Consider the following 72,089-nt stretch of genomic DNA (forward strand, 5'->3'; position numbering starts at 1 on the left):
AGACCATCACACTCTTCTCCACGCCATAATTCAAAGAGGGATGATAAAAAGCAAGAGAAGAAAAAGGCGAGAAAGAGGACACCCTCTTCTCCATCTTCTTCATCCTCTTCCTCTTATGAAAGCTATGGTGAAGACGACAAAGATCAAGACAAGAAAAAGGCGAGAAAGAGGTCACCCTCTTCTCCACCTTCTTCAAATTCTTCATCTTCTGAAGAAAGTGATGGTGCAACTTTTGAACCATCAAAAAGAAGAGGCCATAGGAAATCCTATGCCGCATGGAAGAGGTCGTCCAAGCTGAAGAAATTCAAAGAGGGAGGGAAGAGCATCTCTTTCCTTACCTATGATGGCACCTTCGGTGCTACAGACAAAGTTTTGGCCTTTATCCAGCAATTCGATGCGGCGTTTGGAGATGAGGGCTTCACGGAGTCCTCTAAGCTACGCCATGTAGCTATGCACTTTCAAAAGTCCGCCAGACAATGGTGGTCTAGCCTACGAGCCAACGGTGAAGCTCCACGAACATGGAAGGCTTTAAGAGCTTCCATTATGAAGCAGTTTTTGGCCACCGATGCCAAAGACAAAGTACTCACCGAATGGCGAAGCTTAAAGCTCTCTCCCAATGAATCCATCCACAAATATGTAGACAAGTTTTGGGACCTACAACTCAAAGCCACTGTCTTCAAAAAGTTGGATTTTGGAGAGCAAAAGCAACAATTTTGTGCGGGCTTAACCGAAGAAATGGCGGAGTATGTCAACTCCCAAAGGCCACGTACCATATCGGCGGTAATACACCATACTATGGTGGCCTCGCGAATCAATTTCCAAACGGGGGGTAAAAGAAATAATAAGCCCCCGGAAAACAAGGGTTCCAATGAGCCTAAGGGGAAGGACAATGTCCAAAAGTCTCCTAAGGGCAATTCCAACAAAGCTAAAGAGAAGGGAGTTTACAAAGGAAAGAATAAACTCTCTCCTGAAGAGCTTGAGCGTTATCGTAAAGATAACCGGTGTTTCAAGTGCGGCGAACAAGGGCATGCGTACCGCGCTTGTCCCCAAAAGAACAACCGCCAAGATCCTCCTAGAGCTTCTTTGGTTGAAATCCAAGAGGAGGAGATTCACCAAACTCACCACAAAGGATCTCCTCTATGCCATGCTTGGGGAAAGGTAAGAGAACATGATGCTTTTATTCTCTTTGACCCTGGTTCTACTCACAATTTCATATCTATGGAGTTAGCCACCAAGCTAGGCATACAATCCTACGAGATGGGAGATATCCTACCCGCAGACAGTGCCTTCAAGGGGCAAGAAGCTTCAGTCACTCCCTTAATCGGGAAATTGAGGCTTCATGTCCAAGGCTATGTGGACAAAGAGGACTTCTTTATCTCTCCTCTCAAGCATGAGGATGTAATCCTAGGGGCACCATGGTTTGACCGCCTGGCTGCCCATGTTAAATTTCCTGAAAGGAGAATCTCCTTTAAGTTCAGGGAAAAGGACATGTATATAGATGCTAAGGAGATGGGTAACACCATCCCCATTGTACATACACCAGCTTTCAACAAGTCAATAAAGAGCTCTATTTCCGTGTACATGATTTTTGTTAAAGATTCTCAAAATGAACCTAATGCTTTAGCAAAAGAAAATAAAAGCAACCAAAAGGAATTAGAGTTATCCAATTTTCTCAAGGGGTTTCAAGATGTCTTTATTGACGACATCCCTTGTGAGCTACCTCCTAAACGAGGTAATGACGACCATGCAATTGAACTTCTTCCAGGAAGTTCACCGCCTAACAAACCTCCTTATAGAGTTTCTCAAGCTCAACAAGAGGAGATTATGCGGCAAGTGCATGAGTTAGTTGAGAAGGGCATGGTTAGGCCTAGCTCATCTCCATTTTGCTCACCTGTGCTATTAGTGCAAAAGAAAGACGGCACATATCGTATGTGTGTCGACTATAGAGCACTAAATAGGATCACTATCAAGAATAGGTTTCCCGTTCCACGGGTAGAAGACCTATTTGATAAGCTACAAGGATCGACCTACTTCAGTAGGATTGACCTAAAAAGTGGCTATCATCAAATAAGGATAGTTGATCAAGACATTGTAAAGACCGCATTTCGTACTACATTTGGTCTTTACGAATACATTGTCATGCCTTTTGGCTTGACTAATGCACCAGCCACATTCAACCGCTTGATGGAGAAGCTGTTCAGGCCTCATCGAACCTTCACTGGAGTGTTCTTTGATGATATTATCATCTACTCTAATTCATTGGAGGAACACAAGCAACACCTCCAGGTAATATTTCAAGTTTTAAGAGAGAATAAACTTTATGTTAATCGAAAGAAAAGTGAATTTTTCTTGCAAGAGATTCAATATTTAGGTCACATTATCTCTCAAGATGGAATCAAATGGATCCATCCAAGTTAGAGGTAATAAAAGGATGGCCTAAACCAAGGAATCTTCATGAACTAAGAAGCTTTATAGGTATGTGTGCATACTATAGACGCTTCATAGAAAAGTTCTCACAAATTGCGGGACCATTACATGACCTAACAAAGAAAAATGTTAGGTATACGTGGTCTGCTAAGGAGAACAATGCTTTCGAAAAGCTTAAAGAAAAGCTTATCTCTCAACCTGTGCTTACACTACCGAATCTCTCAAAACCATTTGAGGTCCAATGTGATGCTTGTGGTGATTGCCTTGGGGCTGTTTTGCTCCAAGAAGGGCACGCCATAGGCTATGAGAGTCGAAGGCTCGACCCTGTTGAGCAAGCTCTAGGCATATACGAAAAAGAACTCCTTGCAGTTCTACATGCCTTAGACTCATGGAAGCACTATTTATTGGGGACTCCTTTCATTCTGCGAACGGATCACCAAAGTCTTAAGTACTTCATGACGCAGACCAAGCTCTCCGACAAACAAATGAGGTGGGCAAATTTCCTTTCACAATTTCATTTTCATATTGCTCACATTGCTGGCAAGCATAATCAAGTAGCCGATGCACTCTCAAGACGACCGAGAGTGAATGCGGTTTCCATAGCAACTCACAATGATCTATCTTCAATGATAGATGAGTATGCTATTGATCCCGATTTTAGAGATGTGATTTCAGCCCTTGCATTAGGGAAGAAAGAAGAACCATTTACTTTACAAGATGGTTATCTTCTCTATGGCAATAGACTATGCGTTACTAACTCACTACGTGAGAAAGTAATGTATGAATCTCATGCTCCCCCATATGCGGGCATAGAGGGATTCAGTCTACCCTAAAGGGAATTGAAACATATTTCTATTGGCCTACCATGAAAGTGAACATACACGAGTATGTTTCCAAATGTGTGGTATGTCAAAAGACAAAATTTGATAGAGGGAAGCAACTTGGATTGCTTCAACCCTTGCCAATCCCTAATTCACCTTGGGAGAGCATATCCATGGATTTTATCTTTGGATTGCCTAAGTCTATCCATGGGAATACGGGAATATGGACGATAGTAGACAGGTTCAGTAAACAAGCTCATTTTATACCTGTCAAAAAGACTATCAAAGCCCATCAAATGGCAACCCTCTTCATTTCACAAATTTTCAAGTACCATGGCTTGCCAATGTCCATAGTGTCGGATAGAGATCCTAGAATGACCAGTAATTTCTGGAAGGGTCTCTTTGAGAATTTAGGAACAAGGCTAAACTTCTCTTCGGCCTATCATCCACAAACTGATGGCCAAAGTGAAATAGCTAACCTAACCATTCTTCGATCTACTAAAAGCCTATGTAACGGAAGTAGATCAAAGATCCCAATGGGAGAAGTACTTACCTTTAGTAGAGTATGCTTACAATAACACTGTACATACTTCCACAGGAAAAGCACCTTTCGAGGTAATTGAGGGAAGATCAAAAAGTCCCTTGCTACTTAAGGTACATGGGAAGATCTTCGCTGCAGATGAGTATAGCCGAGACCTACAAGAATCTTTCCAAAAGATTAAGGATGCTATCTCTATCTCACAGCAAAGGCAAAAGGCTGCTGCTGACAAGCACAGAAGAGCCCAAGCCTTTAAAGAAAACGATTGGGTCTTGTTAAAGTTTCCCAAGGCTCGATTAAGGCACACGACGGGCAAGAATCCTACGGGCCACCAAAAGTACTATGCTAAACTAGCAAAAAGGTACTATGGTCCCTTCCAGATTCTTAGGCCAATCAATGAGATGGCCTATCAACTTAAGTTGCCCAATCATTAGCTCATACACAATGCTTTTCATGTGAGCCTCTTAAAGCCTTACAAAGGAGAGCCACCTCAAGAACCAACTATTGAAGACCCACCGGAGATCGAGGACCACGAGGAGGTGCTGCAGCCCGAGTCCATTCTCCGACATGAAGACAAGGTATTAAGAGGCGGTAAGACTATCCGACGATATCTTATTAAGTTTAAGAATTATCCTTTTGAAGATGCTAGATGGATGCAAGGCATACAATTAAAGGATAACCTAAACCTTGTCAATGCTTACAATGCTTCCCAAGAGTAAGCAAATGTACAAAATGTTAAAAAATGAACAAAATTTTTTTTGTCTTATAAGACTCTCTTTTTCTTTATTTGTGCACAAAAATGAAGTAGTATGCATACTTAGATCAAGTTTGCAGAGACGACGTCTCCCAAACACCAAGTAGAGCTTGTCACTCTACTATGGAAGACTGATAGGACTAATGTGCAGACATGCTTGCGGCAGCCTCAGGCTCTCAAGCGCCAAATGGACTAGTCATCCATTATGGAATGATGTCGTAGGGTAACATAGGGATCCTCTACCCGCTAAGAAAAGGACTCATGCATATGCTTTATCTTCTCTACACCATAGTCGAGGACGACTATGATTTCAAGAGAGAGGTAATGTCATAATAATCAATATCTAATTCTCCTAAATGATTTTCTCATATTAAACTGATCATTTAATGTGGGGAAGTGCCAAGGAGAAAAAGCTAGAATATTGGTTAAGCTAGCAGACCAGGCCACAGTAGGGATCCAAAGGAGGGAAAATAGGGATCCAAAGGGGGGGCCATCTGCAAAAGAGCCATGTGAAACAATGGGCCAAAAAGACCCTAAGGTTCAGCCCATTAAGACTTCCAAAATGCTAAGGTTCCAAAATTCAAAGGTTGTGTCCAAAGGTCAACCCTAGGGAAAATTGGATGCTTAGTGTGTGCCTTAAAAGTCTTTTCACATCCCTACATGGGAGGGGGCGAGCCCCAAAGCTAGGGGATGAGAGAGAAAGCCACACACACACACACAGGCTCCCTTTACACAAAGGGAATGAGGGACACATGTCAGCTCCCTAGGCCAGATGCCCACAAGGTGTGCCCAATTCCTATTGGAAGACCCTTGAAGTGGACCAATGAGAATTAAGCTAGAGTAAATCTAGTTTAATTAATTTAAAAACATTTAATAAAAGAAACCAATGAGAATTAAGTCTCCTAGAAGACTATTGGGCAGTCTCCCAAGGGGTCCAATGAGCATTCAGGAGCCCCATGGCTTGCCTGATTCCTATTGGCCAGGAGGCAAAGGGGTCCAATGAGAGTTTAGTTTAATTATTTAATTACCTAAAGCTGTCACAAAAGGGAAAAGGGGGACACATGTCAAAAGGCTATCACTTATGCTGCTTAATTCCTATTGGCTTGACCTGGGGAGGTCCAATGAGGCAAAAGCCAGACCTATTTAGCAGCTAGGGCTCGCCCAAGAGAGGGGGGGGGGCTGATTTTTGCTTGGCATTGACACACACACACTCACACTTGACCATGTGTGAAGGAAGAATACTCTATCTCCTCCCAAGCTTTAATGGAGAGCTCATCACCTACTCCAAGCTTGTGAGATAGAAGCCTACATCAACACTCTCTTGGCATGTGGATGCAAATCCAACCAAGAGCCAAGCTTCAATGCATGCTCATCTTCTCTACCAAGCTAATTACTAAGCTAAGCTATGCTAATATGAGTGATTATGTGAGGAGATGTACATCTTTCTCGTAAGATACTTCTTTTTCCTCTCAATCTACTCTCATACCCTGCTAGCTCTCACCATCTTCGAAGGTGTGTGAGGTCTTGGGTATGAGAACGGGGATAATTCAAGTTGTGTTTGATTAAGTGTTTTGCTTGGTGTATGAAGCTTCCATCTTCATTGCACTAGCTAGTCTTGAAGGAACACAAAGAATTGTATTGTACAATGTCTCTCTTGATGGGAGAAACCATAATACAAAGCCTTTTGGAGGGGGGACCGGCTCCATGCAAATCCGGTCCTCAACTGTTGTCAATAGCTTAATATCTCTCTCTTTTGAAAGTATTGTCGATGCTATCTAACTAGGTGTTATGCTTTTTGTTGCTCTCTCCACCCAAGCACTCTTGTAATTCTCATTAGGAATCTATTCTAATGAAATGCCCACTATGTTCATGCTAATTTCCGCTACACATAAGATTTTAAGCCATTAAATGTTAAAGAAATTAATTAATGGACCCAATATGTCTTACACATTTTGGAAAAGAAACAGGAGAAGAATCTTGCGAGATCTTTCTGGAGAAGGGTGTATGGAAAGGGTCCTCATGATAATTATGGAAGAACAAGTGGTTGGAGGAGGCCGGCATGCAAACTATCTGAATATCGAAGAGAGAGAGAGAGAGAGAGAGAGAGAGAGAGAGAGAGAGGGTGGAGGTTGAGGGTGGCAAGGGAGAAGGCACACAAGAGTTGAGGAGAGCCGATGAGGAAGGGGTGGCCTCAACTCGGACACACACACACACACGCATGGCTTGAACTGCAGAGTACACACAACATGCAGCTTCAACTTGGCATGCCGAATGTAGATCATGCTCTCTCTCTCTCTCTCTCTCTCTCCGCCTACGTTTTTGAGCTTTCGATTTGATAGGCAGCATGTTGGGTCAGTCTAATTTCGGGATGTCTCGCTTTTCCAGCCAGGTTTTGAACCCTCGTCATCAGCTTGGGAGACACATGCCTTGACCAACATACCCGTGTGTGCCTCGTTGAAATAGATGTGATTTCACATCTATATGAAGGTAAACTCGAGATCTCGACATTAAAACTAAACTCGAAATCCCGAGTTTAGTTTTTATGGACCCCACCATAAAAACTAAACTCGAAATCTCGAGTTTAATTTTTATCCGTCGACGACCGAGATTTGCGCACGTCTTTGATTTTGCACAAGAGCCATTGGACCCATGCTTTGGGACCCCTGGCACTTAAAAAGGTGAGGCCAGTATGCCTTTCTGCCTTTTCCGGAGTGCCAATAAAAATATGTAACATGAGAGAGAGAGACGAAGAAGAAGAAGAAGAATAAATATGTAACATGAGAGAGAGAGAGAGAGAGAGAGAGAGAGCGCGAGAACACTAACACAACAGAGGGCGGAATGAGTGAGGAAGAGCAGAGTAGAAGGAAGGTCGTGGAGGCGGAAGTTCAACGCATGAAGCAGCTTCCACCTTCCAGCGCCTATGCTACGCATCGCCTTCGTGTGCTCACCAAGATTCTCCACCTTCTTTCACTCACCGCCCAGGTACTCCTACCATCGTCTCCTTCAATTAGAAGGCACTAAAGTGTGTATCTTTTATCGTGGAGTATACCGTAAGGAGAAGCGCAGAGAGAGAGAGAGAGAGAGAGAGAGAGAGAGAGAGGAGGAGGAGGAGGAGAACCTCAAAGATCCCACGAACACTCACGAAGGTTGATAAACGAACAAAACACGACATACATAATGTATCTCTTATCTAGGAGAAATGATAACAAATCTCAAGCTGGCGTTTTCATTTCTCCTAGATAAGAGATGCATTTCATTGTATGTAACCAACAGAGAGATCATATTTTGGACAACCCTGTAGTCCAAAATACGATCTCTCTGTTGGTAAGGCTATTTAATTGTGATATCTTGACATCTTCCTCCAATAATAGCTTTGATCTGTATGTTTGAGTCTCCTACCAGGTGTCTTGTCCAGCTAAAGCGTCACTACCTCTAGAAGATGAAACCCTTGAATTTTGTATCCTTGCTGATGTCGGGGAAGCGCCTGTGGCATCAACAATTTTACTCATGCTCAGATCTCCACTCTTTCAGCTTGGTTGTCTGTGTCTTTGGAGTTCCACGAGGAAGAACCCAAGCATATATGGTCCTCAAATTGCATTACCTGTCGGAACGACCCAGATTCCTCCCAAATCTAATTGGTGGTATTTTCCATGAATATCGTAGTGCATTGTATAGCTGAACGTGTATTAATTTTTTGTCTTTGGCTCCCCCTCATAGAGCTGGCAAATGGGATCCTTTGTCTTTCTACCCTACTAGTTATATCCTCAATTGATGTGATGTGGTCCATGTAAAGGTGGTGAAAGATCAAAACTGATGGTGATGTGTAGGCCGTGAATAATATGTGTTGTTTTCACCGGATTGAGAGAAGTGTTACAATACTTGGATTGTTCCACTCTCAAGAGTCAAAACTTGTTGAAACCGACCATGTTACAACTAAAGGTTTTACTAGTGTCTCATGCCCCTTTATATGTGGGGCATCAAGTGATCCAATGGACTATCATGAGTCTTGGTTGTGCAATTCATGCGAGCGGTATTTAAGACCCTAAGAGTAGTATCCCATTGTAATAGTCTATCTAATTCATTGTTGGTTGGTTGGTTCTCTCTCTCTCTCTTGTGCATTTTCTCTCTATCTCTATGGCGAATTTCACATGGTATCAAAGCTTCACGCTCCGTGATCGCGAAGGAGACAAACATAGAGGGCTTGTGGTCCGCTCTCGTTGATTGGCTAAAGACTGCGTTGCGTTTTCTCCCTCTACAGCTGCGTGGAGCACTCTCTTTTATAACTCCATGTAGCATTTTTAATAAATGCTGTAAGGTTTAATAAAAGGGGTTGCTACGTTTCTAGCTTAGCATTTTGAAAAACTCTTATGTAGAGTTTTTGTAGCGATTCTTAGTTCCCTGGTGGGAAACCTCGTCGGAGACGCAGACTAGGACTCGAGCCCACGATAGCCCCCCTTGTTCGGACGCAAGCGACAAACCCATAGAAGACAACTATGCTCATTGGAAATTGATCACGTGGGGGACATTGTGAACGGGCCATGTTGTGGAGACAAGACCCGCGAGGTCTGGCAGCAACGGGTGGACTCGACTTCAAAAACTACGAGTTTATTCAATCATGCATCGATTGGGATGCAAGTAATGCGAAGACCATTTTTCAGGCACTCACTAAGGAAATCGCTCCCGCGGTACATACTTTATATACTACCAGTGAAATGTGGTCAAAACTTGGAGATATGTTTGATCAAGACTCTATGATGTGGGTCACCCTTCTTGAATAATTATTTTCCATCAAGGTTGAAGTCTCGACTTCCATGCTCTCTTTTTTGATGAAGGCAAAGGTCATCCATGGTCAACTCCCGTCTATGGAAAGTGCATTGACTAGTACTCAGTTAGTTGCATTGGCAATTGCAAAGCTGCATAAGGAGTACAAGATAGTGGCAAGGGCATTACTCTTACAAATCACGAAAGAAAAGCGGGATTTTGATGTTCTTAGCTCTTTTCTTATTGAGAAGGAAGCAATGAGAGGAAGTTGTCTTAGTCTCCGAAGGCAAGGTTCGAGTTTTGATAAGCGATGAATCAATACATGCTGCATCGGAAGTCGTGAAGCTGTTGTTATAACTGTGGAAAGCGTGGTCATTTGTCTCGGGATTGTACATTTAAAGGCAAAGGCAAGAGCTGGCAAAAGGACAAAGGTAAAGGTAAGCTTGATGAGGACAACTGTTACAAAATGATGGCGTGGCATGACCTCAGGGACAAAATGATTGCATAAGTTGTTCCCAACTTATGGGGTCGCGCCCGATGGGGCCCTTGGGGACATTAGGATTATAAAATAAATAAAAGAACTCAAATCACGTGGAGTGTTGACGTGGACAGCTGTACAAATGCCCGTAAAACGCGTTGGCCTGTTGGTATGGCAGGCCGTACGGAAATCCGTGATTTGCGTTGACTATTGAGAGCTCTGGCTTTTGGAACCTCAGACATTTAAGCTTCTCATGTATTGCTTTTGGACCCTCGGACTTTGTACTTTGCTCAAGCATTAATATAAAAATAAATACCGAAAGGGGTGCTAGACTTTGGGGCCAATACCTTTGGGCACGGAACTACACAGGGCCGTGTCGTTTCTATTGAATTGTGATAAAATTTGTGAAGCGTCCTTAAGTGATTCTCTCGTGTGTCGTGCCAGATTCTCGACTTCGGGTGTCCAAGTGTGTTACAGTGGTATCAGAGCTTCAATCAATTTTCCTTCTGCGGAGAATCCGATCCTTCTTATCGTGACATACATGGATTTAGTCGACGAATCCCGCAAGGACTAGAACAACCTACCTGGCAACTCAGGGTCGGGTGTGTCACAAACGGGAGCGCATAGCAATATAAAATATACTCAGATAAATAAAATTTATCACTTAATTACTGAAGCAAGAGGATATAGAGAGAAATAGATAGAGAGAGAGATAGAGTGAGAAGATCGACACAGTACTGGGGACCGGAAGATGGGCTGGCCCTCTCCCCGTAATAGTATCTTTATTACTGAGGAGAAGTCTATACAAGCACTTGAACGAATGTATTACCACGTTCGTTCTAGAATAAGACTTGATGGTTCCTGGAAGCCTCGGCTTCCTATTCCTAGGGTAAAACCCTATTCCAAGGAACTTCCGTTCCTTATTCCAAATCCTCGAGAACCAAGGTTCTCGCCTCTGGATCTCACCTTCCAGACTTAGGACATGGCATCCGTGCAACTTTTTTCCAACTCTGTTTCCAGAGTCCTCTTCTTGTAGAATAACTCCGCTTTACTTGGGAATCCCAACTTTTGGATCACAACTTGAGAGACTACCTCTCTTCGATCCGTGGATGTACTTCCTAAACTCGGGTTCGAAACCCTTGGGTTGATCTGGCTCTAATTCCTTAGAGCGCTTTTCTCTTGTAGAGGCTCATGCCTTCCTCTGCTCCTACTCCCTCACTAAGAGGAAGTACACATGCAAACAAATACTTAGAATTTATAACATGAAAATCGTTACCTTCAAAATCTCGACGCTTGAAACGCAACTCGGTTCTCGAAAAGCAATTCCCTGGAAGAGATCTCTACATAGAAAATCCTCTCTTCCAATCCTACACACAAAAGAGGTGTGTTCTTGGGTTCCTTCTCGTAAATAAGCCGTGTCTACGACGTTAATGGGCTGAAAACAAAGAAATACAGCAGCTTGTCGTGATGGAAACACGCTCCGTAGGCCCTTCTTCGCGACGGAGCTCGCGCACTGGGTCCCGGCGACATCTGGTACACATTGGGCAGCCATGGGCATCACTGGCAACGTCTGCTTTGCGGCTGAAATCTACAGCAGCATCTTCTCCTTGCAAAAACTGGTCTTTTCTTTGGGAGAGGTCGTGATGCTTTTATCGCTCCTTGGCCACGGCAAAGATAGTAGAGCACTACTGCCCGCGTAGAGATCGCGGTCATTTTTTTTTTGGTTGCTTTTTTTGCGTTGTTCTGCTAGAGAGAGAGAGAGAGAGAGAGAGAGAGAGAGAGAGAGAGAGAGAGAGAGAGAGAGAGAGAGAGAGAGAGAGAGAGAGAGAGAGAGAGAGAGAGAGAGAGAGAGAGAGAGAGAGAGAGAACGTTGCCTTATTTATCAGATGGCTGCCCACTTATTAAGTGGGTGGTCGGCGTATTTTGAAAATAATCTGAATCTGCCCAAAAACTCAGTAAAACCTTATAAGTTGAAAATAATGTGTTTCACAGCACTTCCTGGGTGTCCCTAGAAGCAATCACACGCACAGTTGCAATGCAGACATAAACTTCCTCGTGGAAAAGCATCTGCTTTCCCGAAAAGCAATCCCGCTTTCTCAGAAAGCATCTGTTTTTCCTCTGAACCCATCTTCATTCAAGTGCTTTCTTTTCGGTGTGCACAATTCTAACACAGTTTGTAATTTCCTCTTGACTATGGATATCCCCTTTCCCATGCACCCGACACCCACCTTGTGACGCCTCAGGAATACCCGTCACCTAGTCTTTTCCTACCGAACTTATGGTACAATCTCCTTCACGATGCTCTATCACCCATCCTATGATGCATTAGAGATGTCCGTTCCCGGATGGTGGAATACTTCTTCTCGATGCTCCCTGTCACCCATCCGATGTGACGCATCAAAAGTCCCCGTTTCTGGTGGCCTTACAGTGATTCCCTTTCACAGTGCTCCCGTCATTACTTTGAATGACGCACTAGAAATACTCTGTACTCGGAAGTCTCTAGTGAGAAAAACGCTCACTTAAAATTCACTAATTCATTTAGAATTGTTTTTCTTGGTGTTCCAAGCGAAAAAACCCTCACTTATAAATTCAATAATTCATTTGGAATTATTTTCTTGTTAGATAAAGCCAATTTAGCAACATCCCTCTCACTTATAAACATTAGTCCTCAAATGTAGAGGTCCAACTGAAGTGCCGGGGAGAAACCGGAAAATTCAAATCTTGCTCAATGATGAGTTGAGCTAGTCGTTTCTTAGAAGAGATTTAAAAAATTAAATTAAACAAAAATTCAATAATTCAGTACTTACCTTAGCGGTTTATGTCCTTCCTCTAGTACCTCGAGGATATCCTTCACCAATTATCAAACTCACAAGCCATGTAAGAACTCGTCATTCGCGTCTTTCCAACAGATAGGAAGTCTCCCCAAAGATTGCTTGTGCACGGTGGCACTTCCTTCCAATCTTTTCCTCGTGCGAGTTATTACCACCACCAGTGTTTTCATGACGCCCATTAGCATCTCTTCCTTACGGAGGCCATCAAAAAAACGTTTCACCTTACAAGCATCTAGAATTGCTCGCAAAATCTTAGGCAAATAAAATTCTAGCCAGACCATTCTGTGAACATAAGTTCAAACTCGGCCCACTTAAGGGCGAACCTGTTGTAGATCTCAATGATGTTCTCCCATATGGGGTTAATGTAATTCTTACCATTTTAAAACGGTTGGCGAGTTATACTCTTACGAACATAATAGTTCGAATTTATCCCAGCAGCGTGTAAATTCTACTTGACCTGCTCATGGAGAAACATATACCGCAACCAAAAGTTGCTACTATAATGGTAAAAGCACATAGCGTACTTAATGATCAACGACTATCAGAAAACCTCTTCTCCATTGAGAAACTCAAATTCCTTCTACCGAACACATCTCAAATAAAGATTCTCGTGTCAGAATATCCTTGCGCGCAAAACGGCGCTCAAGAGAGTATAACAAACTCCCGTCCAATTCTTGAAAAGGAAGTTGGTTTATCTCATTCCGTTCAGTAGAAAAAAAATTCGATTGGTAGATGACCCATGTAACAAACTGTTGACGTGTCAAAGCCCTAAAGAATGGAGCCAACTTGTAGATGTCGGCCGAGGGGCCTAAACCCTAAGAAGAGCAAGTAACAGAAGAAGTCCTACCAACTTATGGGGACCCCGTCCGATGGGGCCTCAAGTGACATAAAGGATTAAAATAACGCAGGACCTGCATTGGGTCTTTGTGACATCTGGTACACATGGGGCAGCCATGGGCATCACCGGCAACGTCTTCTTTGCGGCTGAAATCTGCAGCAGTATCTCCTCCTCGCGAAAACTGGTCCTCTCCCTAAGGAGAGGGCGTGATGCTTTTATAGCTCCCTGGCCACGGCAAAGATAGCAGAGCACATGCTGCTCGCGTAGAGATCGTGGCCGTTTTTCGTTTTTTTTTTCCTCGCTCTTCTACTCAAAAAAGAGAGAGAGAAATCGCTAGCTGGTTTTTATTTCTTTATTTAACCATAAGCTGCCCACTTATTAAAGTGGACGGCCGGTCACCTTTTTAAAAATGGCCTGAATCTGTCCAAAAACTCAACAAAACCTTATAGGTTAAAAACAATGCTTTCACAGCACTTCCCAGGCGTCCCTGGATGCAATCACATGCACAGTTGCAATGCAGACATAAACTTCCTCGCGGGAAAGCATTTGCTTTCCAGAAAAGCAATCCCGCTTTCTCAAAAAGCATCTGTTTTTCCTCAATTTCCTATGGACTCATCTTCATTCAAGTGCTTGCTTTTCCTTGTGCACAATTCTAACATAGTTCGGAATTTCCTCTCGACTATGCATATCCCCTTTCCGATGCACCCATCACCCACCTTGTGACGCCTCAAGTATACCCATCACCTAGTCCTTTCCTACCGAACTTACGATACAATCTCCTTTGCGATACTCTATGTCACCCATCCTATGACGCATCAAAGATGTCCGTTCCCGGATGGTCGAATACTTCTTCCCGATGCTCCTTGTCACCCATCCGATGTGACGCATTGAAAGTACCAGTTCCTGGTGGCCTTACAAATATTCTGCTAGGAATACTTTGTACTCGGATGTCTCCCGTGAGAAAAACCCTCTCACTTAAAATTCTAATAATTCATTGATAATTATTTTTCCTAGTGTTCCAAGCGAGAAAACCCTCTCATATATAAATACAATAATTCATTTAAAATAATTTTTTCTGTCAGATAAAGCCAATTTAGCAACACAAGTCTTCTCACAATACCTCTCATACTTCTCAGAACCCACAGAACAGTAAGAATGGTAAGAACGGTAACTCTTCTATCTAATATTCTTTTAATCCTTCGGAAAAGAACTCTCAAAATGAATCTAAGGGTAAAGCTAAAATACTTGCTAAACCTAAGCTAACCCCGGATAAAAAAGCCGGACAAGGAATTGTAGGAGGATACAGAACTCCAAAAGAAGAAGAAGAACAAGCCATTTATGCTAAGGAAGGTCGATGTTATCAATGTCACATCAAGGGTCATATTAAGAAGGCTTGTCCTAAGACATCACCACCTAAAGAACCCAAAGCACCGGCAGCTGCCACAAGCACTTTACTGAACCAATCTGAGTCTCCACATGTTTCTGACACACATTGATGAGACTCTCTTTAAATATTATGGTCATGTGAAGAGTCAACGTTTTGTCATATTGTTTGATTCCGCCAATATGCATGATGTGATTGGTGGCTCTCTTGTAGAGAGAGCCCGTGTAGAGATTAGCCAGACAAATCCTCTCGAGGTGTCAGCAGGAATGCCTTGATGTGTTATTCACTGTTCAACAAGCTTCCTTGCGTAGAAAATTTGTTGTGTCTCCTCTCTCAGGATGTGATATGATTTTGGTCTTTAGATGGTCTGCATTCTTTACCTCTCATTTCTCATGTGCATGCGAAGCGTTAATTACGAAGAGGAGCACAAGCGGCATTCATCTATGGCTCTCTATACCCAGAGCATTAAGGCTCCATACAGGTATTCAGCTTTTTACCAAGTATAAGCACCTCTTTTTGCAGGATGATCTTCCACCCTGTCTTCCTCCCAAGCGGCAGGAAGACCATTGCATCGAACTCACAGAGGGGGCACTGCCAGTCAATAAGGCTCTATACCGTTTGAACAAGACTCTGGAAGAAGAGTTAGCGGCAACTCACGAAGTTAGAGGCCAAAGGATTCATACGTCCTAGTGTAAGTCCTTTTGCTGCTCCTATCTTATTTGTCCGTAAGAAGGATGGTGCGTCTCGTTTGTGTGTTGATTACAAAGCATTGAACAAGATGACCGTCAAGAACAAGTTTTTGATGCTTCGCATTGAGTATATCCTCAATAGGTTCAATGGGACAAAGGTTTTCAATAAGGTCGATCTCAAAAGTAGATACCATCAGGAAAGGGTATTCAAAGGCGACATCTACAAAACCGCTTTTCGCACAAAGCAAGGGCAATGGGAGTATGTGGTTATGCCTTTTGGATTGACAGGTGCCGTGGGTACATCTAACCGTCTCATGGTAGGCTGTTTTGGCGATATGGTTGGCGTGTGTGTTCATCTTTCTTGATGATATTCTCATTTTTTTTGCATCGTAGGAACAACATTGAAAGGATGTAAAAAGGGTTCAACCCGTTTGGATGAGTGTCAGTTGTACATTGCAGCTATGAAATTTGAGTTTCACTGAAGTTACTTATCTCGGTTATATCATTTCTGCAAAAGGCGTCAAGCTAGATCCTGCGAAGGTAGAACAGGTCATAGTTACCCGGAACGCGGAACGGGAACGGCGATGGGATCCCTGCGGAACGGGGGAACGGCTAGGGGACCGGAACGGGAACGGCGCGGAACGGGAGGTATAAAAAACACCCAAATAGTGCATTTTTAGTTCCTTGTGTTTAAATACAAGGATTATTAGAGTGCTTTGACTCTAATACTCACAAAAAACTCGTTTTGAAGACCATTCAACCTTGCTATGACTACATGATGATGTGAGAGAGAGAGAGAGAGAGAGAGAGAGTGAGAGAGAGAGAGAGAGGGAGAGACTCGAGAGAGAGAGAGGGAGAGGGAGAGATTTGAGAGAGTGGGAGGGAGAGGAAGAGAGCTTGAAGGCTTGAGCCTTGAGAGAGTGAGTCTTGAGAGGGAGAGATCTTGAGAGTGAGAGGGAGAGAGCTTGAGCCTTGAGGATTAGCTTGTGGAGAGAAAGGGGGAGGGGGGTGCATTTTATGAGTCCTTGAGGCCTTGCACACTTCAAAACAAAGCCCAAACATTTACTTCAATTTTTTCAATTTTTGCCAAATTTGTTTGTAGCCGTCAACGCCTTTCCAGGGGCATTCCTGAACGTTCCGGAACGGCCGTTCCGGTTTGCACTGGCCACCCGGAACGTCAAACGTTCCAGGACGTCTCGGAACGTTCGGGAAGGGAACTGCCCCTCGGAACGTCGGGACGGGGGCTAGGGGGCGTTCCTCGGTAACTCTGGAACAGGTACGTAATTGGGATGTACCCAAAACTGCATGTAAACTGCGTTCTTTTCTTGGTTTATATCAAGCATATAGTTCGTAGATAGAGAATTTTGCACGCATTGCCGCATCCATGACAGATGTTTTGAAAGGTGTAAAGACTCACCGACAACTTGGGATTTTCCGGAAGCAGCCATTGAGGCTTCGCAGCTCTCAAGGTTGCGATGACAGAAGCACTGTGTCTCATCCTTGCCTCTTGGGATGACCCCTTCGAGGTATGGATGAACGCAAGCAATGTCGCCATAGGCGCTGTGCTTCAGCAGCACGGCCGCCCAGTTGCATTCTGAAACCGGCCTGTTCTATCCAAAAAGGGCGGTAGACTTTACTTCAAACCTTGATTTAGCTGTGGTTCCCTACAAGCTGCCCCGCACAAGCTCGGCTGAATTTCAACTGTTCCAGCCCGATTTCGGCAGCATAACTGTACTAGAACCCTTCACAGTCAGTATTCCCACGCATTAAATGACTTTCCCGACGCATACGGGCACTTTGCAAAACCTGGCGAGAATCTGCAGCACGCTGAATTCTCTGTTTTCAGCCCTGAAAATGCGCCAGATCGCCTGTACAGCGGTCCCCTTGCGTCGCCGAACCTCCTGGGGGTATTAGGGTCCGTTTAGGGCCAAAACCCTAAACCTGCAAAAATACACAGCAGGCTGTAATTTATTGTTTCGGGCTCCGTTTCGCGTGCCGGTCGCATCCGTAGCAAGTCCTTGAGCTCCCGCACCTGTAGGGCTACTTGCCCTTTGAATCGGACGAGATTTCGAGCGTGAAATCTCTCCGAATCACCTGTACCTGCGGGGGATTAGCCGCTAGCTAATTCAGTACCTGTGCAAGAGGCTCTTGCCTCGGCAATCGCGCATGAACCCACACAACTGTACATTGGTCAAATGAAAAGCCCACTAGTGGGGCATAACATACTGCCATAGGGGAGAGAGAGGGCAGTGCGTAGCGTGCAGGGCATCACTCCTGGCACCGCACTGTGCATAAGAGGGAAAGCAAGCACTCCATAGCTTTTGACCTGTGACAAAAACTGAAAATGAGCCTCTCCCAGCTTAAAAATCAGCGCCACTTCTTGTTGCATGAGGAAAGTGCACCAGAAGGTGCCACTTGGCACATTTACAAGCATTTTCCCGTTTCGAGGTTGCCGCCTAAAAATCTCCCAACCGGTTGCCCAGTTGACTTCACGGTAGAGTAAGAAAATGTTCCCTTTGTCATTCCGGAGGTAATGACGCCAACACATTTTCAGGTCCCAAAATAGCAGTTCCCTAAATTTTAGGAGATGTTGCCATTGTATCTTTCTAGGTCATCTGACCCTCTTTGTACACTGCGGCCACATCCAGAACTGAAATGTAGCCTCTGTAGCAAAGGATTCGCTTTGGCTAGTCAATGACCCCACTTAGCTAACCATAGTCCTTGTCCAACCTTAGTGCTCTCTTGCCCTCAGGCCTGGACTCCCTCTGGACAGTTCCACACTAGCTATGCAATGCAGGGCAGTTAGATTTCCCGAGGGGTGTTTCAAAAAAGTGAAAGTAAATAGATAATAAGAAAGAAATCAACAAAAAGGATAGATAGTAGTCACACGCTGGTGACATATCCCCTCTTGAAATCTCAAACGTCCTCGTTTGCATCTATGTCGTACATGCTCACAGTCAACACTGATGTATTCAACACTTGTCGACACATGTACGACACATACATGCTCATTGTCAACCCTGGTGTATTCAACACCTCGTCGACTCATGTATTGCATGCGTGTGAACCCTGTCCCAATGACATAGTGGTAGCTTCGCACTCTGCCATTGCTTTGAGTCACTAACTTTCCAATGACAAAATGGTAGCTGCACATTTTGCCACTGTCTTACAGTACACGTTGGATCCCGTAACACTTTCGAGCATACCCAAACCGACAGTTTAAGAATGCAGTTACACATGTACTCTTTAATAGAAGCAATTATTGTATCCTTGACAAACTGACAAGAAATACTCACTTCTATAGCACTAAGCACACTTTTGGACATTCCATAAGAGCAATTGCCAAACTGACAATGTGTACAGCTCTAACATTCATGTAACAGGTATTTCATTTGAGCTCACTTTAAATACCATGTACATCATTTGTTTCAAAAGCCATTGTCACACTGACAATCCATGCAGCTCTGAAACTCAAGGGGTCAAGGTAGGTTGCAAATCGAAGGCTTCAAGGTAAAGTGATAACACAGTTGGTGACTCTGCAAGTTCACCTTCTTCCATCCACTTAGCATCTATTGGTGGATAGTTTCTGAACTTTACTAAGTAACGCCTAGCAACCTTGCCTTTCACTTTCCTTTCTTTGTGTGCCAAAATCTGTTCAGGGACCAAGATCTCGTCAAGTTCCTCGACTTCCGGCTGATCTTCAGCTGACATATCTTCTGGCACATCACCCACATAGGGTCTGAGAAGACTCACATGAAACGCATTGTGAATCTTCCAACTGTCAGGCAATTTCAGCCTATATGCAACATCACTGATTATGTCGCACACTTGAAAAGGCCCATAGTAACGCATGCTGAGCTTTGGAAACAATCTTTCCTTGCCCTTCATCTTCTTTAACCTTGCCTTTTCAAAGCGCAAAAGCACCCAATCACCAAGTGAATATACCACTTCATGACGGTGACGATTAGCTGCTTTCTTTTGCTTTGCCTGAGTCTTTTCTAAGGCCACTTTGACCTTCTTGTACATTTCATCCATGTCTTGAACATACTTATCTGCTTCAAATATCTTGTCCTTTGTATGCAGTATGGGAGGAACTTTCTTGCCACCTTCAACTATCTCAAAAGGTGCCTTGCGAGTTGATGAATGCACTGTATTATTGTATGCATACTCCACCAATGGCAGATACTGCTCCCACTTTCCTTTATGCTCTGACACATAGCACTTCAACAGATCTAGGACAGTAGAATTTGCCTCTTCTGACTGCCCATCTGTTTGAGGATGAAATGACGAAGAGAATTTGAGCGTGGTGCCCATATTCTCAAACAAGCCTCTCCAGAACAAACTTGTCATGCGTGGATCACGGTCGCTAACAATCGACTGTGGCATGCCATGATACTTGAAAATATTGCTCATAAACAAGCGTGCCATCTGATCTGGCTTTATCTTCTTCCTGACATGAATAAAATGAGCCTGTTTGCTGAATCTGCAAATGATGGTCCAAATACCATCGTTTCCTGTCTGCGTTCTCGGAAGATCAAAGATAAAATCCATAGCAATACTTTCCCATGGTTTGTCTGGAATAGGTAGTGGTTGCAATAACCTAGGTGCCTTTTGCCTGTCAAACTTGACCTTCTGGCAAATTAGGCATTCTCGCACAAAGGCATCCACATCTCTTCTCAATGTAGGCCAATAGAAGAATGTCTCAACCGCTTTAACTGTAGCATCAATACCACGATGCCCTGCATACGGTGGGACATGACTCTCTTCCATAACTTTGCGTCGCAATGGCTTTGTGACACACAATCTGCCATGCATCATCATGAACCCGTCTTTAAGAAGATAGTGTTCATGACGTTGTCCATCCATTAGTTGCTCGAAGACCCTTGCAAAATCTTCATCATTTGCATACTGTTCTCTCATATCATCAAGTTCATGATGATAAGGAATTGACACAGCTGAAATTTGTGGCTTCCTTGACAAGGCATCAGCCACAACGTTCTTCTTGCCTTCCACATGCACAATCTGAAAATGGAACATGGACAAAATATTTGCCCATTGCATATGCTTCTCAGATAACTTTGTCTGTGTCAAGAAGTATCGCAAGGTCTGATGGTCCGTTTGGACAACGAAATCTGCACCTAGCAGGTAGTGTTTCCAACTTAAGAGTGCATGAATCACAGCCAGTAACTCTTTCTCATAGACCTGCATGGTCATCTCTGGCCCTTGCAAAATTCTGCTCTCATAGGCTACTACCCTGCCATCTTGCATTAGCACTGCACCAATGCTACTACCACAAGCATCACATTGGACCACAAATGACTTCCTAAGATCTGGCAACACAATGACTGGATCTGAAGTCATCTTTTCTTTTAAGAGATTAAAAGCTGAAATCTCTTTCTGTGTCCATCTAAAGGTGACTGCCTTCTTTTGAAGAGCATGTAAAGGTGAAGCAATCTCAGAGAAATTTCGGATAAACCTTCTGTAATAGGAGCATAGTCCCAAGAAGCTTCGGACATCATGCACCGTCTTCAAATCTGGCCATGACTTGATCGCTTCAACTTTTGCAGGATCCATTCTGACCCCATCCTTTGAGACAATGTGTCCTAGAAAGTGGATCTCTTCCAGAAAAAATTCACTTTTCTTTGCATTGATGAGCAACCTATGACTGCGTAGCTCTTTGAACACAATGGCCAAGTGATGCCTATGCTCCTCTTCATTCTTTGAGTAGACTATCATGTCATCAAAGAATGTACCAACAAACTGCTGGTGTGGACGGAAAATTCTGTCCATCATCCTATTGAACGTAGCAGGAGCATTTGTGAGACCAAAGGGCATCACTAAAAATTCGTAAAGGCCAAAGGTCGTTCTAAAAGCAGTCTTGTGCACATCCTCTGATCTAATGCGGATCTGATGGTACCCACTCTTTAGATCTATCCTGCTAAACATAGCTGCTCCTCCTAATTTGTCCATAATATCATCAATTCTAGGTATAGGGAACCTATTCTTGATGGTATTCTTGTTCAGTGCACGGTAGTCGATGCACATACGCCATGAGCCATCCTTTTTCTGCACCAACAACACTGGAGAACAGAATGGAGATGAACTGGGCTGAATCAGCCCCTTTTCTAACAGCTCCTGTACTTGGCCCAATATCTCTTTCTGCTAAGCCGCACTAACCCTGTACGGAGGCTTATTTGGTGGGCTACTGCCTGGCACCAAATCTATCGCATGGTCCTCGGGTCTCTCTGGCAGTAATTGAGACGGTAATGAATCGGAGAAACAGTCACTATACTGTTGTAAAAACATTGATCTTTCTTTATCTAGCAAAGATAAATTTGATTCATCACAATCTGACACTTCACGTGCAAAAACCAAGTACGCAGAAAGATGCTTTTTCATTACAGAAGTAGTAGCAGAAGCTGATACAGTGGGAATAGACTCCTCTTTAAGCTTTACATCCAGAATGTGAGTCTTTCCCCTGCTCTGTACAGTGATCTTTTTGTTGTAGGCATCCATGATTCTCTGTACACGAAACAACCAAGGAATACCTAACAACACATCACATCCGGCCAGTGGCATGATGTAAAATTCTTCAGCATCTACATAGGACTGGATATGTAGACGCAACTTTCCAATGATGGGTGTCACAGCCTCTGTATGGCCAGGACATGCCAAACCTGCCTCTGCTGTGTACCCCATCTCTTCAGGTCTGATTCCCAACTTTGAAGCCAATTCTGGGGAAATGAAGTTGGCTTTGGCACCTTGATCAAAGAAGATAAGCACTGTTTGATCCCTGACCTTTCCCCATGCTCTGCAAAGCTCACTTGCATCTGAATTTGGCTTGTCGCCCACCATATCTGGCACTAGACGAGCCATGGGCTTCTTTCCTTTCCTGTCCTCCTTGTCTTCAGAATCAGCTGGCCTTTTCTTTGTAGGACAGTTGTAAGCAATGTGGCCAGGCTGCTCACAGATGAAGCATTTGTTCTCTGACCTCAGGGCCTTCTTTTGCTCTTCCGACTTGCGAGGAAAACGTCTTTTCCATTTCTTCGCTGGTCCCTTTTCTGATTTAGATGAAGCTTTGCCTTTCCCTGCGTTGGCTGGCTCTTGAGTCACTTTCGGAGCCTCCTTGGGAACATACTTCTCCGCTGAATTTTTCTTGGCTTATCCTTCCTTGACGCCAGTATTGAATTCACAATCTTCTCCCTTGAGCAAACCATTGCCAGTGTTTGCTACCTCGATGAGCTGCGTCAAAGTAGTGACTTTGGTCTTCGTACAGTACTTTCTCAATCCTTTGGGTAGGCCACAACAGTATTTTTCAATCTGTTCTGTCAATGGCACAAACCTATAGGAAGTTACTGGAAGTAGAGCTTTCCAAAACTTCCGATTGTAATCATCCAGATTCTTGCAAGTGGCAGCATTAAGCTGGTGCCATTCTGTCATGACATCCGCTTCAAAGTCATCAGATAACCATGCTGCTGCAAAAATCTGCTTGAAGTAAATCCATGTGGATGGAGCTTGCCCTTGAAGCAATAAAGTTGTCCACCATTGTCCCGCATTCCCTGTCAAGAAAGTGGCTGCCTTGCGGACCTTTGAAGCCTCTGTAAAGTTTCCCCCTGCATAGGCCTTGTCAAACTGCTGGAGGAATGAGAGAGCCTTCTTCCTGTCATCAAACCCTGTAAAGGTCGTGAATGACACACCTTTGCCACCTTCTTTGTATGGAGTTGGCCTCTCCAGCGGCGTTAAATTGTCATATGGAAGTGACTGAAACATGGGAACACTATTAGGGTTCATTTGTGTTCCCTGACCGCAATTAAGTTGACTTGGAAACGCCATATTTGGCTGCTGATTTGTAATTCCAGCCATACCAAAATTTGCCTGTGGCATCCCAAATTGGCCCTGAGTGCTCTGAAACCCTGGTAGCATGCCCGTGACACCATACATGGGGTTAGGCATCATCGTTTGAGCACCCCCGAACACTTTTCCTGGCGTGTAAAACTGATTTCCAGGTGCATGACCAGCCATGCTCTGGAATACCGATCCACCTCCAAAATAGCCAGGGTGTACTGAAGGTGGTGGGAAGACTTGTTGCATAGCCTGTAGGTTGCTTCCCTACCCATTAGAACCAGCTATAGGCTGCTGAAAGGTGGTGGGCTGAACTGGTACAGCTTGAAAGACTGGCATCTCAGCCACCTGTTCTTGCACCTTAGGCACAGGTTGTGGAGGCTGCATGTTCTCCGTCAAGTGTACAGGTGTTTCCATTGACTGTGCAATATGAATCACCTGTGCTCGAGCCTTAACAGGCTTTTGAATATGATCTAGTGACCCAACTTGTTGAGACGGAACAGGAGGTTGCAGAAAGGCTAAAAACCTCGGGTTCTGCATTACTTGTGTGAACATAGCCACAGCAGTAGCCAACTGGGTCCTGAATATATCATCATCCGTCTGTGGTGGTCTTGAGGACTCACCCACTTCATGTGTTTGTTGACCCTGTGAAGAGGAAACCTCTTCAGTCACATCGTTTGGTCTGTCAGCCATAATTGCAATTCCCTGTGTTTGGTCTATGATCCCCTGTGTCTTCAAGCCCAATCTGACCAAGGCTCACTTCTATGGGAAAAAGTGATTTAATCCCGTCGATGGAACCATGAAACCGGCCTGTTCTATCCAAAAAGGGCAGTAGACTTTACTTCAAACCTTGATTTAGCTTTCACCCATTATTAGTCGTCTATTCTACCTGTACTTTCAAGACACAACAAAGGGGAGAGGGATACAGGCTGCTAGATTGCACCTGTATGAGTAGACCGTCACCAGATTGGCCCCTAACTTAGGCGCCCCTTTCGGTATTTCTTTATTGTTCAAAAGAGGGAATAAACGCTGTGGTTCCCTACAAGCTGCCCCGCACAAGCTCGGCTGAATTTCAACTGTTCCAGCCCGATTTCGGCAGCATAACTGTACTAGAACCCTTCACAGTCAGTATTCCCACGCATTAAATGACTTTCCCGACGCATACGGGCACTTTGCAAAACCTGGCGAGAATCTGCAGCACGCTGAATTCTCTGTTTTCAGCCCTGAAAATGCGCCAGATCGCCTGTACAGCGGTCCCCTTGCGTCGCCGAACCTCCTGGGGGTATTAGGGTCCATTTAGGGCCAAAACCCTAAACCTGCAAAAATACACAGCAGGCTGTAATTTATTGTTTCGGGCTCCGTTTCGCGTGCCGGTCGCATCCGTAGCAAGTCCTCGAGCTCCCGCACCTGTAGGGCTACTTGCCCTTTGAATCGGACGAGATTTCGAGCGTGAAATCTCTCCGAATCACCTGTACCTGCGGGGGATTAGCTGCTAGCTAATTCAGTACCTGTGCAAGAGGCTCTTGCCTCGGCAATCACGCATGAACCCACACAACTGTACATTGGTCAAATGAAAAGCCCACTAGTGGGGCATAACATACTGCCATAGGGGAGAGAGAGGGCAGTGCGTAGCGTGCAGGGCATCACTCCTGGCACCGCACTGTGCATAAGAGGGAAAGCAAGCACTCCATAGCTCTTAACCTGTGACAAAAACTGAAAATGAGCCTCTCCCAGCTTAAAAATCAGCGCCACTTCTTGTTGCATGAGGAAAGTGCACCAGAAGGTGCCACTTGACACATTTACAAGCATTTTCCCGTTTCGAGGTTGCCGCCTAAAAATCTCCCAACCGGTTGCCCAGTTGACTTCACGGCAGAGTAAGAAAATGTTCCCTTTGTCATTCCGGAGGTAATGACGCCAACACATTTTCAGGTCTCAGAATAGCAGTTCCCTAAATTTTAGGAGATGCTGCCATTGTATCTTTCTAGGTCATCTGACCCTCTTTGTACACTGCGGCCACATCCAGAATTGAAATATAACCTCTGTAGCAAAGGATTCGCTTTGGTTAGTCAATGACCCCACTTAGCTAACCATAGTCCTTGTCCAACCTTAGTGCTCTCTTGTCCTCAGGCCTGGACTCTCTCTGGACAGTTCCACACTAGCTATGCAATGCAGGGCAGTTAGATTTCTCGAGGGGTGTTTCCAAAAAGTGAAAGTAAATAGATTATAAGAAAGAAATCAACAAAAAGGATAGATAGTAGTCACACGTTGGTGACACATTCCTTAGTTGGAAGTTAAATAGTGTAGAAAAGAACTATTCAGTTTATGACAAAGAACTTCTGTCTGTCATTCACTCTCTCAAGCATTGGAACCATTTTTTGTATGGTAGAGGGTTTACAGTTTGCACAGATCATCAAGCCCTCAAGTGGCTCCAATCTATACCTAGTGCACATTGGAGTGATCGCTAAGTACGGTGGTCACAATTTTTTGAGCAATTTGGAGGTTTGATTGAGTATGTGCCTGGTAAAGCTAACCCTGTTGTTTGCAGATGGGTTAAGTCGCAAAGGACAGATCCTGGCTCTTGAGTCCAGATCCACAGTTTCTCTTCAAGGTGTGTCTTTCGACAGCATGAAGAACCAGTATGCAGATTCCGAGTTTGGTAAGCAATGGTTGCAGACTCTTGCTTCCCAAGGGCCTAGCATATCTCATTTATGAAGGTTTGTTGTATTTTCGTCACCGTCTATGTGTGTTGCTCTCTCTTAGGACAGTCATATTGCACGATGCTCATGACTCTCTCACAAGTGGGCACAGGGGAATGGACACCACTTTGGAAAAAATAGAAAGATTCTTTTATTGGCCTAAAATGCGAAAGGATGTGTTTCGTTATGTCACACAGTGCACCATTTGTCAAAAGGTAAAAACTTCTCGGGGTAAGCAGCAAGGCCTCTTGCTCTTGCTGCCTATTCTCGATGGACCTTTTCAGGATATTTCTATGGATTTTGTGACTAACCCTCCATCGAGTTTGCATTCAAGGAACACTCAATGTTTGACAATTGTTGACCGTTTCAACAAATTTTGCATGTTGATTCCTTGTAAGGCCACAGTCACGGCACAAGATGTAGCATTATTGTTCATAAAGCATTGGTACCCCCTTTGTGGTTTGCCAAAGTCAATCGTTTCAGATAGGGATGTTAAGTTCACATTCAATTTTTGGCGCGCACTGTTTGAAAATTTTGGCACTAAGTTGAATTTCTCATCGGTTTTTCATCCATGGTTAGATGGTCAAGCAGAAATTTAAATTCAGTTAGCTTTTGATATTTTGAAGTCATATGTGCATGATCAACAGTCTCATTGGGAGCTCTATCTCCCATTGGTTCAAGCAATTTTGAATGACTCTTATTTCTCTGCCATTGGTAGAACTCCGTATGAGGCAGCTCTTGGCCGTCTGTTCTAGTCACTTTTGACTCGCTCGGTCAGTTAAATGCCTGATGCCAATGCTGAAAGTCAGTCGTTTGATTGGATTTCTGAGAGTATGAAGCTTCGGTTAAGCAAGGCTCAGGAATCTTACTCACGATGGGCTAACAAGCATCGTCAAAATGTTTCTATCAAGAAAGGGGACTGGGTTTATTTAAGGATCATGAAGCAACGTCTTAACCAAGTCGGAAAGAAGTGTCTTAAGTTGTCTTTCAGAATGTATGGTCCATTTCATGTCATTAAAAAGATCTTTGGTGAAGTTCAAGGACTATCCACCTATGGATGCGAAGTGGATAAAAGAAAATGAATTGGTAGAGACGTATGTAGCTTTACCTTGAAGCCTACGGTTTACAACCCACATATTTCCTAACGCATATAACTTCAATAGAGCAAAGATCAAATGTTTTGACACATCCTAAAAAATGGGGTGATGTTGGATCTAGCACTTCTCATGTACACACAGATTTAGTGCAATAGAAGTGTACATTGCTTGACAAATGTTACTTCTATGATAGACAGAAATGACAAAAGTGTGAAGATTCCATTAAGTCATTTGTACTTATGTTTGATAGTCATTCTTGCGAATACATGCGATGATAAATGGGTGCTAATCACACCAAATTATTTGTGGCATGTATAGCATTCATGCAATCGAAGACGTTTGCGATTTCAAGAGGGGGTGATTGTCGGGATTTGACCGTGACAAACACTAACTTTATTTGTTCGTTTCGTTCCCTTGATTTTTGGAACCCTCTTTTTGAAATCACAAATGCTTGGACATTGCATGGCCAATGTGAAACGGCTGTTGGTTGAGAGTTTCACCCGCAGAAGTCAAGGCCAGGCAGCCACAAGATGGTTGGGCCGATCGGCACTGAAATTTGACTAGTAGAGAAATGGCCATGCTCAATTAAAGTTTTTTAGACCTTGTGACAAGACTTCATAAGTTGGAGGGGGTTAAGAATTAAACCAAAAGCGGCAAACTGGCCACATGTTAGTAGGAGAGCAACCTGCAAGCCAACACACCATCCAGAAGGCTCATTCCCAGTTGGGGGCGCCCAAGAGAGAGAGAGAGAGAGGGTTGCATTTTCAGCTTGAGTGGATTGTCAAGTTTGAAGCTTTAATGGGAAGCTTGCCTTCTTCCCTCGTCTCATGTAGGGCGATCATTTGCTCTCGTGCATTCCTCTCTCCTCTTTGCACATATGGTAATGCCCCACTAGTTGGGCTTCTCAAATGACCATGTACAATACTGTGGGTTTTATGCGCATTTACCAAGGCAAGAGCCTTCTGAACAGGAACTGGATTAGCTAATTGCTACTTCCTCACGACAAGTTGCGAAAACGAAGAGTTCTCGTGTGAAAACTTGTTGAAACCAAATGGGAAGTGTCCAATTGCGTGCGGGAGCTCCTAAGACATGCATAATCGTGTTTGCTCCGCTCAAAACGATCCAAAACAGAGAATTACAACCTGCTGTGTTTATTGCAGGTTTAGGGTTTCACACCTAGACTGCAAGATAACACCAAGGAAGCCTTGGTGTGGTTATACAAGGGTTTGGGCACGTGACAGTGACCAAAACAGGAAATTACAGCATGCTGGAATTGACCTACAGCTTGTAAAATGCAAGGGATCCGTCTTGGTTGTATACTTTTGACCTGCAGGGGTTTTGGCGCCATTATGTTACCAAAATTGCGTCAAAAACCTGCAATTTCAGCCCTTGATAGGTTTGGACAGCTTGGTGAGAGTTGGGTGTAAGTGTTCGAGTCGTTTGTTTGCAATTGAATAAAAAAATATCGCAAGGGGCACCGGTCTTTGGGGCCAGCAAGGTGTCATTGTCTACTTGAAAGCACTCTAGCTACCAAGTCATGAATTGTTTTGAAGTGGTGAATTCTAGTTGCAGGTTCATTTGTGAAGTTTCTTTGTGTCATCAAGTGCAGGGAAATTTAGATGACATAGTTTTGGGTGAAAGGTAAAGTTTTACCGCCCTTTAGTAAGGCTACAAGCCGGTTTCATTGAGTCCCTCAATCATTGCTTATGGATCTTTCAAGCTTCCTATGCCATTTGGAGAGCGTCTACACTTCTGTTTAGTAGATCCGGTGTACAGTACGTGGGGTGCAATGTCTTGGCTCATGCACCTTCTTGGAGAACATTTGCTTTATGAGGGTGTGTTCATGCTGACAACAGATGGATATGATCAAGCCACTTTGAGCATGATCCGGGTGATAGCCAGACAAGGTGATCCACAATCCAAAGATGAGATATTTTGCACGATAGTGAGATCACCTTGTGGAATGTTTGGAAGTCTCGTTGCCTTGAAGTTCATATTGCAGCACCATTGGCTTAGAGGAGGCGCTCACCTGGATTTGGCTTGACATTATCCACTTTCTTCAAAGTCCAGGGAATACATCAGTTGGCTCCTCTAGGGTAGCGGGGGAGCGGAGACGTGTTTTCTTTGACGTTGGTGCATATCAGCTGTGTTTATCACCTTTAGCAGAGGTCAAATACAGCGGCAGTACGTTCCACCTTTGTGGTTTCTACTTCATTCATCACATGAGCACATTGATGTATAACGTGATTATTCCTAGGCCTTCTACTTTTCTATGGCCATGTATACAGTTTTGTACACCACGAGCCAGGCTTCTTTTAGCATCTGTGAGGATTTCTGTACACAATAATGTAGATATGACATCTCTAGAGAGAGAGAGAGAGAAGAAGAAGAAGAAGAAGATAATTTTAAGGAAACCATATCAAGAGACTTTAAAGATCTATCCGACGAGAGAGAGAGAGAGAGAGAGAGAGAGAGAGAGAGAGAGAGAGAGAGAGGAAGAAGAAGAAGAAGAAGAAGAGTATTTTAACGTCGTAGGAAACTATCCCAATAGACTTTAAAGATCTATCCGACAAGGAGAGTTGAACTCAAGACCTGTTATTCAAGAGGGAAATGGCATAACCAATCTACCACACTCGGGTGATAGAAAGGTTATACCATTTTCCTCCTTTTATTAGCGCACACCCACACACACACCCGAGAAGAAGAGTATTTTAACGTCGTAGGAAACTATCCCAAGAGACCTTAACCGATGAGAAGAGTTGAACTCAAGACCTGTTATTCAAGAGGGAAATGGATTATGGCATAACCAATCTACCACACTTGGGTGATAGAAAGGTTATACCATTTTCCTCCTTTTATTAGCACACACCCACACACACACCCGAGAAGAAGAGTATTTTAACGTCGTAGGAAACTATCCAAGAGACCTTAAAGATCTATCCAACGAGGAGAGTGAACTCAAGACCTGTTACTCAAGTGGGAAATGGCATAACCAATTTACCACACTTGGTTGATAGAAAGGTCATACCATTTTCCTCCTTTTATTAGCACACACCCACACACACACCCGAGAAGAAGAGTGTTTTAATGTCGTAGGAAACTATTCCAAGAGACCTTAAAGATCTATCCGACGAGGAGAGTTGAACTCAAGACGTGTTATTCAAGAGGGAAATGACATAACCAATCTACCACACTTGGGTGTGTGTGTGTGTGAGAGAGAGAGAGAGAGAGCCCAAAGAGTTTTCTCACAGTATAGGAAGCAGGTTGGATCCTCAGTCTACTTCCTGAACTCACCCCAAGTGGATCTATCTTCCCAGTGGAGCATCAAGCAGAAGCCCTTGATGATCAGAGTCGGGAGGGTCTCTGCATCTTGTGGTGCTAACAACAGTCTCAAAAACACTCATGCCAAAGGTTCAGACTCTGGTATTACTATACGAGTTAGGAATGACTCCAATTTTGGTGGTGATCAGACTGTCTACTACAGGCTGTTTTAACTTTTTGCACACCTGGATCCACTTGGATCAGGAGCAGTCTCTTGTAGCAGTGAGAAGCAGCCCAACAATTGTCTTTTATTGTTTCTTGCAGTATGAGCTTGGTGTAGGGTGCCCTATCTTTTCTTTTTTTTTTTGGGGGGGGGGGGGGGGGGGCGGGGGTTTATTTTGTCGTGGGGCTGCCCTAGCCGTAGGATTCATGAGTATTTGCTTGTGGCTACTGATGTTGAGCACTAACTTTCTATCCATCTTCTATCTGCGTTTTCTCTTATGCTGTTTTCTTTTAGTCTTCTATTTGGCTTCGAATTTTAAAGTGGCTGCATGGATATCTGAAGTAGCATTTTTGCACTCTGTTTCATCTGTGATGATGATGGTGCTATGGATCTTGATAGAATAAAAGGAAGTTGTGAAAGAAAAGAGAGAGGATCTGTCATTATCTACTTAATAATCAATGCATTATGTATATGTTAAACCATATCAATTGTTATTATCAGCTAAAGATAAATGTGTGATCTGCAGGCAAGATCGAATGCGGAGGCTGAGGAGTTGGATCTACTCTTTTCTAGTCTCTCACTGTAGGCCTTTCACATAGCTGTCTTCATGCCAAAAACGATCGTCACATATGCCAAGGAAACTTCGCAAAAACCTTTTGTCAACCATCGCATTCCATGAGCTTTGCAGTACGCAAAGTTGCCGGTCATCAATGTGTACAGTCAGAGATTATGCATAGGGAAGAGGCTTTTATGTACAATATTTGGCTACAGATGTAGTGGACATCTGTGTGCTCATAGTTATCACTGCTTGATAAAAGCCAGTAGTTTTATCTTGTTTAATAGTTGGCTTTTAGAGAGGTAACCTGTGAGAGCAACATATTGGGGCCCTTTCTATGTATGCTGTATTATGTATATGCTCATTCAGTTTCTTTTACATCAATATTTCTGCCGTCGTCATAGGTACGATGGTCTAAGTACTTGGTTTGCCTGGCTGTTCTCGAGGTTTTCGATTTGTGAAAGTAGCTTTGAAAGAAAATCACCTTAGCGCTCAATGAAAGAGAAGAAATGTTTTACAAAAAGGCTTGAAATGAACTCTCTATTCCTATTACTAGAAGTATATAATGATAGTAATATGTGAAGAGGTATCACAGTTTGGTGCTTGTCATTGGGTTCCATAGGCTGTAGTGGTTGGCATGAATAACAATGTGAGGGCTTTAAGGTGTGCCTAATTTTGGGCGGGGAGAGAGAGAGAGAGAGAGATCATATCTTGCCAAAGTTTTATTAGAGCATTGTCACTGTAAACTTGCTTCCAAGTTTGCGACCCTCCGTTCTTTCTTGTTGAGCATTGCATGGCACCGACCCTTGGCTCCTTGAGCAAGATGGCAGATGTGAGATTGTGCACAAACAGATAATATCGATATCTGGAAAAGGCCAATGTGGTCTTTGAGACCAAAGGCCACATTGGCCTTTTCCCCTTTCACAACTCCCACTGCCTTGTGTTCATGTCCTCTCTTGCCATTGGTGTGATCCATCAAATACTTGAGGCATAATTTTCAGTTTCAGTTTGCTTCCATGGCCTTCGAGTAGAGTATGAGCCCTCCCTCCACGTGGTGCTCTCAATGGTACCTTTATCGAGTCTCCTCAATTGTTTCTTCAACAGCCTCGAATGCGGTGAATCCCGACAGTTACAACTTGGAGGGATAGGACAATAACCTAGCTGGCATGGGGGCATCACATGAGAGTCTCATAAGATGGTTGGTGAGAGGGACTCTTAGAGAGTGCAAGAAGCCAGTAGGATAAAGAGAAAGCAAAGGTTAACCAAGCCTTTAAAACACACCTGATTAGACATAAGGAAAGAACTTGCATACATAAGGAAAGTTATTAGAAGATGTACACACTAATCAAGCATCAACCTTAACTACCTTGCTAATCCATGTTGCATATTAGTAATCACAGAAGTACTCAAGACAATTGTCAATCAAATACGCCTAAAACACAAGTATACATATATCGAAACACAATTAGGGCAAATACACACGAGTAATGCAGACAAGAGTGTTTCCACACGCTAACAAATTGTGCTAATAAAGCATACTAAACACTAAGTGATTCAACAAAGAGAAGAAGCTAAAAGCGAGGGTATGAGTTGGAGAGAAACTAGAGCATTCAATACTCTGTTTATCACTAGTTTAAATCAATCCACACCATAAGCATCAATGTAAAGAACAAGGCAATGATTGAGACGAAAACAAGAATTAGATTAGTGACCAAAATTGGCATGAGAGAGCTCAAGAACACCATAGCCATCTCTACACATGAGCCAAACTGAAAGAGATAGCAAGAGTGCTAAAGCCTAAGAAGGTGCCTCCAAAGCATATGAATGTAATGCATCTCTACCAGGATAGAGTTAGGGCGCGAGCTCAAGGGTGCCAGATGCACTTTGCAGGGCTGCAAACAAAAAATCAGAGCAGCAAACGAGCTCTCATCAATCATCTTTCCCCGGGGCAGCCTTCACATAGCCTTGTAATTTCCATGTGTTCATGGTTTCTCTGATTAAAGATAATAAAACCGCCCAAAGAACTATATTGTGGCCTTTGCCCATCAAAAAACAATACAGTCTCCAATCTATTCTTAACATGGCTTCTAAGGCCGTCTCCTCGTATGTTAAAAGATCAGCCATGGTTAGTGTGCTATATACTCTTCATGAACCCAAAGATCAGATTGTGATCTTGTTCTTTTACTATGTCTACTGGCATTGCTGACATCCGTGTGAACCTTCTCTTTGCCCCTCTCATTTGAATGCTGAGACCCATGTGAATGGGAAAGTCTCTCAATTCTCTCTGAATGGCGCCTTCTCAAATGTACTAAATGCTGAGAAGCTTGATGCTCCTCACTTCTTCTCCCTGGCTTGGCATTAGTTTCCCCATTTTGAGAGTGTAGACCTCCATTAGAGCCTTACTTTGATTCCTCAGCTACTATGTTGATGTGGTCTTGATCTTCAACAAACACGGTAGTCGCTCTCCCTCCTCGTGATGAACGATGTGATGGTATCACGGGCAGCTTGTTGCCTCTAAATCACTTGACAGCTATCTCAGGTTTAGTAACTTCAGAGTCAGTTGTCAGATATCATCTCAAATAGGATGAACGAAATCAAACATCAAATTATGAGGCGGGGAAGTCAGACAAAAGACTGAACTAAACTGAAAGAATAGATTCAAATGACAGGAACCGCGATTGCCTCTAAATCACTTGACAGCTATCTCAGGTTTAGAAGTTCAGAGTCAGATGTCAGATATCATCTCAAATAGGATGAACAAAATCAAACATCAAATTATGAGGCGGGGAAGTCAGACAAAAGATTGAACTAAACTGAAAGAGTAGATTCAAATGATAGGAACCGCGATTGCCTCTAAATCACTTGACAACGATCTCAAGTTTAGAACTTCTGAGCCAGATGTTAGATATCATCTCCAATAGGATGAACAAAATCAAACATCAAATTATGAGGCAGGGAAGTCAGACAAAAGACTGAACTAAACTGAAAGAATAGATTCAAATGACAGGAACCGCGATAGCTAGAAATTAGATATTTAGATATATGACTTCAAAAATACAAGCAATATTTAGATATTTAGATATATGAGGCCTTGTAACTGGTGCTCAGTTACAAGAAAGCACAAGAGTTCCAATGACTCGTGAATGATACAATCAAGCTCTGCCAAAACCGACTGATCAACAACTAGTTGATCAAAAGTATATTTTGATCGAGATATACTTCGATCAAAACCCACATTTTATATATGAAAAAGGCACCAATAATTCAAAAGAACTGTTAGGGGCTCTCCATTGTCAGCTTGCTGTAGCACTTATCAACACCTTCTACATCCTCTTACGTCTTTGTTTTCTACTTGTGATGATTTAAAAACCTTTTATATTTGCATATTGATTATAATCAACATTGTTTCTGCTAACCTTGTTGTTGTAGAGCACATAATTTGACACTTTAGGGTTAGTTTACGAGTTACTACGTGATCCCTGAGTGTGTAGAGCACATTGTCACACTGCAAGGGGGAGGTTCAAGGCCTAGGTACACATCCTTGGTTGTGTAGACATTTAGGTCATACTGCACGGGGGTTACACAACTAGAAACTTTGACCTTGGTTGTTGTGGAGATCATCGTGTTGCACTACAGGGAGAGTTTAGTGTCATGAAAATTGATTTCTAACCTTCTAAAAGTATTTTCCATCTTAACTTGGCCATTTAATTTTGGGAAAAATAAAATAGAACCAAGTGAAGTTGATTTAAGTGCTTATGGACTAGCTCGGTCAAAGGCTTGGGACCAAAAGGGGAGAAGTCCATAAAGAGCAAGGGTAATTGCAATTTAGTTATCTCAATCATAGGTATAGGTCAAGGAAGGATGAATAAATCGTGACAAGCCTTGATCAAAGGTACACGATAAAGGAGATGACCTAGAGTAATTATAGGAGTTTAAAAATAGAAAGTAGTTGTGCTAAGTTCAAGTCATTAAAATAACTCTTTAGACTCCAACTATGAAGTCTGGGAAGCCTTAGGGTAAATTTTTAACTTGCCACAAATAGTCTAAATTTAGCAGGTGTTGGTGAGTAGCTTGATGGTATCTCAAAAGCATTGTGCTAAGGTTTTGTACATGAGATGAAGTTTTAATGCCCAAGGGTGAGTTTTACTTTTACCAAAGTCCATCCTAATTTAACAGGTCTAATTTAGCAAGTAGGCTGAAGCCCAAGCCAGCTTCATAAAGCCTCCAAGGTTTGTGAGAAGTCTTGCACCTGAGCTAATTAATTGAAGGATAAGTTTATGGTTTTTAACAAGTGAAAGAAAAAAGCTATCATAAAAAACTAATATCTAATTTCCCAAATGATTTTCTCATGTTAAACTGATCATTTAATATGGGGAAGTACCGGGGGAGTAAAAGCTAGAATATTGGTAAGGCTTCCAGACTAGTCTCAGCAGGGATCCAAAGGAGGGAAAATAGGGATTCAAAGGGGGACAGTCTGCAAAAGAGAAACGTGCTTCAATGGGGGCTTAAAAAACCTGAGGTTCAGCTCCATTAAGACTTCCATAAGATAAAGTTCCAAAAACTAATTAAAAGTCCAATGGCCAAAGGTGGGAAAAAATTGGATGGTTACGGGAAGATTAAAAAGTCTTTCCCACATCCCTAGGAAGGAGGGGGCGAGCCCTAATGGTAGGGGATGAGAAAGAAACACACACACACACACACACACACACACACACACACACACACACACACACACACACACACACACACACACACACACACACACACACACACACACACTCCCAAGCTCTCCCCAAAGGGAAGAATGGACACATGGCAGGCTCCTAGCCCAGTTGCTCCCGATCTCCCCTCAAATCCTATTGGATGGCCATAAAGGTGGACCAATGAGAATTCGGCTAGAGTAAAATTAGTCTAATCAATTTAAAAATTCTTGATAAAAGAACCAATAGAAATTAAGCTTCCTAGAAGACTATTGGACAGTCTACCAAGGGGTCCAATGAGCATCCAACAGCCCAATGGCTTGCTTGATTTCTATTGGCTAGAAGACTAAAAAGTCCAATGAGAGTTTAAATAAATCATTTAATTACCCAAAGCTCTCACAAAAGGGACAAGGGGGACACATGTCACAAGGCTATCAATTATGCTTCTTATTTGTTATTGGCTAAGCCGCGTAGGAACAAAGCAAGAGGGTTCGACCAAGTAGAGAGAGAGTTGGCATTTTTTTTCTTACTCACTTTGCTACACACACACACACACACACACACACACACACACACAACTTATGTGTTGAGCAAGAACTCCATCTCCTTCTCCAAGCATTGAGAAGTAGAGGATTACACCAACAACTCTTGGCTATGGAATGCAAATCTAACCAAGAGCCAAGCTTCAATGGCATGCTCATCTCCTCTACCATGCTAATTACTAAGCTAAGCTATGCTATTAGAGTGATCATGTGAGGAGAATACTTCTTTCTCATAAGATACATCTTCTTCCTCCCAATCTTTCCTCATTCCCTGCTAGCTCTCGCCATTTTCGAAGGTGTGTGAGGTCTTGGGACCGAGGCTAGGGACACTAGGTGTGTTTTTCAAGCATAATTTGGTGTATGAAGCTTCCATCTTCATTGCACCAACGTGTGCGTATTTGTCACACGTGTCAATGTAAGGAACTTGCCGATACACTATGTGCGAGCCACAAATGGCTCCAAGCATGCAACTCGCCTAAACTAGTAAGCTCAAAGATGGTGATGGTGTGTCACTCACCACTCTACGCTTGCTGTCGTGGAGGATTCCTTGCCGCGAAGAAGAAGGAGCCGCTGCTGCGTCGTGCTCAACCTCTTTGCCGCCGCCGTGCCATTGTGGCAATGCTCGATTGCACACACACACTCTCTCTCTCTCACACACACATACACACACACACACACACACACACAGACACACACACAAGGAGATGAAGAAGAAGAAGATGGAGATGGAGCAAGAGCACTCTTCTATTGCACAAATGAAAGAATGATTGTTTTTTAGGTTTATGTGACTTTTAAATGAGCTCGTCCCATTCACACTTGGGCACCCATACTTAGCCAACTAACCCTTGATTGTTCCTATTAGAGTGCACCTCTCATCGGCGATCATTCTTACCCTTTTCCCATGGACCAACAAGCCCGGCCCATGACTCAAAACAATGTAATGTCCGTGGTTGTGCCGATGCCTAATTGCCAAGGTGAGCACCAAGCGATAGGTGGCGTTGGGAAGTCCCCAAGCCTCATATTTGCCTGGTGTTGACTTCACTGCCGCCTGTCATGTCTTTGTCACCAAGGTCAACACCAAGCGATAAGTGACATTGGGCACTCCCCAAGCCTCCTATTCGCCTAGTATTGACTCTACTGCCTCTTGTAATGTCTTTAACCCCAAGGTCAACACCAAGCGATAGGTAGCATTGGGCAGTCCCCAAGCCTCCTATTCGCCCAGTGTTGACTCGTTGTCCCTCTGCATGAATTGTAATTACCTCACCGAAAGGGTCTCCATTGTCTGTTACACCAAGGTCAACACCAAGCGATAGGCGGTGTTGGGCAGTCCCCAAGCCTCCTATTCGTGCAGTGTTGACTCGATGTCCCTCTACATGAATTGTAATTACCTCACCGAAAGGGTCTCCATCGTCTGTTACACCAAGGTCTGTTACACCAAGGTCAACACCAAGCGATACGCGGTGTTGGGCAATCCCCAAGCCTCCTATACGCCCAGTGTTGAATTGTTGTCTGACTCCATTGTCTGTTATACCAAGGTCAACACCAAGCGATAGGCGGTGTTGGGCAGTCCCCAAGCCTCCGATTCGCCCAGTATTGACTCACTGTCTGACTTGTCGGAAAGGGTCTCCATCGTCTGTTACACCACGGTCAACACCAAGCGATAGGTGCTGTTGGGCAGTCCCCAAGCCTTCTATTTGCCCATTATTGACTCACTGTCTGACTCCATCGTCTGGTACACCAAGGTCAACACCAAGCGATAGGCGATGTTGGGCAGTCCCCAAGCCTCCTATTCACCTAGTGTTGACTCGCTGTCTGACTTGTCGGTTAACATGGCCCCCTTCCTGATATAGATTCCGTCCTCGAAATCTATTGATTTGAAGCTTGTTGTCAAGGTGGAAGAGCATTTGAGATGAATGTCCTTAGTTTTCTTCAGTCACTGCAAAATCAAACAAAAGTGGCACAATAAGTGTATCCTTATAATCAATTAAAAAGCATATGCAGTTGTAAGCAGACTAATTGATTGATAACAGAATTTTAATCCATTTTTCAGTACTAAACATTAAATTGAAATATAATGAAACGCATAAACAATTGTAAAGGTAAAAAATTAAACAAGTATAGGGTCGCTAATTTAACAGTCGAAAGGCACTAAAGATCGACTATTAATACCATGGGCAAGCTTCTCAATTTTCTTTGGTGTATTTCATGTCCGAGGGCTGACTAGAGGCTATACCTAGAAGACCTCATAGTTAAGCTACGATAAAAGGAATTCTCATGAAATCATCGCCTGACTTATTTCCTTTTCTTTGACCCCCCAAAGTCTTTTCACATTGTTCCAATTTTGATGCGTGTGCTTATTTTGTATGCCTTGGGTTTTTTGCTTTTCAAGGAAAAGCGCACACACTGGGAATCTCTAGGGCTCTAGTACCATAGGCGATACATGTGAGTGAAGTACCAAATCGAGCTAAGATTTCTCTTCCAGCTTAAGATTTTACATTGTGGCACTTTGACTTAAAAAAAAAAAAAAAACGTTTTTCGCATTTTAATTTTGTAACTTTGGGGGGTCATATAACATTGTTACCCTCCCCAGGCTCATCACACTAGTAAACTCCCTTTCTAATACTTAAGCTAAAGGTCAATAGGGACTAAGCCCACTAGAAAGCCCTAGTACATTTCACACAATGCTGCCTAAATCGGATTAAGCACCTAAGTAACCATTGATTATTAGAAAGGCATTTCCCATGGTATCAAGAGAAGATCTCTAACACCTAGCTTGGTCAAACTAGCTTAGTCAGACTGCTTGATTTTTAAACCTAAACAAGCGACTATGACAAAAATCACATTGAATTTAATGTTTGATACTAAGCAAATGCGTTGGATATTATGCTACCAATCACAATTAAAGCAGACAATCATGGATGCAAAAAGATAAGGGGCAATGCTAATGGACAAGAAACACCTGTTTGTGTTGATGGTCGCGCTTGATTTGAAGTGTGAACGAGAGAAAGATTCCATGAAGGTCCAAATCCTAACAAGAGCAACACGTTCCTGTACACACTAGGAAACACAAAGAATACCTCTAGGAGGCACATCAGTGGGAAAAGGTACCAACACTTATTGAACATAATTAAAAAACATAAAGAGTCCCAACCTAATTATTTGCACCCCCCTAGAGAGTCAAGGGAATAAAATATTGTAGAGATTGGGGGGAAACCCTAAGGCTAAACCCCTATCCTCATTATCGAGAAAAACAAAGTCATCATCCGTGAGACCATATGTGCCATCCGTATAATCATGTAAATCTTCATCATCATTAGAGGCACCGATGTTTACTAAGAAGGTCACTACACGCCTATAGTCATCTTGGTCAAAAGGATAGGCTTGTGCAATGGGAGATACACTCTCTACTAAGTATGGATCAATCGTGGTCAAGAGACGTATCACCATTCTAACTCCTCATAATTCCTCTCACATGCTAGCGTACCTACCAAATCCCATTCACAGGCAAGCACCGAAAAGACCATGTGAAACATTTGTGAAAAGTAACGAGGGTACCTCTCACCCAAGGCAGGCGTGGATGACTCTAGCGTACTAGCCTTATCTGTACACGCAAATAGATGATGGTTAGAGTGCAAATATTACAAGGGTCATGTTCTTGTGCATAATGTGTTTTTATGATTTTGTGTTATGGCTCTTGCTCTTTTACTTTTTTATCTTGTTTTTGTGAGTATAAGGCTTTATATATACATTCCCTAAGATTGGAGATTGAGAGGTCAGGGAGGAAGGTTGAAAGGGAAGCAAGTGAATGATGGATGTCAACAAACTCTCCCCCCTTCTTTGGGTAGATCATACCTTTTGGAATGATGTCGTCACCTTTTGAAATCAATTGTTCCAAGTTGTTATGGGTGAAGTCTTTAACCAATAGTTTCTGACTGTCCTATGCGTTTCATCCAGTTGCAAGGGTGGTAAGGTACTCTCCCATGATTTTATTTGCAACGTTGTTGTAGGTTGTGAACTTACAACAGGAGGCGCAAACTCTTCCTTGCTTGTATGGATATGTACAATGGTAGGTGGAGGTTGTATCGAAGCTTCTACTTTCATATAGGATTTACATGAAGAGCAAGAAGCTTCATTTGATTTCCCTGTTCCTGAGCTAGGTGGAACAAATCGTTCTTTCTTCGGTACCCAAACTAGCTCTGGAGCAGGTGTGTAGCATTCTATGATTTTTTTCTTTCTGCGATCTTCAATTTGTTTTGGAGCTACAGGATTGTGCGCACACGCGTCAAGTGACAGGTAAGAACACAATCTGTGTTTTGGCACCCAGATTTGATCATTTCCTTGATAGTAGCCTTGGGCTTCCAATAGTTTTTTAGGAATCCAACACAACGTTTCCTTATATTTCTTGGGGCTAATGGGACGTCTCTTACCAAGCTCCTGTCTTTTAGCACTGGCTATGGTTTCTAAAGAAGCTTTAGGGACCCACTTGTATGTTTTCTTTGTTATATTAGGACGAGTCTTATCAGAAGCTATATGAATTGCCTGTAGCATATTTAAGGGTACGAGAATTTCATCCCTCTCAGGTGTTACCCAGGTCGTCCCCCTATTTCTTCAAGTGTCTATGGTTGCTGCTAGGTGGACCCAATCCACATTGTCCGACTCAGTCATCCCAGGTAGTACATCCATATAAGGAGAATCTTCCCCAACATCAGTGTTCGCTTTACATGTGTAACAATACTACAATGGGACCAAGTGAATTGTGGTGTCAGATCTATGATCAATTTTAAACCTATTTACTAGAGGATGTGCTTGACCGGTTACAAGATCCACTCGAATGACATAAGCTTGGAACTGTAAGTAGGCATGGTTTTTAGACCAGTCATGCACCATTTTTGCTTCCCTCATGAAAGGACGTCCTAAGATCATCTCCGATGCCATAATGTGCTTAGAGAAATCCATAACAATGAAGGTAATTCTTATTTTATGTCCAAAGACCTTGATCTTGAGATCTTCTAGCATCCCAATAGGTTTAACAATAGAACCATTGGCCATCTTCACTACTATGGTTGTGGTCGCAAGGTGAGGTCTTCCCATAGTTTTCCATCAATTTTTAGTCACAATGCTAACCCCAGCGCCACCATCAAGGATTCTCTTCACAGTTAATCCCTTAGTAGTGATTGGTATGGTCGCGTTGAATTCATCACCCTCAAAGTATTGTCCCAACTTGTTAACAGGTATTTCTATAACAATGTTCTCATCTAGGTTGGGTTGTGGATCTAAAGTGTTCCTCCTCTATTGACGTCTCCCCAGCTCCATCCATCTGTGCAAAATTGTGGTAGCCCAAACTTCAGTTCTGCATTGAGGAAGGCTCGAAGATTTGAGACTAGCTTAGGGTCTTTATATAGTTTGGACATGATGGTGGTTCTAACTTCTGAAGACATGAAATCCATCAATTTAGCAATGTTTAATGGCACCTTTTGGGCTTCAGCCCCTTGACGTGGGGAAGATGGGAATATCCATTTCTTCGATAGGATCAGGTAGTCCCTCTGTAAACATTCTTTCCATCAAGAAGTAAGTACGCCCACTTTCCCATGACTTTAAGTCACTTTCTTCTTGGATGACACTAGGTATGGCTAAGGGTCTATGGACTTGGTGAGGTTGTTGTTGCATAGGGAACACGGTGTCTGTAATCTGGATCTGCCTAGGTGTTGGTTCTAAATCCCTTTGGGTATCTTCTACCAAACTCCTTATTTGCTTGACTCACTCGATCTCCTCTGTAGGGTTTGGATAAGTTCCTATCTTCTTCTTGGATCCCTGCCATTGTGGCTCATGAAGGTCTTCCTTGTTGGTTTCTATCTTAGTGGTCGTTTTGGTCTCCATGGTTTCACTTGAATCAGAATCCTCTTCAGTGTCGTTCATATATACGGGGTTGTCACTAGTCCCTATGTTGGTCTTTGAACTGGGGTCTGACTTCGCTGCTTTTTGCGATCTCTTCCTTCGTGTTTTCTTATTTTTCTGAGATTGGACAATTGATGCTGTGTCTCTTTCCTCAAGAATAAAATTTTGTTTTTGGAGTATCGATCGTGTGAGCACGTTTATTGGTACCACATGTGTACTTTGTGATGGCTCCTTGGTAACCTCAATCAAGTTTAATGGCGTGATCTTCGGTGAATTTGAAATATTTGGACATTGGGCAATCAAATGATCTATGCCACATTGATTACATGAGTATCGGCATTGTAGACGTGCTTGCTTGATTGGTTTGTGTTAGTGTGGCGTTCTTTTGTAGCCTAACAGGACACTCGGCCACATGATGTGGACCTCCACACTCATAGCATTGAAGAGGTGGTCTCTTAGTAGTGTAATTGATATTTTGGCCTCTTGCAGCAAGAGCAGCTACTTGATAGACAGGTTTGACTCATCCCCAATAGTCCTCCATGTAGTATTATGGACTTTCTTCAAGCACATCCATCCCATAGGCAATATCAGGATCTATATCTTCCTCACAGCCTTCCAAACAAGCAATAGATGACTCACAACCCACTTGATTCACTAAAGTGATTCTCGGATGTGGTGGTTGCGGTCCTAGCACTGGAGGTGGTAAGGGTGTTGTTTGAACAATATTTTGGGCCCTAGGGACCATGTGTTGTGCTTTTGTTTAAGAGGTGGGGACGGAATCAATGCAGGCACTTGAGGTATGTTTGTCCATGCTAAGGTTGGTCTATTGGCCATCGCGCGCTTAAATACTATGCAATCCTTAGCTTGATGACCATACCTTCCACAGGCATTGCAGTTCCCATTAAATTTTACTCTAAAAGTAGGGCATTCACTGGTACTATGCGGTCCATAGTATACTGAGCACCATTGTTGCTCCCTTCTTGGATACATATGATTGTTTTGCGGAGCACAATTGTCTCTAAGACTCTCCTGAATGGCCCTAGTGAGATCTGCTAAAGTCATCTCAGATATCTTTGGCTCCTTAGCAATAGGCTTTAGGGTCATTGGCTGATGCCCGATGCTTGCGAGCTAATAGATTTAGGCTCAACAGAACTCTTTCTCCTTGAATCATTAAATTATCCTCCAATTGGATCGCATTGGTGGTGACTGCTTCCAAAGTGACGATACCTCTAACGACTATGCCATTGTAGATATCCTCATGTACTAATCCCCTAATGAATCTATCAAGCAATTGATTATTATTGAAGTGCTCATTTGGATTACAACGAGAATTCAAATGCTTCAGGCGACTAATAAAGTCTCTCACCGACTCTCCTTCCTCTCGTTGGGCTTTCTGGAGCTGAGAGGCTACACCCCAAAGTACTCCCTCTTGTATGCATTCTTCCAAGAACAATCTCCTAAGAGTAGGGTAAATCGTTTTTTCTTCCATCCTTAGGGTTCTATACCAATCCCCTGCCTTCCCACTTAAGGTTAGGCTTAAAGAATTACTCTTATGCAGGTCATTGTGCTCTCCTAGAGAATTGCATATTTGTTCAAACACTTCGATATGCTTTCTCACATCCCCGTCTCCACTAAATTTTTGTGTGCGCTTAGCTATTTGTACTCCTTACTTCTAGGCTCTCTATCAGGCCTGTTACGCATATTCTTAGCAATAGATTGACCAATACCTTGAGCAAATGTTGCCAAGTCACCTAAGTGAATAGGCATCGTGGGTGAAAGCTGCTCCAGAGACTACATGTGGAGTAGGTATTGGCATTGGGCTTGGCGCATAGGAGGCCCTTGGGTTCCACGTTGGGTACGATGTTGTGCAATTTGGTGGCCCAAAGTTCATAGGTGTGGCCCTAGGCATAGCAGACATCGGATGTGACATGCTAATGCTAGCCGGTATGGTCCCATGGAAATAAGAGCTTGGGTGTTGTGGTTGTGGAGCATAGGTTGTGGGACTACATGAGTACGAGGACCCATGGGTGTATACGATTGGTACACACTTTTAGGTACTGTTGGTTGCAGGCATTGAGCTACCATGTAGTGGTGCTTTACTAACAAATGAGGTCCATGGCGTGTTTCTTGGCATGCCCATCATTGGGGTAGGCATGGTGTCATCAAGAGAAAGATGAGCTAGACTTGGAAAGGTAAAGCTATCACTTGTGGGCTCAGATTGCACTGAGACCCCTAGAAAAACAACATATGGAGGATCCATCGGACTTACCAAGGGAGTCTCTATTTGCGATAGGGTTGGTTGTTTAGCTTTCCCTGTATCCAAGAATCTCATGAGACCCATTGAAGGCATGTTGATCCCCTTGTTTTGTCTTTCTAACTCAATGACCCTATGGATGACCTCACAAACTCTTTGTTGGTGATCCTCCACACTAGTAGCACCCATTGTGGATTGTAGGACATCTAACCAACCCACGTGATAGGTGTGACTTGTGTATAGGTCAGTTACAATTTCAGTTTGTAGTTCGTACTCCCAGTTCTCATTTAAGAACGCTCCATCTAAGCTTGAGGTTCTAGGGGTGTCCTTTGAACTAGATGCAATGTTGCTTTCTAGGGGTTGGCCCTTAGCGGTTGCTAAGTTAGGAGCACTCGATGGCTCTCCTAGCAAGGATATTGACATAGGAGCTTTCGCTTTTAACTCTCTTTGTTGCTCCGCCTTGCGTAAGCTCTTGATTTACTTTTCCCTAGCCGCAATGATATATCGCTCAACCTCTTGCACTTTGGCAAGGCTTTTACCATCGGGTAATATGACCTTGGAGGGAGATAGCTCTGAAGAGTCAGAGGGTGCAGTGAATGAAGTATTCACATGCACACTTCTAAGGGCATAGGGTCTACGTTGGTCATGAATGGAGAATTTACTTCCCCACCCCCTTCATTTACATCATTAGCTCCATGTTCGGAGCGAGTGGCTCTACTAAAGGTTTCCTTCAAGCGGCTAAGCATGCTCGACCTGAACCGTGGACCCATGGCATGCATGTCTTGTCTTGAGCTATCGGGATTAGGCATTAGAAAACCCTCCATGACGTCGTAGTCAGAGGAAGAGTCACTAGCCGCTATATTTGGGTCTTGGTTTGTACTACCCCCGGGGCGGTCACTTTTTAGAATGTGTATGCTATCACGTGAGTTAACCGGAGAGGATTATTAAAAGATCAAAATGTATCAAAATGCATACATACAGAGGGGGGTGGGGGTTTTTCAAATAGGCATTGAGGTATTATTAATAAACTCTTGAATGCACGTGATATAGGAAGCTTTTGATAAGTGACCGCCCCGGGGTACTACCTTGGGTCCCTGCCAAGGGCCCGGAACCTAAGGTAGGTGGATAATGAGAACTCGCGTAAGTCAAAATTCTCTCGAGTTGCTCCGTCTCTAGCACACGACCAGAGCGAAGATGCATGTGCCTTTGGCACCCTACAAGCGTCGGTGAATAACCTTGAAGGTTAACCACTTACTTTTTTAGGCATCCGTTTTCACTCATTTTTTATGTTTTTTAATGTTTGGTTTTTTTAATAAAGTGTGTGATAGATCGAAACAAGCGTATCACTCAGAGGGTCGCGGTGTGCTTTACATCACAACGTTCGGCCACCTGAAGCTCCATTGGTCCTCAAAAAGATTGATTTTTAGCTACGTGTGAGGCTAAAATATGTAATTTTAAAGGGCGACTGAGGCGTGAGCCTGAGCGTGAGCTTGGGCTTGGGTCTGGGCTTGGGTCTGGGAGATATTCCCGATCCCGATCCTACCTTTAAAATTTTATTTATTCTTTGGTTTTTTTGTTTGTTTTTGGGATAAAGTCTACCAACAAGGGCACACACACACTCTACCTACCTACTTACAACTAATACACCTATTGTTACACACTAACACACTTCATTAGCTCTAACAGATCTACTTCCTAATTACTGTACTTTACAGAGAAGTAACATTATGGATCTACAACCTTAATACTAACACCTTATCACAGAGAAAACACAGTACCTTTCAAAACCTCATTAACAAAGAAATACACAACAGCAAAACAAACTCCTTCTTCTCAACACACACACCTTCCTTCCCTACCTTTCCTACAATTGAAATTGCACCACAAAGAAGCACAGAGTGCCATTCAAGCTTAGTGTATGGCATTCCCCGCAACGGCGCCAAAAATGTGCGCATCTGTCGCACGTGTCAATGCAAGGAACTTGCCGATACACTGTGTGCGAGCCACAAATGGCTCCAAGAATGCAACTCGCCTAAACTAGTAAGCTCAAAGATGGTGATGGTGTGTCACTCACCACTCTACGCTTGCTGTCGTGGAGGATTCCTTGCCGCGAAGAAGAAGGAGCCGCTGCTGCGTCGCGCTCAACCGCTTCGCCACCGCCGTGCCATTGTGGCAATGCTCGATTGCACACACACTCTCTCTCTCTCTCACACACACATACACACACACACACACACAAGGAGATGAAGAAGAAGAAGATGGAGATGGAGCAAGAGCACTCTTCTATTGCACAAATGAAAGAATGATTGTTTTTTAGGTTTATGTGACTTTTAAATGAGCTCGCCCCATTCACACTTGGGCACCCATACTTAGCCAACTAACCCTTGATTGTTCCTATTAGAGTGCACCTCTCATCGGCGATCATTCTTACCCTTTTCCCATGGACCAACAAGCCTGGCCCATGACTCAAAACAATGTAATGTCCGTGGTTGTGCCGACGCCTAATTGCCAAGGTGAGCACCAAGCGATAGGTGGCGTTGGGCAGTCCCCAAGCCTCACATTTGCCTGGTGTTGACTTCACTGCCGCCTGTCATGTCTTTGTCACCAAGGTCAACACCAAGCGATAAGTGACATTGGGCACTCCCCAAGCCTCCTATTCGCCTAGTATTGACTCTACTGCCTCTTGTAATGTCTTTAACCCCAAGGTCAACACCAAGCCATAGGTGGCATTGGGCAGTCCCCAAGCCTCCTATTTGCCCAGTGTTGACGCGTTGTCCCTCTGCATGAATTGTAATTACCTCACCGAAAGGGTCTCCATCGTCTCTTACACCAAGGTCAACACCAAGCGATAGGCGGTGTTGGGCAGTCCCCAAGCCTCCTATTCGCCCAATGTTGACTCGCTGTCCCTCTGCATGAATTGTAATTACCTCACCGAAAGGGTCTCCATCGTCTGTTACACCAAGGTCAACACCAAGCGATACGCCATGTTGGGCAATCCCCAAGCCTCCTATACGTCTAGTGTTGACTCGTTGTCTGACTCCATTGTCTGTTACACCAAGGTCAACACCAAGCGATAGGCGGTGTTTGACAGTCCCCAAACCTCCTATTCGCCCAGTGTTGACTCGCTGTCTGACTTGTCGGTTAGCACAACGAGTTTTGTCAAGGAACACAAAGATTTTATTGTACACAAGTCTCCTTTGATGGGAGAAGCTATAATACAAAGCCTTTTTGGAGGGGGGACCGGCTCCATGTCAATCTGATCCTCAACTGTTTTCAATTGTTCTATTTCTCTCTCTTTTCAAGTATTGTCTATGCCAAAATAGCTAGGTGTAAATTGCTATGTTGCTTTCTCAAACTAAGTACTCTCTCTATGCTCATTAGGAACTTGTTCTTAATGAAATGCTCACTATGTTATCGATTTTCACTACACACAAGTTACTGGTAGGTTTCATATCATATTGTCTGGGAATATTCGCAGATTCTTTACCTTATTTGCCTTGCCCAAGTAAAACTTCAATCGCAAGTAGGTTTTGAACTCCCGCAGCTGGTGTGAAAGACCTGTACGAATGGGTCTAGCCATAGAGCACCTGTGCGGATAGTGCTCACACGTGCACGCCTTAATAATATTAAAAAAATAACTGCTCGTGCAAGGTTCCAACCACTTGCTTTGCACCGCGTTTCCCACCTCGTTCCTCTTTCTGTTCGTCGCCAGAGAGAGAGAGAGAGAGAGAGAGAGAGAGAGAGAGAGAGAGAGAGAGAGAGAGAGAGAGAGAGAGAGAGAGAGAGAGAGAGAGAGAGAGAGAGAGAGAGAGAGAGAGAGAGAGAGAGAGAGAGAGAGAGAGAGAGAGAGGGTGGGACCCCGTCTGCTTGTTGCAGACCTCCGCCATTGCCCCCTATCTCACTTTCCCTTCATTAGTGCTTTTTTTCTAGGTTGGGACAGAATCAATGTTGATTCTCATATTCATTTCTTTTTTTAAAATTGTAGGGACATACTAGTGCATTAAATATTACATTGATATCAGAGCTATTGTTTTCTCTTTTCTTGCTCAAGAAGAGAGGTCCTGAAGCTTGCTACAAATGGTTGGTGTTATTAATTGCAAAAAAGTAAGTAGAATAAGGATTTTTCATCCTTGAAGCATGCCTGCTTTATGTAGTTAACGGGGATACCGTCGAGAGCTATGGTCTTAATAATGGAGTCCTACGGGGCTTGCCTATGGCTTTACCGTTATTGAGCTATTCGAAGCTTGACAAGAACCGGTGCTGTGTTGGCTCTGCTAAACCCTCTCTCTATTCCTTGAAATTAATAATATTTGAGCCATGGGTATAGATTCTTGAGTGCTTATCTTTGAAGGTAAATAGAACTAGCAACTAGGGCTTGAAGTGCCAAAGTACAATTAAAAATTTACATTTAAAATTTGCTAGTATGGCTCACAAAGGAAAAAAGATTGAAATGAATGTTGATATCTTTGGTTTTGCTAATGAAAGAGCAACTAATTATTCCCCTAAGCTTGTAAACTATCTTGTTTCTAGGCTTCAACAAGCCCTGGGCAATCCATCCCTCCAAGGTGAAGTGCTACAGCAATTGTGCACCCATGGTATTCTCTAAACTTCCCACCAAGAAGAGAGAGTACCTAGGAAGGCTCCTAGTGCGACTTCCAAAAGAGGAGTTTCCCCAATAAGGTAAGAAGAGGAGGATCCGTACGAAGGGCTAAAAAACTTACTACTCGATGAGGCATATCCCTCTCAAAGGAGAACCTAAGTTTCAATGGTAGATCCCCCACCGAAAGAACGAGAAAGAAGTGAGTCTCCTGCCACCTCAATGGAGATGGCTCCACAAAGACGGCGGGCAAAACGTTCTCCAACACCCCCTAAATGAAGAAGACCATCGCATACTTCTATTCACCATAATTCAAAGAGGGAAGACAGAAAACAAGAGAAGAAAAAGGCGAGAAAGAGGTCATCCTCTTCTCCATCTTCCTCATCCACTTCTTTTTCTAAAGAAAGTGATGGTGTAGAAAGGAGGAACAAGGGAAGAAAAAGGTAAGAAAGAGGTCACCCTCTTCTCCATCCTCCTCATCCTCTTCCTCTTTTGAAGAAAGTGATGGTGCAGCTCTCAACCGCCCAAGAGAAGAGGCTATAGGAAATCCTATGCCGCTTGGAAAAGGTCGTCCAAGCTCAAAAAGTTCAAAGAGGGAGGAAAGAACACCTCTTTCCTTACCTACGATGGCACTTTTGGTGCTACAAACAAAGTCTTGGCCTTTACTTGGCCTTTATCCAGCAATTCGATGCGGCATTTGGAGATGAGGGCTTCATGGATTCCTCTAAGCTACATCATCTAGCTATGCATTTTTAGAAGTCCACCAGGCAATGGTGGTCTAGCCTATGAGAAAATGGTGAAGCTCCATGAACATGGAAAGCTTTAAGAGCTTCCATCATGAAGCAATTTTGGCTAGTGATGCCAAAGACAAAGTACTCACCGAATGGTGAAGCTTGAAGCTCTCTCTCTATGAATCTATTCATAAATATGTAGACAAGTTTTGGGATTTACATCTCAAAGCCACTGTCTACAAAAAGATGGATTTTGGAGAGCAAAAACAACAATTTTGTGCGGGTTTATATGAGGATATGGCGGAGTATGTTAACTCCCAAAGGCCACGCACCATATCTGTGGTCATACACCATACCATGGTGGCTTCAAGAATCAACTTCCAACAAGGGGCTAAGAGAAATCTTAAGCACATAGAAAACAAGGACCGTAATGAGCCTAAGAGGAAGGACAACGTCCAAAAGTCTCCCAAAGGCAACGCCAACAACAACAAAGCCAAGGAGAAGGGATTTTATAAAGGTGAAAATAAACTCTTTCCTGAAGAGCTAGAGTGTTTTCTAAAAGATAACCGTTGTTTCAAATGCGGGGAGCAAGGGCATGGCTATCGTGCTTTCCCCCATAAGAATCCACGTAATGAGCCTCCTAGAGCTACCTTGGTCGAAATTCAAGAAGAACATACTCATCACAAAGGATCTCCTCTATGTCATGCTTGGGGAAAGGTAAGAGAACATGATGCTTCATTCTCTTTGACCTTGGTTCTACTCACAATTTGATATCCATAGAGTTGGCCACCAAGCTAGGCATCCAAGCCTATGAGATGGGAGGTGTCCTACTTTTCTGCTGTGCCGATGGTGCTTTCAAGGGACAAGAAGCCTCAGTCACTCCCTTAATTGGGAAATTGAGGCTCCATGTCCAAAGCTATGTGGACAAGGAGGATTTCTTCATCTCTCCTCTCAAGCATGAGGATGTAATCCTAGGGACACCATGGTTTGATCGCATGGTTGCCAATGTTAAATTCCCTAAAAGACAAATCTATTTTAGGTACAGGGAAAAAGATATGTACATAGATGGTAAGGAGTTGGGTGGTACCATACCCATTGTACATAAGAAAGCTTTCATTAAGTCAATAAAGAGCTCTATTTCCTTGTACATAATTTTTTATTAAATATTCTCAAAATGAACTTAATGTTTTAGCAAAAGAAGATATGAACAATCAAAAGGAATTAGATTTATCCAATTTCCTCAAGGGATTCCGAGATATTTTTATTGACGACATCCCTTGCGAGCTACCTCCCAAACAAGGGGATGACGACCATGCAATTGAACTTCTTCCAGAAAGCTCACCGCCTAATAAACCTCCTTATCGAGTTTCTCAAGCTCAACAAGAGGAGATTATGCGGCAAGTGCATGAGTTGGTTGAGAAAGGCATGGTTAGGCCTAGCTCATCTCCATTTTGTTCACCAGTGTTATTAGTGCAAAAGAAAGATGACACATATCGTATGTGTGTCGACTATAGAGCACTAAATAGGATCACTATCAAGAATAAGTGTCCCGTTCCACGAGTAGAAGACCTATTTGATAAGCTACAGGGGTCAACCTACTTTAGTAGGATTGACCTGAAAAGTGGCTACCATCAAATAAGGATAGTTGATCAAGACATTGTAAAGACCACATTTTGCACTATGTTTGGTCTTTACATGTACATTGTCATGCCTTTTGGCTTGACCAATGCACCAACCACATTTAACCGCTTGATGGAGAAGCTATTCAGGCCTCACCAAACCTTTACTTGAGTGTTCTTTGATGATATAATCATCTATTCTAATTCATTAGAGTAACACAAGCAACACCTCCATGTAATATTTCAAGTTTTACGAGAGAATTAACTTTATATTAATCAAAAGAAAAGTGAATTTTACTTACAAGAGATTCAATATTTAGGTCACATTATCTCTCAAGATGGCATCCAAATGGATCCATCAAAGCTAGAGGTAATAAAAGGATGGCATAATCCAAGGAATCTGCATGAACTAAGAAGCTTTATAGGTATGTGTGCATACTATAGACTCTTCATAGAAAAATTATCACAAATTGCGGGACTATTAGGTCATATTGTAAGGAAAAATTTATCATAAGTTTTAAGTTGTCGTCGATTGTGTGTGAGAGAGGAAGAGAGAGAGCATGAGCTTTATCCTGGTGCTACTCCCCGCTCACTCATCACATTAGAGAACCGACAACACCATTGTGCTAGGCTCGGTAAGAGCTATGCGACAACGCCAAGCATTCCTCACGAAACGGAGCGAACACACTCGTGTATCTATGAGCTATTTACGGATGTTAGTATATCAAATGATGTCTGTTTTTTGCTTGCAAGTAGTCATTGGAATCATGGCGACATAAGCTATGCATAGGTAATCATAGATTTTAGTTTCAGGAAGACTTTTTCATCTCTCCTCTCCAACATGAGGATGTTATCCTAGGGGCACCATGGTTCAACCGCATGGCTGTAAACATGAATTTTCCTCCAAGGAGAATCTACTTCACCTACAAGGAAAAGAGCATGTATAAAGATGCTAATGAGTCCGGTCATACTATACCACTTGTAAATTCACCTGCTTTTGATAAATCAATGAAAAGTTCAGTTTATGCATACATGATTTTTGTCAAAGAGTCTCTAAATGATTCTAATGTTATATCAAATGAAAATGGTAGGAATCAACAAGAGTTAGACTTGTCTAATTTTCTAAATGGATTCCAAGATGATTTTATCGATGATATCCCTTTGGACTTACCTCCAAAACGAGGGGATGGTGACCATCAATTTGAGCTCCTACCCAATAAGCTCACCGCATAACAAGCCTCCTTATCAAGTTTCCCAAGCTCAACAAGAGGAGATCATGAGGCAAGTACAAATACTGGTAAACAAAAGGATGGTGAGGCGTAGCTCCTCTCCCTTTTGTTCTCTAGTCCTTTTAGTGCAAAAGAAAGATGGTACATACCACATGTGTGTGGACTATCGAGCGCTAAACCATATCACTATCAAAAACAAATTTCCCGTACCGTGGGTCAAAGATCTGTTTGATAAGCTACAAGGTTTGACCTACTTTAGTAAGATTGACCTTAAAAGTGGCTATCATCAAATAAGGATAGTGAATGAAGATATTGTAAAGACCATGTGTTTCGTACAACATTTGGTCTTTATGAATATCTAGTCATGCCTTTTGGCTTGACTAATGCACCAAAAACATTCAATCGTTTAATGGAGAACTTCTTTAGACCCTACTGCAAATTCACTTGATGATATCATCATCTACTCCAAGTCCTTGGAGGAACACAAGCAACATCTCCAAGTGATTTTTCAAGCTTTGAGGGAGAACAAGCTTTTTATCAATCAAAAGAAGAGTGATTTTCTCCTTCAAGAGATTCAATACTTAGGTCATATTATCTCTCAAAATGGTTTTCGTATGGATCCATCAAAGTTGGAGGTAATAAAAGCATGGCCTAATCCAAGGAATCTACATGAGCTATGAAACGTTATTGGTATGTGTGCACACTATAGAAGCTTCATAGCAAAATTCTCTCAAATAGCACGACCATTACATGACTTAACAAAGAACAACGTTAAGTACTCATAGACTATTAAAGAGCAAAATGATTTTGACAAGCTTAAAGAAAATCTTACCTCGGGGTCTCTCAAAGCCATTTGAGGTCCAATGTGATGCTTGTGGTGATTGCCTTGGAGCAGTCTTGCTTCAAGAAGGGCATGTCATAGAATATGATAGGCAAAGGCTCAATACTGATGAATGAGTCTTGAGCAAATACAAAAAAGAGATTTTAGATGTTCTACATGCCCTGGACACATGGAATCACTATCCATTGGGGACTCCATTTATTTTGCGAACAAACCTCCAAAGTCTCTAGTACTTCATGATGCAAACCAGGCTTTTCGACAAACAAATGAGGTGGGAAAATTTTCTTTCACAATTTTATTTTCATATTGCTCACATTGCTGGTAAGCACAATCAAGTGGTCGATGCACTTTCAGGACGACCAAGAGTCAATGGAGTGTCTATAGCAACTCACAATGATCTATCTTCTATGATAGATGAGTATGCCACTGACCCTCACTTTAAAGACATAATGTCAGTCCTTGCATTGGGGAAGAAAGAAGAACCATTTACCTTGCAAGATGGTTATCTTCTCCATGGAAATAGGCTATGTGTTATCGTCTCCCTTTGTGAGAAAGTCATGTATGAATTCCATTCTCCTCCCTATGTAGGGCATAGAGGCATTCAACCTACTCTTCGAGGAGTAGAGACGTACTTCTATTGGCCTACCGTGAAAGTGGACATACAAGAGTATGTTTCAAAATGTGTGGTATGCTTAAAGACCAAGTATGATAGATGGAAGCAACCTGGATTACTCCAGCAATTGCCAATCTCTAATTCACTATGGGGGGAGAGTATATCCATGGATTTTATCTTTGGATTACCCAAGTCTGTCCATGGGAATACAAGAATATGGATAATAGTTGATAGGTTTAGCAAGCAAGCACACTTTATTCCTGTAAAAAAGACTATTAAGGCACACCAAATGGAAACTCTCTTCATATCTCAAATTTTCAAACACCATGGATTGCCAACATCCATCGTGTTAGATAGAGATCATAGAATGACCAGTACTTTTTGGAAAGGTCTCTTTGAAAATCTAGGTACAAGGTTGACTTTCTCTTCAGCCTATCACCCACAAACGGATGGCCAAAGTGAGATAGCCAATCTTATGATACTTGATTTACTAAAGACTTATGTTACAGAAGTAGATCAATGCTCACAATGGGAAAAGTACTTACCCCTTGTAGAGTATGCATACAATAATACTGTCCATACTATAATTGGAAAGGCACTTTTTGAGATCATAGAGGGAAGACCTAAAAGTCCCTTGCACCCTGAAGTACATGGGAAGATCTTCGCTACTGATGAGTATAGCCGTGACCTACAAGAATCTTTCCAAAGATTAAGGAGGTGGCGAGTGACGAGGTCTACTGTCTGGCCTCGTGGTGGAAAAAGGTCATCAATTCCCCAATGGCGGTACAAGGCAACCGGTATCTATTGGTGGTACATCAGACAGTCTGAACGCACGGACATGCTGTGGACATGCTGTAGAGGTGGACACGCACGGACATGCTGTGGACGATGCAGTAGAGGTGGAAACGATGGCCACAACCCAAAGTGTAGAATTCATCATCATCAAATAGGTTGAGACAAATGCAGCACTTTGCATGGTCTCCTAGTGTGGCATGCACACCCATCAAAATCTTGCACCTGCCCAAACCCACATCAAGTATGTAAGGGTAGAGTGGTATCAAGGGCTGAACTCTGTGTGTGTTGGGTGAGCAGCTAAGGTAAGTGTGCAGTCATGTGAAGTGCTCCGCTCAAAAGTAAGTAATGTGACGCTCAATGGTGGAGTCCCCCAAAGCCACTCTAGTGTCTCTAAGTTCCTACTCCAGCTCTCAACCCTCTGCTGCACTGTGGCCAGTTCTCGTGTAAGCTCATCTACATGGCTGCGGATATCTAGAGAGGGGTCAACCTACAAAAAACAAAAAACTAAAAAATTAAAAATTATAAAAACCATAGATGAGTGAATGTACCTGAGTAGCTGTAAAGGCAGTACTGGGTGCTAACTGAGTGGAAGGTTTGCTCAATGGAGGTGGCTCCTCCGATGGTGTAGAGAAAGCGGCCTAATTGTGAAAAAACAAAAATTCCACAACGATAAGAATAATGAATGACATTCATAAAGAGAAGGAAACATTGAAAAGGTTATGTATATTGTGGAAGAAGTAGTGGTAGCAGTACGGTCCTGTTCGTGCGGGATATCAAGCGGTGTTGTACGTAACGACACCTAGTTAAAAAAAAATTATTACCTATTGCTGTACCAATTAAATATTTCTAGGTAAAGACTACAAAAATGTACATGAGAAGGGCCTCAAGGCTCTGAAAACTGCTCTCCCATGGAACATACCTCCCGTCCAAGTTGTGTGTTGAGGCCCTGGACTACGCTCCAAGGAACCATCAGCTCTACTTGACATCGGCGAGCTGGGTGATCTATGAACTCAATCATCTTAGGGAGCCTCTGCTGCTGCCCCAGTCTACAGAATCGTGACCCCTTCTTGGACGTCTGTCAAAGTAGTCGACGTCAAGCCCAAGGACAAACTCTATGCAGAGCTGGAAAGCAAAGTAGGTAGGCACCTCCAAGTGGTGAGGCAAGGCACCATAGTATGTCACATAACATAAAGGGCATGCTCTCTCATGCCAGGGTGTAGAAAATGCTCTATGGGAAAGTGTGCTCATGCTACTAAGTCTCCTGGCTGTGGAAGAAACTATTACAAAGTGAGTGAGGGTATCAAAGGAAGGGCCTCCACCTGACGCCACAACAACCCTGCCCTCCCAACACGGTGTGTGACTGCCCACTCTTGGAAGGCACGGGGGTCGTGCATCGTATCGAACACTGCCGCGGTAGCCTCCAAGGACTCTGCCATTGTTGACCTGGACACTCTGGGCAAGTTGAATGACTACAAAGGTGCTCTATCCCACGAAACAACTCCGCCACCAAAGTGTCTATGTTTGCTAGAGAGGGTTTAGGAACAGGAGGTGCCAGTCCGTGCTCTGGTGGATGTGGCTGCTGTGAGGGAGCCGAATGCTGAGGGGATGCTACCTGCTCGGGGGGTCACCACCTCCATGCTCTGACTGCTGCGACATGCTGACTGCATTAAAAAAGGAAACACAATCAGTATCAGGAAATGCAAAAGTGTGCAACAAAATTCTAACAGGTAAATAAGGTAGCCCTTTCACTATTGAAATGTGGAAATTGAATGTCGGCCTTAAACCCCCATCCATAAATTTGGTCATTCAATTGTATTTACGGCACAATCATTGTGTGCTGATATGTGCAAATCCAAGGGGTTTACATCTACCTAGGATGAGTTCTAAGCATAGCACAACAAAGACAAATTAGTAACCGTCAAAAGTCACGACTATGAGCACGCTTTAATCTCGCCTCTGCAAGATTAGATTGCATTTTCCTTTCAAGAGATGATGCAAGCGCATAGGTTGCATATACATTGGTGAAGTATAAATTGGAGTTTTGAAAGTACTTGCCCAAGGATGAAGACACCAATTACTTTTAGTGGGCGTCTAAGTACATGGAACACCTCATCTTGGCCCTATTCCCAATTTTTAGGCGTTCTCTTGTTAGGATTGGGTGGCCTAAAGCAGATAGGCCACAACTTATTGCCCACACTAAGGTTATAGACATATGACAATTGATTGTGTGCCGGCCTCTGAGCCATGTAGTACTCGAGGCTAGTTTTTTGAGGAGGAAAAAAGTGGCTCCTATGTACACCACCATCAGCTGCTGCATCATGATCGGAGCAAGGAACTGTATGGCGCAAGCTGGGTTGAGAGAGAGAGAGAGAGAGAGAGAGAGAGAGAGAGAGAGAGAGAGAGAGAGAGAGAGAGAGAGAGAGAGAGAGAGAGAGAGAGAGAGAGAGAGAGAGAGAGAGAGAGAGAGAGAGAGAGAGAGAGAGAGAGAGAGAGGAGCCTATGTACTATGTAATAAGAGTTTCCAATTCTAGAATTAATCCAATCAGGTTTTTTTCCTTTCAATCACTTCCACTTTTACAGGATGAAAGCAAAGGATGGTGGTACAAAAAAAGGGCCAATTTTTTTTCCACCTGTTTGGTCCTTTGGAGGGAAAGTTTTGAGGCCCAAAAGTTTTGGAATTTGTATTTTTTAGCTATAATTGTATCTCAAAAATACAAGTCGTGCAGTTTCACAATGAGCCAGCCCGTGTGAGAGTAGTGGTGTAATTAGTAAATGTAGTGGTCCAAACTGCGTCCGTTTGAATTGAGCGCTTTCTGCCAGCGCCTGGGCTCTCTCTCTCCCCCCTCACACTCGTAGCAGAGCTGCTCTCTCTCTCTCTCTCTCTCTCAGCATTGTAGCAGAGCTGCTATCGTGTGAGTTCTCCCACCATGAGGACCCCAAAGGCCAAGGGAGCTGCTGCCAACAGAGCGTCACCTTCAACGTGCAAACAGAAAGGGAAGGCCAAGGAGGGAATGCCCATCCATGGGAGAAGCAACAACAAAGGTTCTTCCACCCCCGCCTCTCAACAAACAGATCTGGAGAACAAAAGCAGTCCCAACACAAGGGCTTCTGAAATCGACTCCGAACAGACTCCGAACAGACCTCACACCGTGTTGATGAGGATGAATCAAAATCTGCCAACAAATCAAGACGTGGTAAGCTATTCATTGGAATCAGGCTTGTGTTAATTAGATGGTGTAAAATTTTGAATTTAAATGTTAGTGTAAAATTGGATACCTTGGAGCATCACATTTGTAATCCATATGCATATGAGAGAAAAATTAGAAAATTGACTTGGACTATGCTAATTTTCCAGCTTGCTCTATAGTATTAAGTGTATTTTTCTAGGATATTCTAGAAAAGTGGTTGTGGAGCTTCAATGTTTGTGAATAGAAAGGTTTAGCTGAGACAATGTACATGATTCTATAGTTTCCCTGCTTTATGTTAGAGCTTTGTATATCATATGCTAAGGATTAAAACTGAAGTTATTGCAGACTATTGTTGAAGTTTTGTGGAAATAGAGTATGGATAAATCATATTGTAAACACATTAGTTATTAGTTATTAAATGTACAGTAACAAATGTGGTACTTTGGATTTGTTTCACAATAATTTCTGATTTGTTTGACATTTCATGTAAGAATAAAATGGAGGAGTACCCTCAAAAAACCAGGTTCTGTTATACAGTAGAGGACTTGCATGAGGAGTATGGCCTTAGTCTAGAAGGCAAACTCCCTAAGGACCTGACTGATGAGGACTTGCCATCCGAGCAGTGGTTATCTGTTTTCAAGTACAAGTTCCAAAAGAACAACAAAATTTATTAAAATCATTTGGAGCCACATCTGGTGGATGACTGCAGATTTCTATTCTCCAAAGTTTATCAGGGACCCCCTTCATGCGGTGAACTGACCACCAAATTTTCTAAGGGTTATGCATTTGAGAAATGTGATGCAGCGAGAAAAGACCCAACAGGGCATAGAATAGCATGGGCTCGGTTTGGGGAAGGAAGGTTGCATATGATATCATTTAGGATTGGCGGTCTTGACCGTAAAGTTGAGACATGGAGGAAGCAAAATGCTTCCTCCCCTGGAACTATCCCGCAGTCAGTTAAGAAGGGCCGCATGACTCAAAGTGGCAGCAACATCTGCACAGAACCAGAGCAAGGTGTCAGAGGGGCAGTGGCTGACTACCTACCTGACTTAGAGGCATTGCTCCAAAGACTCCAAAAGCAGGTGTCATATCCAGGGTCATCAAAACTAACAGACCTGAAGGCCTCTATTCAACCAAACAAGGACTAGCTACTGGTATATGAGGGTAAAGAGGGCGTGGCAAAAATTTTGATGGAGGATATTGATACCCTGGAGGTGCGCATCGGTGTGCTGCGGCAACAAATACCTATCCCTGATGAAGAGATCAGAGAGGTGGAGGCTCAGTTGGGAGCAAGTCGGTGCTTGTTACGACGGCAAGGGGTTTCCAAAAATATCAAGAAGCTCCAAACTGAGGTTGAACAGCAGGAGGTATTGTATTTCTGGCTTATTGCATTGTGTACGACTGTTGAAAGTTTTTATTCTGCACAAGGTTTGGTGATTTGGCATGTTTCACTTCTTGACTGCTTTATTTGCTGACATTTTTATGGGTTTTAGTACTATCTTGGACTAGTTTGGTACTCTCTCTAACTGTTTTGGTACTTTTATTTAACACTAAGGGTAGTGCTGGAACTTTCCTTAGTACTTTATGCTGCTGCTTCATTTCATTTGGTACTCATTTGAACTACTTGGTACTATATTGGTACTTCCTTGTTTCTAATTTTTGAGTCTTACATTGTACTATTTGTTTTGTTTTGGATTCTATAATGGCACAATCCATGGTACTTTTGGTGCTTTTCTGATCATTTGGTATTTTTCAATTCTATTTTGGGACTGCTATGGTACATGCTGCTTAGTGCTTTGGTATCTTCTTTAAATGTCTTGGTACTTTCCAGTTTTTTTTTGAAAGCGGTTTGCTTATTTTTGGACTGTTTTGGTACTTTTTAAACTGATTTGGGTATTTAATCGAACACTAACTGCTATGTTCGTACTTCCCTTGTAACCTTTTGGTGCTTAGTTATTTTAATTGGTTCTCTCTTTGATCATTCTGGTATTGGCTTGAGAATTTTTGGTACTCATATAGTTTACAGATATTGTCTTGGGTGCTATGTGGCACAATCTTTGGTACTCTTATTACTTATTTTGGAACTTTCTAGTTACAATCTTATACTATAATGTTGAGTTTGACTTGGGTACTTTTCGTGCTTGATACTGCTTTGGTACTCTTGAAACATTTGGTACTTAAACCTATTTTGGTACTTTTGGTACTTCCCTTGTAACCTTTTGTGCTTCTTTATTTTATTTGGTTCTCTCTTTGACCATTTTGGTACTACCTTGAGAATTTTTGGTACTCATATAGTCTACAAATTTGCCTTGGGTGCTATGTGGCACAATCTTTGGTACTCTGGGTGCTTATCTGTTCATTGGGTAGTCTGATTTCTTATTTTGGTACTTTCTAGTTACAGTCTTATACTGTAATGGTGAGTATGACTTGGGTACTTTTGGTGCTTGATACTGATTTGGTACTGTTGAAACATTTGGTACTTCAACCTCTTTTGGTACTTTCCTTGTAACCTTTTGTGTTTATTTATTTTATTTGGTTCTCTCTTTGACCATTTTGGCACTGCCGTGAGAATTTTGGTACTCATATAGTTTACAGATTTGCCTTGGGTGCTATGCGGCACAATCCTTGGTACTCTGGGTATTTATCTGCTCTTTGGGTAGTCTGATTACTTATTTTGGTACTTTCTAGTTACTGTCTTATACTGTAATGTTGAGTATGACTTGGGTACTTTTGGTGCTTGAAACTGCTCTGGTACTGTCAAAACTTTTGGTACTTTAGGTACTTTTGGTATTTCTAGTACCTTGATACTACATTGGTATTTTCTTCTAATAATGTTTCCTTTGCTAATTGTTTGATTTGATACTGTCTTGGTTCTATTTTGTAACTGTTGCAATAATATTTTGGTACTGCATGTGTTATTCCTTGCTAGCAGTCAATTTTGGTGCCTGTTGGGTACTGTTTTGTTCTATTTTGGTACTCTTTCAATAATTTTTTGCTATTGCATGTGTTATTCCATGCATCTTGGTTGTTTTGGTAAGTAAATTATGAAAGCATTTTGTTTTGCAGAGAGAGTATGCCAGGCTCTACAATGAGTCCCTGGAAACCCAAGACCAGTACGAATTTGTAAGCAAGCTCTCTGCTGATGTGAAGAGAGGCATGACTCACACCTTGACTCCAAGGCCTCATGTTGTGGACCCTGAAAACACAATACATTTGTTTGGTTATTGTGTTGCCTGTGGGGAGGCTTTAGAGGCTTCTTACGTGGTTGGTACCTTCATGCTTCCTTGTAGGCATCAGTACCATCCACTGTGTTTTGCAGGTGTATTGAGAATGGAAGATACGCGCGTGAAGGAACTTTGCAACACTGCAATCCCTTCGGAGGCAAAGGCCTGGATTTCAGGGAGGTCATTATTGAAGAGTAAGTGGGGTGTTTGTGTTGGACACTACATGCTTATAATATCAGTTGAATTTATGATCTAATCTTCTCTTTCATCTTTGTGTATATGTAGGGAGAGGATCTTTCAGTGCGGACACCCATGACAACACCAACATCCTTGTGGATCGGAAGGATCTTCCTGGATATGGCAAGTCAGATGCCAGTCACATGTTCCAGGAAGATCCTTATAAGTCAGTGCATGAAGTATTGCATGACATTGGTGCCAACACGATGGAAGGCAAAAAGGGTGAGCCTGCTCTAGACTCCAGTTTGGAGGAAGATAACACTAAAGCCGAAGCGCAGGAAAGCCAGCAAGGCCCTAATTCTAGCACAGTGGAAGGGAAAGGGTCTGAGGCTGGTGTGGGCTCTGGTATGGCAGAAGCTAAAATGAAAACTGAAGTGCAGGAGAAGGATAAACACGAAAGCGAACCGATTGAGGAAGTTGATGACATAGAGATAGAGCTAGGCAAGAAGAAAAACGCAAAAATTCAGGCTGATGAGGAGGTGGCAGTGGAAGTTCCCTCGGCGGCGGCCGAGTGTTTGGATGCAACTCCAAAGTATGTAGAGGAGAAGGAAGGCAGAAAGACGAGGCAACTGGCAAAGAGTGAGGTGGAACTTGCTGACAGTGCGAAGGAGGCGGAACCTGCCGAGGGTGCGAAGGAGGCTGTGAAAGAGTATGGCACGGAGGAGGCAACTTATTTTGTGGAGGAGACGAAAGCCACGGAGGAGGCCGAAGGTGCGGGGCAGGCGACAACCTTAGAAACAGGTTATAACATTGACTGTGCCACACTCCCCGAACTCTTCCTTATGAAATGTAAAAAGCGCCCTAAAGGTCGTGGTCTCAAGCTGCGAACCTCCAAGAATTAGCTATTTAACAGCATTTTGTACTTGCTTCTGGCTTATCATGAAATACGATCCCATTTTGCGTTTGTCAATGTTTGGTGTCATGTCAGTCAGATGTTAATGTGTCCGTTCCTTGTTATGTCATGTTGTCAACAAATAGTAACCTTTAATGGTGCTAAATGTCCACACTTTCTATTGCCAAAAGGCTGGGTGTTCCTTTACTCATTTTGCTTCGTGGTACTTCAGTGAGGGACAGGTGATGGCTGAATGAAAAGCGATTGGATACATCAATGCCGCTAAACGTAAAGGCGAGCACTAAGCGCCTTGTCATTCTGGATGTGAATGGAGTTCTGTTGAAGGATTGTCATGAAGAACGTGAAGATTTGTGGAAAATCCCATTTCCAGAGGGATGTAAGCCATGATGCGTGCAGGTCTCCGGGAACAAATACTGTGTGGTCAGACGTGATTCGGAGGATTTCATCCTTAGCCTGAGGAGGGGATGCGACGTGATGCTTTGTTCCTGTAGCCAAAGACACAATCTGATGACCATACTGCATGCTTGCTTCCCTAAGTTGATGAAGATGCAAAGTCTCTTTTTAGGTATGAATCCCTTAACTTCCAAACTGGTTTGGCTGATTTTGGTACTGTATCTACCTTTGCTACTGATTTGTACATATTCTGGTACTGTTGGTTCTTTTTGTACTATTTGGTACTATCGTGTATAGGATTTGGTACTGTTGGTACAAATTGATACTGTCCACACAATTTTGGTAATGTTAGCACAATTTGGTACTGTTTGCACAATTGGGTTCTATTTGTTTCTTTTGGTTCTGTTTGGTTATTTTTATTCATTTTGGTCCTTTGGTACATTTGGTACTTTTGGTACTGTTTGCACAACTTGATACTGTCCATACAACCTGGTACTATTGGCACAACTTACTTTGGTACTGTTATGTATAGAACTTGCTGTTTTTATTTTTTTGGTGATTTAAGTCCTTTGGTACTTTGGTACTGAGGCGGTCCGGGGCGGGCAACAAGAAGAGCAACCTCTAGACACCCTTCAAGGTTCCCGTGCTGCTCAATTGGGTTGGGGTTGGAAAAAAACAACAAACACACACACAAACCCGCAACCTAACCCTACACAAATTTGGGGCACCACCTAGTTTTGGATGCGAACTAGGACGCGTAGAGAGAGAGAGAGAGAGAGAGAGAGAGAGAGAGAGAGAGAGAGAGAGAGAGAGAGAGAGAGAGAGAGAGAGAGAGAGAGAGAGAGAGAGAGAGAGAGAGAGAGAGAGAGAGAGATAGTGCTCGGGCTGCTTTGAAACGTATCGGCAATGATCAAGCAAACACAACTATATATTTAAGAAAGAGAGAGAAAGGGAGAGGGGGTGCTTCTTGCATTAATATCTTCTTACAAATCTGTCATGACAAATCAAAGTGAGATTAGTATTTGTTCAACATAGCTTGCGTAAATTTCACCACAACACATCACAAGAAAAGTCACCCCAATCAATGTCTTAAGGCCAGGGGAGTCCTCTCCACCCTGTCGCCCTCTTACAGTATGTGGGATTTAAGGCTAGATTGATGACAACACCAGAGACAAGCTATCAAGAACTTAACAAAAAACACCAAGACACTTACGCATCATTGTTGTCCATTACTTCACGTTGGAAGGGAGACAAAGTATCCAAGCTTAGTCCAAATCCACCCTCCTTGATTCAGCGAATGTTGGGCTTACACTAGTAGGAGAAATGATAGATTTCCTACTCTCAATTGAATGATCACTCTCTCTCTTACAATGGCATAGAGTTCCCTTGCTAATCCCCTATTACAACACATGCACATGCATAAGACAATGAGCTTCCACTCAAGAGCTCCTTCTAGAGAGGTTGAGCTTGGCTTCTCAAGCTATAGCAAAGTGCTCTTGCTTATGGCTCCCCCCTTTTTGTGCTAGCTAAACCCTCCTTTTATAGAAATTTTGAAGGCTAGGGTTACTCCTCTAACCATGGTTGGGTTAGATTTTCAGCAATTTATCTAATTTCTTTTGCTTGGAATTATCAAAAAGTTGGTGGGGAAAGAGAGAGGAGAGAAATGGAGGTGATAGGACTTTTCATAGTGGGTTAGTGTTAGTAGAGTTAGTATTAATTTACAAATGGAATTGGATATTTACAATGGGAGTATTCATGTAGGATACAAATAAGGAAGAAAAACTCTTAAGAGGTAAGAAAAGGTGGATTTCTTACAAGGTTGATGCTCCAAGTGTCTTGAGTAGGGCCAATTTTGACGCTTGTTGACGGTCCACTAGCTTTGACGGTACATTTTTTCTCCACTCTTGACCTTCCTTGAGAGACAAGGTAATTGAAGCTGAGTAATCAACCACCATGATGCTGTCTTTTAAGAGAAGAGGCTGAATTTTGTGGTTTTTTTGATAGATATGGGTAAATTGGAGGAGGAAAAATGAGACTAGGTGGTCAATTTTGGAATGGAATTGTGTGTGGGAGGTATGAGTTCACCATGGTTTCTCTTATTCTTCAAGGTTGAGGAGAAAGTGAGTAGGGTGCAGAGAGGAGTGGTGAGAGAGGTGGGGATGATGAGTGGAGAAGTGTGTGTGAAAGAGGAAAATGATAAAGTGGAAGAGAGAGTGTGGCTGCATAGCATGGGAAAACTGGGGTCCACTAATAAAATCATAGCTCACAGCTCGTAGTTCAAAAAAATATGAAAAAATTTGAGGCAAAAGTTCAGTCCACGAGCTACAACTTTTGTTTGTATCATCTTTTCAAATTCGGAGAGCAAGTGAACTTTAAAAATTCAGCAAAACCGACCGTTTTTTTCCACTGCACAAGGTCCTTGTGGGGTCCTTCTTTGGATGATTCTTTTGAATACCTCCAAGAGTGAGCCCTCCATAGTGCATGTATGCATACCACCTACCCTTGACCTTATTTGGTAGGTCTATAATTGAAGATATTGTTGAGATCATGATATAAGTGAATAGTACAACTAAGAAAATCAAATATTGAGGGGTCTAAAAAATATGTACATGTCAAATATATATAATATAAGTGGAAAAAAAATATAAAGGGGTCAAAAGAAATCTCTCTCATTATGAGGCTACCATAAAAAGATAAATATTTTGGTGTTCTAATTTTTTAGAAAAAAAACAAAATAGATGTAGGAAGGGAAAAATCACAATAGTGAAAAAATATACATATAAATAAAACTAGTTTTTTTGGATTTTTGTTGGGGTGGAGTTACATCAAATATAAGAGAAGCTTACATGAAAATATTTCTATATGGAATAAAGAGTATGAAAAATGGTAAGAAAAATTGTGGTAATGGTGAGGCAATGTACAAAGCATAAATAACACACACCTAGGTAGAAATATTTAAATAAATATCAAAATAATTATGAAAAAATCTTTTATTTAGGCCCTATATACAAAGAAATATTTACATACGCATGGGCCATAATATACTTATATTTTTTATTTTTTATTATTTTTTTGGCTCAACTAGCCCAATGACTAGCTAATTGAGGGTTTTTTTAAGAAGATATGGGAAAAGTCCCGTGACTCACGCACGCCTATGTACAGTGAAATGGTAGGGATAGCCACAGTGTTTGGGTGATTTTGGTAGGGTGAGGTAACTCACTGTGGCAATTACAAAGAGCCGAAAAACGGCTATCAGTACTGTTATGAACAAAACTTGCTATTTTTCAGACTATGGTGATTTAAGTCCTTTGTTACTTTGGTACTTTGGTACTGATATGTACAGAACTTGCTGTTTTTCTTTTTTTGGTAATTTAAGTCCTTTGGTACTTTGGTACTGTTATGTACAGAACTTGCTGTTTTTCAGACTTTGGTGATTAAGTCCTTTGGTACTTTTGGTACTTTGGTACTTTGGTGCTTTGGTGCTTTGGTGCTTTGGTACTGTTATGTACAGAACTTGTTGCTGTTTTTCAGACTTTAGTACTCTAAACTGTATACCTGCTCTAACAACTTAGTTTACTTGACACATATATTTTTGACCAGTCCCATTGTGAAAAATGGGCTTCCTCTATGAAGGATGTGGCAGGCCTTTTGAGGCAGTTCGACGACAAGCCCATTTTCCTGAAGCTCCTGCGAACAATTTGGCGCAAGAATCCTCAATTTAATGAAGCCAGCATGCTCCTTGTGGACGACACAAGATACAAATCATTGAAGAACGATTATGAGTCGTGTTGTTGCATTCGGATATATGAGCCAAAATATTACGATCCGAACAAGCCGAAGTATCTCATGGATGTCATTCTACCATGGATCACAGGATGGCTAGATGATAAGTTCCCCACCGCTTATAGCTGGCACACACCCCTATTGATGTAGAGGATGACATCTCCCTGTATGTTGCTGACTACTTTATATCTTTGGAAGGGTACTCGTACCGGTTTGACCCCCCTGATGTGTAAAAGATTCTATAAAAGACTAGCATTTTTTTGTAATAAGAAATTATTGCTGGGCATGAACCTTCGTCTGCAAAAGTTGTACACATGCACTTAATTTTTCTGCACATGATCTTTTCTTGCCACTTCTTTGGTAATTTTTCTGTTGCTATTTGCATGTGAAGCCTGAATTAGCAGAAATGTCAAATAACCCACGAGCATTGATTACTCCTTTCCACTTTAATTTCTGTCCCATTGATAACTAAACCCGTATTCTTTCACTTGCCTAAGATATTTTCAACCATATTAAAGTATCCTGCTATCAAACAAGGATTAGGCAGTGGCTATCAAATTTGGTACTACAAGAGAGCTAAAAACAAATTAGCAAGTACACACTACTGATCACAAGTAAGATTCTATTCAAGAGAATTACAACTGTTGCTGCCAGTGGCTAGACTTGTAGTTGGGGTTTACGCTGCATGGCTCCCCTCATGGTCACTCCCTTCTTCATATGGCATACTGTTGTAGATATTTTCATATATCTATGAGGATAGTTTAAAATGGTTATGCAGGCCCGATATGACCTCCATGGGGAACCGTATGGCTCTAACAAGATGGGAGTAGATCATGACCGGTGGTTTCTCATTCAATAGGGTATAAGTATCAACTTTTCCCTTAACCAGGGCATAGTACAAACCCTCAACCAAAATTCCACCCTTTACGATCTTGTTATGCCAAAGGTCCTTCAGTACTCTTGGTGCCTGGTACATGGTTTTGGTGCACTTTAGAAGGTAGAAGTCCTCTTTCTTCTCGGCTGCTTTCACTGCAAAGTTATCCCCAATGGACAATAATTGGCTCAGCACCTTAGGGTCTCCTTCATACATAGGCATGATTAAATCCACACTCACTTGGGAGGAAAGCAGATCATTGTAGTTATCCTCATCATCCTCGTCCTCATCACTACCTACTTGTACAGACTCTGTCAATGGCTCAATGGATAGATATTTCCATTCTTCAGTGTGCTGTTTATTATTGCATCTCCTCCATTGCCCGTGCATACAAGGATCACAAAAGCAAGATAGCGTTCAAAAACTCACATCACATGGATTGTTTGTTGAGTAGCCGTCAACACAATGTAATGAGAAAGACCCTGCAATTGGTTTGCAGTCCCATAGTGGAGAACGCAACACATCATTCGATGAAACCAACCAGAAGACCCTTCTTGTGCTGGCACCCCCACCTTTCCTTGCTGTGTTAAACCTCGCGTTTAGAAAATTGACAACGTCAGCCGCACACTTCATGGGCCAGCCATTGGGCTTTAGCTCCTCATGCATCAAGGTTCTTTTGATAATAGCACCTGCACCATCATGCTCTCCTTTTCCATGTCCTGAAGCAGAGAAGTTGTGCATCATATGCAATCCTGTCAACTGATAATACCTGGCTACAAAATAGTATGGTAGTCGTGCCTTGAACTGTGAAGCGGCACCATCTGACCAAACCCAATGATAACGAAAACACTGTCCTTGTTGTTTCATCCAACTGTCATGCAAGAGAAAACAATGTTGAACAAAGAGCGTGTCATGGAGCTTATCGTATGATATGTAAAAATGCAGAGTCTTCTCAATGGCTCCTACCGAATTTCTGATATAAGAGATGTGCACCAGTATTGTGACCTGTGTTGACCACCAATGCATGGACTGAATCTTATTCTGCACTTTAAAGCTGTAATTATCTGCAAAGTCAACAACAGAAACCACAACGTCGCTTGGAAACTTTAGCAAGCAGTCTTTAAATTGTTGGGCCTGCCACCTACAAACAAAGTTGTGCTTCACAAAGCTTCTCAGATGATTTGAAAAAAGATGAATGAAAGTTGCACTTTTCATCCTTTCCACGACTAACTCCTTTCTCTTCTTCTCGTTTCCTTCAGCATTAACCTGTCCAATACCCACATCCTTAAATATCTTAACAATCACCTCCCTGCTATCTGCTGCAATCTTGTCTGGGCAGAATGACAACTTCCTTACACCACATCTAGGGCACTCTCCCAGCAAGCATCTCTGTGCATGATATTCATGATCCTTAGGGCGAGGGCACAATATGAAATCCAGCAAGATACTTATGTGCTGAAAAACTGCCTGGTTTGCAGAACACTCACCTACTTCACACTGTGTACCACAAATGGAGCATGTACATGGATGTTCCTTTGCGTGATGCCCAAACTTATTCTAGCGCATTTGATTGAAAGCATCCCTGAAGTATACCATCTTGATATGGTAAATACAGCAGCAAGTATAGAGCTCCTTTAATTTTCGAACAAAGAATGGCTTGAGTGTCTCAAAGGACCTAAGTGATAACTCCACCGTAGGATACGTGCTTTTGAATCTTCTGTAGAGCTCCACCTATATACAAAATTTGATCCACATTAGAGCTCATAATATTACTATAAAATAGCAAAGCACCAAAGTAGTTTACAATACCAAAATTAACAATATAAACCACCAACTCATTCTAAAATACCAAATTTGGCAATGTATTGCCAGATTTCAGGCTATAGTACCAAATTAAGTGCAGAAAAGCACCAAACTGGATTCATAGTACCAAAGTGGGTAAATTTATGTACATTGCATAGAACCAGCCTGTATTCATAGGACCAAGCAGGGTCCATAGTACCAAATTATGTACATTGCATAGTACCAACCGAATCCATAGTACAAAACAGGGTCCCTACTACCAAATTTTGTACATTGCATGGTACAAACCTGAATTCAGAGTACCAAACAGGATCCCTATGAAGGAGTACGAGCGGAAGTGCAACGCGAGAGAGAGTGCGAGAAGAAGAGCACGACGATATGGTGAACTCGCTCTACTGTAATGTGTAGAGCATAGTGAGTTCTTATTAGGTTTTTACAAAAGAACATGTGTACATACCTGGCGGCCCGCCCACTTACCTGGGCGACCACATTGGGCTTTATACCCCAACAACCTCCCACTTAAAGTCCAATGTGGTACTTTAAGTGTGAGAGAAGCTACTATACAAGCTAATATACAAGAGATGTAGAGAAGTGATGTACTACCCTACACCTAACTGCTTGCGAAAATGCGCAAAGCTCTCTGAGGGAAGTCCTTTTGTAAGTAGATCAGCAGGATTTTTTGTGGTGTGAACTTTGACAAGCTGAAGTTGCTTATCCTCGAGCATTTCCCTGATGAAATGATACTTCACATCCACATGCTTTGTCTTTGAGTGATAAACTGGATTGCGAGCCAATTGTATAGCACTTTGACTATCACAATATAACACAGACATCTCTTCTTTGATTCCCAAATCTGTTACTAGTCGATTAAGCCAAATTGATTCTTTGCATGCCTCTGATGCTGCAACATATTCAGCCTCTGTAGTAGACTGAGTAACACAATCTTGTAATCTAGAACGCCATGATACTGCTCCACCAGCCAATGTAAAGACATACCCTGACGTAGACCTTCGGTTGTCTAAGTCACCTGCATAATCTGAGTCTGTAAAACCCTTTACACTTAGCTCCTGACTCCCATAGCATATACGCATACTCTTTGTAGCTTTCAGGTATCTCAATATTCCTTTCACTGCCTCCCAATGTTTCTTGCCTGGGTTTGACATGTATCGACTTACTACTCCCACTGCAAATGCAATGTCTAGGCGAGTGGCAATCATTGCATACATCAAACTACCCACTGCAGACGCATATGGAATCTTATCCATTTCAGCCTGTTCTTCCTCAGACACAAGACAATCTTGTTTGCTAAGTTTCACATATGGTGGCAATGGAACACTCAGTGCCTTTCCCTTCTCCATATTGAAACGTTGCAAAACCTTGTCAATATACTCTGTTTGAGATAACCAAATCAACTTCTTTGAGCTGTCTCTCTCAATGCGCATACCAAGTATATGACTTGCCTCACCCATGTCTTTCATGTCAAACGATTTTGCCATCTTTGACTTCAAAGCTGAAATTTCTTCCAAGTGCTTGCCAGCAATCAACATGTCATCCACATACAAAATAAGGATCAGCCAACTACCATCCTTAGCCTTCTTTGTATATAGACAGTGATCGAACTCACTACGTTTGTAGCCTTGAGAAAGCATAAACTTGTGGAATTTATGGTACCATGCCCTCGGTGATTGTTTTAAGCCATAAAGACTCTTTAACAACTGGCATACCCAATCTTCCTTTCCTTTCTCAACAAACCCTTCTGGCTGCTGCATGTAAATTTCCACATCTAAATCACCGTGCAAGAACGCTGTCTTGACATCCATTTGGTGCAACACCAAATCTAATATGGCAACCAATGCAAGAAAGCATCTCAATGTAGTCATCTTGACCACCGGAGAGAAGACTTCATCAAAGTCAATGCCTTGTTCTTGCTTAAAGCCCTTGGCAACAAGCCTTGCTTTGTACTTTGGCTGACTATCATGAGCGGTGATCTTATACCTGTAAACCCATTTACAAGGTAGAGCCTTTTTGCCCTTTGGTAATTTAAATAGCTTCCATGTCTTGTTTTTATGCAGAGCTGTCATCTCTGACTGCATGGCCAATTGCCAATTCCCGGAGTCCTTCATTTGCACTGCTTCCTTGTAACATGAAGGATCATTGCATTCAGTCAACATGACATAGTTCATAGATGGAACAAACCTATCAGGAGGTCGCGTGACACGTCCAGATCTACGCACAATAGGTGGCTCAGGCTCAACCACAACCTGTGGTTCCACTCTATCCTGTCCTTGCTCCTCTTGAGCCCTGACATTTTGTCTTGCACGTGCTGGTCCATCTTCTTGGAAGACAACTCTTCTAATCTCCTCAACCCTCTTAGGTTTAGAATGATATTTGGATTCATTAAAGTGAACATCATTGCTGCGGACAACCTTTCTGGATTCGGGATCCCAAAGTCTGTACCCCATCTCACCAGAATTACCATAGCCTAGAAAGATGCACTTTCTACTCTTTGGCTCAAGTTTGTTCCTAAATTCCTTTGGAACGTGAGTATATGCCTCACAGCCAAAGACTCTGAGATGCTTGTATGAGGGCATTTTGCCTGACCATACCATCTTTGGCACTGAATCCTTCTGCAAAACCTTGCTAGGAGATCTATTTACAAGATGAACAGCTGTTGATACAGCTTCAGCCCAAAACCCATTTGGCAGTTGTGCATTAGACAACA

General features: G+C 42.7%; 1 protein-coding gene and 1 long non-coding RNA gene across 3 annotated transcripts; both read left to right on the top strand.

Annotated features, from left to right (window-relative positions):
• The first annotated feature begins 7,253 nt into the window (after positions 1-7,253).
• On the top strand, positions 7,254-31,800 carry LOC147462195 (uncharacterized). Of its 2 annotated transcripts, XM_086509603.1 has the most exons (3): positions 7,254-7,522; positions 30,420-30,567; positions 31,167-31,800. In XM_086509603.1, exons 1-3 carry the CDS (start codon positions 7,379-7,381, stop codon positions 31,187-31,189), a joined length of 315 nt encoding a protein of 104 aa, XP_086365729.1. In that variant the 5' UTR covers positions 7,254-7,378; the 3' UTR covers positions 31,190-31,800. The 2 variants fall into 2 exon arrangements, with proteins under 2 accessions (XP_086365729.1, XP_086365730.1); XM_086509604.1 differs by lacking the exon at positions 30,420-30,567 and having other exon boundaries at positions 7,293-7,522.
• LOC147462196 (uncharacterized) lies at positions 7,535-8,378 on the top strand. Its single transcript, XR_015187684.1, has 2 exons — positions 7,535-7,686; positions 7,943-8,378. It is a non-coding gene; the product is annotated as an uncharacterized LOC147462196 (long non-coding RNA).
• Positions 31,801-72,089: the final 40,289 nt, after the last annotated feature.

The sequence above is a fragment of the Adiantum capillus-veneris genome, chromosome 3 (assembly GCF_014529385.1).
Source record: "Adiantum capillus-veneris isolate H3 chromosome 3, ASM1452938v2, whole genome shotgun sequence".
Lineage (NCBI taxonomy): Eukaryota > Viridiplantae > Streptophyta > Polypodiopsida > Polypodiales > Pteridaceae > Adiantum > Adiantum capillus-veneris.

Excerpts from the sequence above, each read along its gene's own strand:
- LOC147462195 (XM_086509603.1), top strand. The coding sequence starts at position 7,379 with ATGAGTGAGGAAGAGCAGAGTAGAAGGAAGGTCGTGGAGGCGGAAGTT. Across the intron at positions 7,523-30,419 it reads TTCTTTCACTCACCGCCCAG|GTTGGATCCTCAGTCTACTT; the intron begins GTACTCCTACCA and ends TATAGGAAGCAG. Across the intron at positions 30,568-31,166 it reads CAAAAACACTCATGCCAAAG|GCAAGATCGAATGCGGAGGC; the intron begins GTTCAGACTCTG and ends TGTGATCTGCAG.